Raw genomic sequence first — 72,089 nt, forward strand, 5'->3', positions numbered from 1 at the left:
CATAGTATAACTGATACAGTGTCAATTAAATGAAGACTCGTGAAATTATACAGTGAAATATGTTTGTAATTATTATGATGTTTATTAGCGATTTCTTGACATTTAAGTTGGTTTTCTTTCCGTTGTTGTTCCGGTCTCCTATCGTGAGCATCCCCTAAATTGTGCAGAGGGTCATTACAATTGTAGGGATTTACATACAACAATAACTTTCAAACTTTAAAGCTAGTTCCCTCCAAAATCATGTAAAGATCCTAACACCAGCTCTCACAGATGTAGTTCGTCTGTTGCGAGTCCGAATGAAAAGAACAGTAAGCAGAACAAGTTTTAGAACAACGAATGTCCAACTACTATTTGTTATAATATGATATGGCGGCGGACCTGTCAAAGCTGACACCAACATCAACTCTTACAATAATTTGTCGACGAAATTTAAAAGCTGACATCAAACATCAACATGTAGACTTTACAGCATTGTCAGAGACTAAGACAGGTTTCGACAATACGAACCGGAATATTTACAGTTGAACATTATATTTATACCTTTCGGACTATTCACTTTTACATTTGTTTCCAGTTAATGATTTATTTGTAACTTTATCAGAATACACAATTGAACATTGATGCTAACAATAGAGGATAAATCTGAATCCAAGAACATTATTATGCATTATTTTCTAAGATCCAAGAACTACTATCAACATCAGTGACATTAATAACTCTCAAGTTATTATTGTTGTGTATTTTAATTGTAAACATATATTTTCATGAAACTTGTACTTGTTTAACTTGAAATGTTCAGCTATGAAACAAAATGTTCATTTTCATTTCACAAATCGTATTGCATTTCATGTCTTAAAATTTTAAGAAAAACTTTTTTTTTAGACTGTCTAAATAAGTTATAAAATTATGTTTTTCATAAAGTGTTGTAGAATTGTATTGTAATAGAAAAAGGCACTTTATTTGAGTTCATATAGTTCACTAATACATATAAGATGTGTGAAAAATATTTTATAATAAATTATTGTTTAACTGATATATACTTTAAAGGCCAAACTTCCTTGTCCAGTTCAAACTAACTTTCTGATAAAAACAAATATTAATTGAACGTTTGTTTGAAAGTAAAAGATTAACAAACAAGTCACAAACTTCTGACAATGGTCAACTTAAGTCAACAATTTAATTATGATAAGCTATAGGGCACAAATTAGTACCATTTTAACATCAATATTTTAATTAAAATTTATAATGTTATTTTATATTATTTTATATATATATATTCTAAGTATTAATAATAGCGTATTTCTTGATTTTTCTAGTTTGGTTTTCTTTTCCGTTGTTGATTCCGGCCTCCTACCGTCAGCCTCCCCCTAGATTGCACCAAAAGGCATTACAATTGTCGGGTACAACATACCATAACATCATACAAAATATATCAATAGTAGTATAGTACTTGAACGAGTCCAGCGCACCCCCTAAAAAAAATTTGACCCCTAAAAAAATACCCACATTTCAAGTAAAAAAGCCCTAAATTTTCATAAAAAAAGCAAAAACACCAACATTTTTTTACTCCCCAAATTTTTTTTTTTAACTTTTTTATAAAAAACAGCAAAAAAAAAAAGCCGGGAGAACTGGCAGAGAAAGAATTCTGTGGGATTTAAGAGAGAAAAAAAATGTCCCCAGTGCGCCCCAACCTCGAGAAATGGTAAAAATGTAAATTGTGATTTTTAATTAATTCTATCAATATAGTCTAGTAATAAAACGGACCAATACGACTACAACTTAAATTGCTTTTTACATTTGTGAAGTGCTATTTAATAGGACATGACTTTTAAATAGACTAAATCGATCATTGGAAATATTTACATGGTTGTCAAGAGTGTGTTTACATGTTGCCTGGGTGATGTAAACATATAGCAGACGTTTATTGGCAGTGAAGAGAAGACTAGTATGTAATGTTCCAAGACAGATATACGTCTTGAGGGTAAAAACATTGGAGTATTTCACAAGAAAACCATCTGTAGGTGTTTATTCATTCTATTATTTTGTGTTGTGAATAGATTCCGTTGTTACATTTTATTGGAATTTCGTCAATTTGATCATATTATTGTAATAGAATTCTGCAATTTATTTGTTTCATATAGTTTTTGATTAATTTATGTATGGTCATTTGTTACAGTTATTTATCATGTTTATCGACTTTTATGTATAAAGTGAAAAGTAAATATCAGCGGTCACTTTAAATTATCTTGGGGCAAATAGAATATTTAATATCAGGTTGTCAGAATGACCTCTATTCATTTATAACATTGATGTTATGCAATTTTATCTTCAGTTCTGACCGAAATTGACTATTACTTAATTTTGAGGGAAAAATGACAAGTGGCATGAGTTTGGACAATGGTCAAACTACGTAGGCAATTTTGAGTGGTTTTAAGCTATTTGAACAGAATAAATTAGTAATATTGACATTTATAAATATCTTAAATTATATAAATTATGATTGTTGTATATTATGTTGTGTATATTTTTTTAGTAACAAATTGTTCTTTATTATAAAAGAAAAATGTTTATTAATATGATTGAAATATAATTTGGTTAATTTTGAAATAAGAAATAGAAGTAATTTAAGAAAAACTATTTTTATATAATTTTGAGTTTTGGCCTGGTTCTTGACCATTACCATATTTGGTCATTCTAATTTCATTTTTCATTTGCATATTCGGTTGTTTTGACAATTCGTTTGTAATCAATGGAAAACATTATTTATAGGTCCGAACCGAATACTATATAAAGTGAATCAAGCCGCTTTTACATTAATTGCGGGTTTCTTGATATTTCTAGGTGAGTTCTTAGTTTGGAAATAATTTATATTTAAAATTATTTTTCTTTTTATTTTATTTTGGAAAAGTTAAATAAAATTTATAAGTAACTGATATTTTTTAATTTACAAAGTTTAAATTTATAACAATAATTATTATATTATTCAACAATTTAGTGTAATTATATGTTGTATTTTATTATTGTTTTCAATTTATTTTAACTTTGAAATAATATTGTAAAATTATATTGTCATTACTTTAATGTTTTCTTTATAAAATTAATTGCGGGTTTCTTGATATTTCTAGTTTGGTTTTCTTTCCTGTTGCGTTCCAGCGTTCCCAGCCTTTCTACCGTGAGACTTACCCCTCAATTGTGCTGTAAAGCAATACAATTGGAACACGAAAAATAACAACACAATAGAATGGTGAGGACCTTCTAAAAACCATGTTTTCAACAGGGAAGACACCAAAAGGAAAAACGCCTATAAACTACCAACAGCTTGATACGGCATTTGAGAGGTTACATTTTGGACAACTTGAAGACAGAGAAGAGACTGTTGTCTTTAATACTAATAAAGAAAACTACTACAAGCATAGTGACGATACCACGGTTCCACTCGAGCAGCCACCGAGATACCATTCGTCGCCAGACTCGCAAATTTTTCAACAACCTTACATTCCTGCTTGGGAGAAATCTTCTCTCCCATCTCCAATTAAACCAATTCGGCCATCAGTGGTGCTGAAACCAAAATTTCCGGCTTCCTTGGCAACAAGAGCACCAAAACCAATATTGAAGACGCCAGCGCAATTCTCAGCTCTATATCCGACATTGCCACCTTCATCATTGCCACCAGTTTCACAGTTAATTTCGACCGGACCAGCTGCTCAACTAATTTCGGCTGCGATACCAGCTTCGTCATCATCTGCTTTCTCGTTAATCCCTGCTTTGACAACGTCAGTACCAACTACAGCGGCTACAACTTCTTCAGGAGCCATATCTACTACACCAGGTACAGTGCAACCTTCTACGAACATTTTTAACATGTCATCTATTTTAAAAATTGAAAAATTTAAGGGTGATAATTCACAAAATCCAGAGACTTGGTTAACAAATTTTAATCAATATTGTTCTTTCTATGATTTGTCAAAGAAAAAAAGTTCAGAGTCATTTCCATTTCATTTAGATGGTCATGCTAAAATTTGGTATGATACCATATCTGATGCAAAGAAACAAAATTTTGATCAATTGATCCTTGCTTTTAAGGATAGATTTAAAGATAAACAACATCTTTTAGATATAACTATCTTACAAACGCATCAGGGAAGAAATGAGTCTGTACTAGATTTCTTATCTAGATTGTTAAAATTAGCTACAAACAGGAATATATCTGATGATATATTGCTGGCAGTAGCAATGAATGGTTTAAAGGCCGATTTAAAAACAATTGTCATGACTAAGGAACCTAAAAATATTGAAGAATTTAGGCATGCCGCTAATTTAGCAGAAAAAGCAATTGATTCTAATGTAAATTCTTTAAATTCAATGAATCAAACTGTCTTAAATGAGATACACTCCTTAAGAGAACATATTCAAACTATGAATGTAAACAGTCCAACAACTACACAAAATCAATCTTATCAACCTCCTTCAAACCCTCCAAATACTGTTTATGTTCAACAGCCCGTTTATCAAAGTCCAAGGGTACCAAATCAGCCAATGCATCAATCAAATAGGTTTAGGTCACCTCAAAATCAATATCCTCGCCAAAGATTTAATAGGATGCCTCCACGCCAACCTTACAATCAAAATTTTCGACAACCAATTCGTTATCAAGATCAGTCACAAACATCGTTTCAACGATGTTCTTATTGCAATGGGTTTTGTCAAAATAGGTCTTACTGTCCAGCTAGGGGAGTAGTTTGTCATATGTGTAACAAGATAGGACATTTTGCCAAAGCTTGTTCATTTTCAAGGAGAATGCAAACACAATAGCAATCCAGGCCTGTTCGAATGTTTACTTTGGACAGGCATACAAAACAGAACAATAAATTTAAAAAGTATTGTTCAAAACAAAAAACTTGTTCAAAACAAGAAAATTCAAATTCAGAATCAAATAGATTTGTTACTGAAATGCATCAATGTCTCATTCCAATAAATTTTGGTTATTTAAAGATAAGAGCATTAATCGATACGGGTTCATCAATATGTGCGATAAATGAAAAAACCTTCTTAAAATCAAAATTTGCAAACAATCAATTATTTACTTCAGATATTAAACACATTGTTGGAGCCGGTGGAGCTACCTACCCAGTTAAAGGCAAAATTAAAGTAGATTTTGAATTAGGTGGTGTAATTCTTTCTCAAATTTTTTATATTATACCAGCTTTAAGACATTCAATGATTTTAGGAATAGATTTTTGCAAAGAAAAGAGTGTTTGTTTAAACTGGAACACAAATAAATTATCTTTGATTAAAGATTCAGTTACAGTCAATGTAATAAGAGTAACACCAGGTTATGCTAGGGTTAATAGAAACTGTTCAATTCCTCCAAATACAATTACAAATGTTTGTGTTAGATTATCTAAAGCATTGCCTAATCGAAATTATCTATTAGAACCATTTAAAAATCTAAAGTTAGATTGTTTGACAGCTAGATGTTTAATCAAAAACAGGAACAACAAAGGGTATTTACAAATTTTAAATCCCACAAATGAAGTCATAAATTTAAAATCAGGATTAATTTTGGCCACTATCAATGATGTTGATTCAAGTAAAATATTTACTTTAGATGAGGACAAGTCAATCAATAAATCTACAGTTTCATCTGTGAATTCTGTACAAACTGACCCAAATAAAACAAATCTTAAATTTGATTTATCAAAAGCCGATTTAACAGATCAGCAAAAACAACAATTAAATATATTTCTAAATAAAAACAGAGATGTATTTGCAACAAGTTTAGAAGAGTTAGGTAAAACTAATGTTTATAAACATAAAATTAATACTGGAAATGCCCCGCCTGTTAAATCTCGTCCTTATAGGACTTCACCAGCCGCTAAACAAGAAATTCAAAAACAAGTTGGAGAACTTCTTAAATATGATATTATAGAGCCATCAACTAGTGAATATAGCTCACCAATTGTTCTAATTAAGAAAAAAGATAACACTTGGAGACTCTGCATTGATTTTAGAAATTTAAACAAACAATCTATTTTGAGGCAATATCCGTTGCCCCGTTTAGATGATGTTTTTGATGCTATAGGACAATCAAACGCCAAAATATATTCACGCCTTGATTTGACAATGGCTTATTATCAAATGCCAATGGACGAAGACTCAAAGCATAAAACAGCCTTTGTCACTCATGATAATCTATATCAATTTAAAAGAATGCCATATGGTTTAAATAATGCTTGTCAAAGTTTTCAATCTTTAATGACACAAGTTTTTAGAGGATTAACATGGAAACATTGCTTAGTATACGTTGATGACGTAATCATTTGGTCAGAAAATTTTGAATCTCATTTACAACATTTAGATTTAATTTTTAAAAGATTAAAAGAAGCAAATTTAAAATTAAGACCTAACAAATGTGATTTTGCTAAATCAGAAATTCTTTATTTAGGACACATTATTTCTAAAGAAGGTATTAAAGTTGACTCCTCAAAAACAAATGCTGTTGAAACTTTTCCTATTCCCAACAATCAACATGATGTTAGAAGTTTTTTAGGTTTATGCAACTACTATATAAAATTTGTTAAGGGTTATGCCAAAATTGCATCTCCTCTTAATAGACTCCTTACTAAGGATACACCATTTAAATGGACTACAGATTGTCAAGATGCTTTTAAAAAATTAAAAGAAGCTTTAACTTCAACTCCAGTCTTAAATTTTCCAAATTTCAATAAACCGTTTATTGTTTCTTGCGACGCTTCAGGTTCAGCCATTGGCTATATTTTATCACAAATTGGCGAAGATCAAAAAGAACATGTTATTGGTTATGGGGGAAGAGCCTTAACACCTGCAGAAAAAAATTACACTGTTACAGAACAAGAAATGTTAGCACTTGTCTCAGCTGTGGCGTATTTTCATGTTTATCTTGTAACTAATAAGTTTACTATTTATACAGACCACAAAGCTTTAACATGGTTACAAACTATTAAACACACAAATTCCAGATTGATAAGATGGGCATTAAAACTTCAAGAATACAAATTTGATGTTATTCATAGATTAGGGTCGAGAAATCAAAATTGCGATGCACTTTCAAGACGTAATTATGAAACACAATTGGAAAACTCTGATTCTTTAACTGAAATTACATTCATTTACCCTGGAGAAACATTAGAACAAGTTACAAACTCTGAGAAAGAAGTTCCAATTTTATCGTTAGAAGACATTTCATCTTTACAAAAAAATGCCCATATTTTGGACCTATAATTAAATTTTTAGAAAATGGAACTTTACCAGATGACAAAAAGAGAGCACAAGCTATACCGTATGAAACTAGCCAATATGAACTTCTAAATGATACGTTGTATCATTTCTTTCAACCAAGAACTAAAACTAGAACTTCAAAACATCAATTAATAAAGCAAGTAGCAATTCCTGAACCATTGCGTAATGATATTCTATTGTCATTTCATGATCAAAAAGCCGGTGGTTCACATTTAGGTGTACAAAGAACTTACGAAGCAATTAAACAAAGATATTTTTGGCCAAAAATGTATCAAAATGTTTATGATTATGTTACTAGTTGTCAAATTTGTCAAACTGTGAAAAAAGACAGTTCTGCTAAAAAAGCACCTTTAAAATCATTGCCAGTGCAAGGACCTTTTGTACGACTTCACATGGACGTATTAGGGGGGTTACCAACTTCAAAAGATAAATATAAATACATCTTGTTAGTAACAGATTCTTTCTCACATTGGTGTGAAGCTTTTCCAATGAAATCTCAAGAAGCCGAAGAAATTGCAAACATCTTATATTCTGAAATTTTTACTAGATATGGAGCTTGTCGTTATTTGGTATCTGATAGACATGCAAGTAATTTAAGCAAACTCGTCAACATTCTATGTAAAATGTTCAATGTAACACAGCATTTTACAAGTTCGTATCACCCGCAGAGCAATGTAGCATGTGAAAGAACTAATTCTACATTAGCTCAATCATTAAGAGCGTATTGTTCTGAACAACAAACAACATGGCCCGAAGTTTTACCTAGTATTATGATGGCATTTAGGATGAGTCCTAGTACTCAATCTACCGGGTTTTCGCCGTATTATATGATATTTGGAAGAGAAATGCCTTTACCAATAGATACAGCATTAATTCCTGAAGAATTAATTACCCAATCTCCAGAAAAATATATTGATCAATTAATAAATAGAATCAAAATTATTCATGATCTTGCTAAAACTAATTTAGAAGATGCTCAACTTAAAAGTAAAACATACTATGATAAATCAACTAGAGCACCAAATTTCAAGGTCGGTGATCATGTTTTACTAAAACAAGAAAAAGTTCAGATAGGAAAGAAAAAGAAATTAGAACCTAAGTGGACAGGTCCTTTTTCTATACTTGAAAATAGGCATGATTTAATTTACAAGTTACTAAATTTAAAAACACTTAGGCCAGTAAAATCATTTATCCATGCAAACAGACTTAAACTATATAAAGATCCGGAAGATCATAGACCACCTCCAAATCTATTAATAAATAATGATGATTTAAATAATGATCAAAGTAATGGAAATCAACAAGATTCCGATAATTCAAATGATGATTTGAGTGAAAATGAGAGTCATGAAGACAATTCTCAAAGTGATTTAAATGAATCAGACTCAAATCAAAATCAAGACAAAAATGACGTATGGTATGAAGCTATTAAATTATTAAAATTAAAATGGATAACAGGAAAGAAATATTATTTAGTTCAATGGAAAGATAATTCAGACCCATCATGGGAACCACAAGAAAATGTTAGTCAAGCATTAAAGATAGCATTTCATTCAGATAAAGCGCGTAAAAAGTTAAAGAAAACAAATAAATAGACATTTGACTATAAAATTAGCGTGGCAAGCAATTGACAATCACATTTCAATTGATTAATCCTACATCAAAATTGACCCTTATTTAGATCACTGATAAACAAATTTATCCCAAATCTTTTGATCATCAGAAACAAATTAATTCCTTTTTCTTATATTGTAGGCATGTCAAGATTTGGATTTGCGATTTTGCCAATTTTGCTTTTTGCCTTACTTTTGTCAACGTCAAATGCAGATGAACAGAGAGTAAATTACGGAGTTGTTTTTCAAGAACAATCCGATATTGATTTTGCGACAGATTATTGGACACATGTTTATGAAATTCAAACATATTTAAATGTACAACACATGTTAATAAACAGATGTGTACATCCTACGAATTATCAATGTCAATCATATAATAAGATAATTGCGGAAGTAAATTTTATGAGAATTAATATGAATTCCCAAATAAAGGAAACACAAATATTAATTGATAAATTAATACCAAAGCTAAACTCAACCTTAAATGGTAAATCAAAACGTGCAATATTGGGTTTTGTAGGGACCGTCATGGGTGGATTGTTCGGTCTTGTAACGACTGGCAGTGTGAATAAACTTGTAGCCCATATAAATACTCTAACGACCGAAAATAACAAAATTGCAAAGGCATTAACACAATACGGGGGTAGTTTAACATCTTTTGTTTCACAAACTGAAGAAAGACTAGATAATGCAATGAATGGTATACAGCGAAATTACAATTCTCTACTATTTTTAAACAATCAAATTAAAAGAGATAAACAAAACTTTGAACAACATTTTACTTCATATTTTCAAATAATAACAGATCAAAGTCAAGATGTGAGTACACTCCAGAATTATGTTACTGATTTGAAAAGTTCTATTATAAATTTATTAGAAGGAAAAATATCACCTCTAATTCTCATACCACAAGTAATTCAACAAACTGTAAATGATATTCAAAATATTTTAAATGTTAATTATACAGGATATAAAATTTTAACCTCAAGTCCACATTATTATTATAATAATGCTCAATTTGTTGTTTTTAGGAATAATTCAAAGTTGTATTTAGCTGTCCAATTTCCACTTACAACTCATGGAAAAACATTTCAAACGTATAAAATCAAAACATTTCCTGTTCAAGTCACAAATGACACACTTCATGCAACTCAACTTTTAGATCTACCAGAATATATTTTAATGACACATGATAGGAAACATTTTACTACTCTTACCTTTGAACAATTGAATGCATGTAAAGGTTTTAATCCAAAACATTGTAATTTTAATCCTTTATTTCAATCATACAATACCACAGAATGTGCTTTTCATATCTTCAACAATGATAAACAGAAAATTAAACAATTTTGTAACTTTAAATTTATTCCAAATTTTATTACTTCACATATTGAACAAATTTCAGATGATTCGGTTCTTGTGTATAGATTTGATAAACTACATTTGAACTGCAATAACAAGAATTTAACGGTTATAGGTTGTTCATTCTGTATTTTCAAAATCCCGTGTCACTGTATCTTAATAACAAATAATTCACACTTTACAGCAAAAATCGAACTTTGTAAAAATGAAACGTATAACTTCACTAAATTACATCCTGTAAATTTAGCAATTTTGCAACATTTTTTCGATGATGCAAAACTTTCGAAAATCCTTGCAAACACGACTTTTAATAATCCAGTGTCTATTTCATTACCAAAGTTTGAAATATATGAAAATAAAATGAAACATATTTTTGCTAAAGATGAAAAATATCATCTCAATCTAAAGAAATTAGTCACAAGAGTTAAAAAACAAAAAACTATATATTCTACTTTAGCTGATTCAATGGTTGATGGTCAAATTGATCTAAATTTTGATGAATGGCCGACTAAAAATGATATTTTATCGTTAGTTTCTATCATTCTTTCTTCTTTAAACACAATTGTTCTAATTTGGATGTTCTATAAATTTAAGGTTATTGCAGCTGCTGTTGCAATGTATCAACCAGTTCAAACATCCGCTTCTACACTTCCAAATTTTAAATTTGAATCTCCAACAACTGAGACACCCAATACATGGATAACCGTATTAAATTCAAACATAACTTGGGATCATGCCATTTTTGCATTTTTCTTTATTTCCTTCACATTGATGATAGTTTTGGTAATTAAATCTTTTAAACGTTCGAATATGCATACTAAATTATGTTTAGAAATAACAACTGGGTTCAACTGTGTTTGCATTCCACTTCTATCAATGCCTTTATGTCCAAATTATTGGGATATTCAATATCCAAATACTATTGATAATTTATCCGTTGAAAATTACATAAATCCAAAATTACATGTTTCTTATCCAGATTTTACAATAAGAAATAAAAACACCCTTCAATCTATTCAGGTACCCGGAATTGTTAAATTAAACGTTTTTCAAGCATGCGCATTAAGGTCAATACTTAAACACCCATTCTCTGTTTACATTATATTGTTACATCATGATATCAAGTTCCCAGTTAACAATTTAGATAAGGTCAATTCAATTGTCAATACTTTAAACCAAACAAATATTCCGACGACAACTGTTTATCCATCGTTACCATCTGCTTTAATCTAAATTTCTTTTATATTCTTCAGATTATCCGGAATTGAAAGACATTAATGAATTTTCGCCTTCCGAAGTTTGGTATAAATTGTGTAACAATCATTTCGATATTGACTATACCGAAGCTATAAATTATTTATTAGATTTTGATTTCGATCCTTTTAATTCTTTCAATTTGTTAGAATCTTGTTTAGAGAGTATTAGTAATAATAAAGATTTTTATTTGGAAGAAAATTTGCCTAAACGTTTTTACTTGTATATTGATTACTACCAACAACTTAAAAACTCTTATATTTCTAGAAATAACAAGTATTATAACTGAAAATAATGGAAATTTTATGTAAATTTAAAGAAAATATAATATTGTTAACTGAAAATGATAATATTTTATTTGATTTGGCAGAATATTTTCAAGCTTTATTCCGTTTTAATGAAACAGAACACAATAATATACTCAAATAATGATTGCTACACAAAAGTACACATGGACGGATGAACAATATGCAACTATTTAAGAACATCAGGCTTTTCATACGAATATGACTACTTTTTGAAACAAGGTTGTGATGGAAGGACCAACCAAGACGTTTCCGAGGAAACCAAAGAGTAATTTAAAACAAGTAATCATGACAAAGAAAACAAAGTACAAAAACGAAGTCATGAACAACTTCATGCATATTTAGTTGAAAACTTTATAGATGCAAAGAAGACGATAGACAGAGGTGTGTTTCTGTTTAAACTTGAGGGCATTACCACTGAAGAACAAGCACTTGAAAAATTAAAAGACGGGTTTAAGCATCTTAAACGTCAAAATGCTCAGACTCTCTTCTTTTTTATTCAATATGGAATGTTGCTCAATGCTGTTTACAAGAATTTTTTCGAACTACGTATTCAAGGGATTACCACTATTACATGGGGTAAGTGGCTTCTTGAAAACATTGGGATTCATCCTTCCTATGCTCGAAGGTTGCAGGAATGTGCAAAATCATTGGGAGGATACTTTAAACTTTTAGAGTTGGACTTTATTTCACCGAGATCTACAAGCTTAAGAAAGAACTTGTAGCTTTGTTTAACAGCAGCCCAGAAATGAACACATTTTGGAAACAAGATCATGATATATGTTCCACACGAGAAATGGAATCATTTGAACCTTCTTTGCCAAAATGGCCAAAATCGAAATTGGATTCATTATTCACACATGCAAAAAAGAAAAAAAACATTTGACCCCCAGGAACTCCATGATTATCTTCGTTCCAAATGTGTAGATCAGTGTGGGACATGTGGAAGACATCGGGGGTAATACCAAATTGATTGATTGATTGATTGGTTGCTTAACGTCCAGTGGCAAATATTTCATGCATATTCAGGACGAGAACAAGTTCACAATAAATACAATAGGTAAGTTGTTGTAATAGAGGCCATCTAGGATGATGGTCGGGGAAATTTGGACTGCCACTGGAAAATGAGGGTATATTGGATAGGGACAGAAATTTTGCCTTACAACAGGCCACCTACGGACCCCTCAAAGAGTTGTTGCAAGGGTTCTTAACGTGCAAAGAGCGTGGCACTCTCTTTACACAGGGCATCGGATTTAACGTCCCCTTCTGACGGACGTGACTGCGAACTTGATACATCCCGCACAGCCAAACGGACGCCCCACTTCGGCAAGCGTTTTACTGCCGGTCGGGAGAAGACCAAGTGACCATATTTCTATACCCCAGTCACCCTTGGGGAGGTAATACCAAAAGAACAAGTCCTGGAAATATTGAAACGTGCAACAAGACAAATAAAGAGGTGTGAGGCACAAATGCTTTTGTTTTATATTAAGTTCGGTACCTTTTGGGGACAAGTCGAAGCTTGGCACGAGGAATTATACGACAAAAATGAAATTCAAGAATCATGGCCTGTTTGGTTAAAAACAAATGCAGATTATTCAGATAGACATGCAAGAAGGCTACGGAATTTCTCTAGGGTTCTTAAAGATTATCCCTGGTTCGGTTTGGTTGGATTGCCAGTTTCCTATTTCACCACTGGTAAATTAAAGGATATTACAGAAATGCTTTCCATTCCAACATATGCTGAAAGTAGGGGAATTTTAGTATTTCTGGCACAAATCCTTATTGTTCACTATGTTTCTGACACAAATCCCTATTGTTCTTCTATTGTTTGTATCTAGTCAAACAGATCCAACCTCAAATTCTTGACATTCTTTTCCATTGTAGTATGTATTTTTATGTAACTCTGTTATATAAACCTGAACAAATGAACTTTCTCTCAACTAAGCTTTATTATTCAATGTTTTAAGAATTGTTCCTAAATTCATTCTTAAATAACTTGTTTGTTTCCAGTCGAACAGATCAAACCTAAAAATGGTCGACAGTCTTTTTGTTTTCTTCCGTTGTATAGTAGTATAATTTTATGCAATCTGTGTATTTAAATGTAACACTGTTATATAAACCTAACAAAATGAACTTTCTCTAAACTAGGCTTTATTATTCAATATTTAAAAAAATCACGTTCCTTAATCGTTTAACTATAATCTTTATCAGTCTATATTGTGTTAAAAGAACGCACAGCATTATGACACATTATTTAATATAAAAATAACTATCATTTAACATCCATTTCTACACTCCGGGTGGAATTTAAATTCCCATACTCTTTCATGCACAAAATAGCGAGGACTTGTATTTGGAAAAATTAACTGATATAAAATCTTGATGAAACTCCAAATATTCTTATGAAATAAACCACGTTCTCTACTTATGACGTTTCCTAATATTCCATTGCCACACCAGATTTGTTTTGATATGCAGCGATGTAGTGAACCTTGCCATTCATACTTTGATCACGGATCCCTCTGTTTTTCTGGAAAAAAAAAGATATTGCAAAAAAAAACTATCTTTAAAATTTGATCTTCAAAAAGATTTTATTTCTTTAATAAATAGAATCATTTAATTTAAATCATTTAGGGGAAAAATCATTTCTTTACTTCTTTTTTTTCTCTCTTAAATTATATATTTAGACTCTCAAATTAGAATATTGTTCCATTACCGTTGAAAGGTGGACAATGCAAATTTTTCTTTGATCGCTGTTCCGAGGTATTAGATAGGTTTTCTCGATCTAAATATTTATCCATCTCGGACTCCATCCAACTAGGAACGGGATCTTTTACATTTATTATCTTTAATGATTCTACAATAAACAAAAAAAAATAATAATGAAAATAAACGCTTTTCCTATATTGAAAAGGAGACTGAAGAGGAAGAATTACAATCTCTCATTTTATAATCCACCCTTATAGATCCTCATTCGTGGTGTTGACAACGCTAGATCCCCAAATGCGAACTTGAAGTCGTTTCTTCATCCCCACAAATTAATTAATTGCAGTATAATCATAAGCCGTTTCTAGACCCCCCAATTTAAGTCCGTTTCTAAATCCCCATATCAACAAACGATCGATGCAGAAGATGACAGCGTTCCAGATTTTATTTGTGTTATGTGCTTCTTTAGCATGTTTAGCGGCTACTGAAATTGAGTATGACATGGACCATAGATGCACTAAATATCACGGAAACCCTAACATTGTACTATGTCCAAGACCAACGGAGAAAGAGGTGTTATTGAAAGGACAAGCAAGGAGAACATGATTTATCATTCCACGTTCGGTTATTATAGGTAGTGCTGAAATTGAGAGGCTCTCCGATGGTATTCGTTAAATTTAACATTGAACCGCTAGCACTGCGTATGTAAACCATTGTAACCGTTAGATAAATGAAGAGCCTCTACGTGGCTTTGCTGATTTTAAGTATGATTTTCTTTTTCATAAATGCTACTTCGTGCTGCTGACATGTTTACGTGTCATCATATGGTGGGTGCCAGGTAACTAGCAAGGCTACGTCACACACAGGTAACCAAAAATAATTTTGTCGGTTGAAGTATTCATGACTGTAAATGGAGATCGTATTTTATCACGATTCCCTTACGACCTAAACAAAAACTTGGTGAAAATGCTCCCATCCTCCCGGAAGAAGTTGTTCAGAATCATAATGTAAATTTACCTGAAATTCAGAAACAATCGTTAATACATACAGGTATATGAAAACAATTTTGTCGTTTAAAGTTCTTCTTAAATTATTATTCTTGACTACTCTTTCAGGTAGATAAAAACAGAATTTTAATTTCGTATAGAGATAGACGGCATGCATAGAACCTACATTAAATTAACGTCGTCTTTAATAATATTGAGAGAAATACAATTCGCCTTGTCCGATCAATCTCGTGATAAAGGTCATATTTACTTCGAGAGGCTCTCCGAAGGGTGATCGTTACAACTACTTAAATAGGATAAAACTGCTAGAACTGCATGTGTCTTCAATTGTAAGCGTTAGCAATGTATTGACAAGATAAATGAAGAGCCCCTTCATGACTGAAAATCAGTTTGATTCACGCTGTTATAAGACCCTACCTCGTTAAACTAACTTGTCAACAAATGGTGGGTGCCAGGTAACTAACTAGGCTACGTCACATACAGGTAACAAAAAATGACTTTGTCGTCTATAGTACTACTGACTGTAAATGGTGATTATATTTTAGCATATTTCCCTTTCGTCCAATGACGTTCGACAATCAAAGACACCCTTGTTAAATCCTCTTGACTGAATTTGAAATAAGTCTCACGAGTTTCATCAAAGGAATAATTCCAAGTATACAACTGTATCATCCCATACCTGATAAGCCACGTCGAACAGGTACATGGAAAAAAACGTTGACATTGTTAGTACATAATAATTGTAAACAACACGCTCTTGATTTCATGTACAAGAAATATACAGAATAAAACTTCACCAGAACTTTTAAAGATTCAAGAAGTACATAAAAAGTGAATAATTTATTAAATATTTTTCATAAATGGCCTTTCCAATGACTACCTGAGAATGTAAATCTTGAGGTCAAAACTATTAAGGTGTGTTCTAAATAACAAAATAAGCTACGTCATTACATACAGGTAAATGAAAATAATTTTGTCGTTTAAAGTTCTTCTTAAATTATAATACTTGACTACATTTTTAGATAGAAAAAAATAGAGAATTCTTATTTCGTATATAGATAGACGACATGCATCGAACCTACGTTAAAATGAAGTCGTCTTTAAATAATATTCACAAACAATCGAATTGGCCGATTAATCTCGTAATACAGGTCATATTTAATTTGGTAAACGGACAGAAAGTCACAGGACAAAAAGTCACAGAACATAAAGTCACAAATTTGATAGGACAAAAAGTCACAAATAATTTGTTGACAATTGTTTGAATATATAAGAGAAATATTTTGAAATATTTACTTTATAATACATATATTCATATTAAAGTTTAGGAAATGTGTTATTATACTTGAAAAATCAAGATTTATTTAATTTTAATCAGGCAAAAAATACATTTCTTAGCACCATGAAGCCATTAAAGTGCCAAACCACTTTGACATTTTGTTTTTTTAACAATTATTTGATCAGCTTTGATATTTTTTTGATAAATTTTGTTAACAAAGTTGGTTTATACAATAGTTCAAGAAAAATACAAAAATATTTTTGTAGAAATAAGAGGTTTTATTCAAAGAAAATAATCAGAAAAAATGAATTGTGACTTTTTGTCCTGTGACTTTTTGTCTGTGACTTTCTGTCCTACATTCATTTAATTTGAGAGGCTCTCTGAAGGGTGATCGATACAACTGCTTAAATAGGATAAAACTTCTAGCTTCCATAGTAATTGTAGCAATGTATTGACAAGATAAAGGAAGAGCCTCTACATGTCTAAGCTGAAAATCAGTATGATTAACGCTGTACGCTGTTATACGACCCTACTTCGTTAACCTAACATGTCAACCTGTCAACAAACGATGGGTCCTAGGTAACTTACCTACGTCACATACAGGTAACCGAAAATAACTTTGTCGTTTGTAGTATTCATGACTGCAATTGGAGATCGTAATTAATCATGTTTCCCTTTCGTCCTCCAATGTTCGGCAATCATAGACACCCATGTTCAATTCTTTTGACTGAATATGAAACAAGTCTCGGGAGTTTCACCAAAGGAAAACAATTGATAGTACTTCAGGTTATTATCACTGAAACGACACACTTATTTTATGTTTTACCTGATATGCCACGTCACACAGGTGGGTTCACATTGGCATATGGAATTAAGAAAAATAATGTAGACAGTGTCAGTACAGAAAAATGTAAACAACAGATAACTTATTACAGATATTATTGCTTTTCAGAATACAACTTCATCAAATACGCTCAAAGCATTATACATAATAGAGTTTTCGTAGATAATCACAATAAACGAGAAACTAGTTATAGACCCTGAATAATCAGAAAATGCGTAATGAAATTTATTAGTCAGAACTTGAAGATTTGGATGAGATAACATAGCGGTACGTGTAAACACTGCTAAGGAGTGATGCTATATGTATAAGAAGATAAAACACACGTCACGTGTTTAAAGTCTTAATGTGTGCTTTTGCATAATTAAAGCATATTGAGGAGTTGTTTGTGCAGGTGTTGAGGTTTTATGACATGCTAGCTCATATTTAAGCATTCCATATTTTATGACCCAATGTAACCATCTCATTTTTTATATACCCAAGGCTGTGGATGTTCATTATGACTCCAAGTAAGTTCCCATGTTTTATGAACCCACAGTTGTGGGTGTTCAGTAACTATCCCCTATTTTATGACCCCAAGTAAGTTCCCAGGTTTTATGACCCCACAGTTGTGGATGTTCAGTAATCATCCCATATTTTATGACCCCAAGTAAGTTTCCAGGTTTTATGACCCCACAGTTGTGGGTGTTCAGTAATCATATACTACTCCAATCATTTAAGAATTTCTAAAACTTGTAAAATATGTAATAAAACTAGTAATTATTCTCAATTAATTTTTACAGAATGGCAGACAATGAAGAAAGTTATGCCCAGCTAGAACCCCTTTATTTGTGAAAATTATTACTTGAGGAATTATGGTGGCAAATATATGTAATGTTAAAGATCAATTTCTTCCGGGAAATACTAGATCGAAAGAGAAAGGAACCTCTATTTAAAGAATTCCACGCAATACAGAAGCTGATTAACCTGTCGGATCCAATTATTATCGACAATTTTTGTGGTTTACCCACAAAATTCGTAGAGATAATTGGACGCCGGAAACAATTTGCAGAAATTCATAATTTATCCTATCGGGAGCATCTTAGGAAGTGGACGGTGGACAATCTAATTAAAATGCTTTTACTTTCACTTTTGACAAATTTCACACGTGACTATTTAAACCAATCAAAATTTATCTTAACAAATCTTTGCAGTTCATTCGATACATACATTTAAATAATAGCTCATACATATGTCCAGAGAACATCGAAAGAAACCGCGCTAAAATCTTGATAATTTTCCACTCGCTTCAGAAACTGTCGATTGGTAAGAAATGAATTGAAACAATGAATAATTTTAATATGTATCTCATAATCACAAATTTGGATGTGAACGACCATTTACGTCATAATTTGGAACATTTAGTTCATAGTTAGTCTATAAAATGGCACAATCAACACAATCGACACCTGTTAAATGGCACAATCAACACCTGTTAAAGTTTACAGTTTTGCAGAAGATATCTGTGAACTATGTGGCTTTTCTTTTGTACAAACAATAGTTGATCCTGATGGTTTTAAAATTGTTAACAAAAAGTACACTCAAAAACTGAAATTGACTGATCAAAAAACAGAAAATGTGGTAAAAGTTTTGCCAGACTTTATTCCGTCGTCTTCTTCTAAAAATGGAATTTACCTGAAATGTAACAGAACTATTGAAAAGGTTATAAAACTTGAAGAAGAAGTATTACATATAAGAGGTGACTTAGTAACAAAACGTTAGAATGTTGGGAATACACAAATAAACATTCCATCGCCACGACAACCTGCCAATATGTATTATAAGCAATTGGTAAAACAAATATTGTCTTGCACTTGGGTTTCAAACCCACTACCTCATGTACTATAGACTATAATACTACCACATCACAGGCACTCATCTCAGATAAAAATTTTATATACCTTTATATCAAATATAAATACTAGGTACATTTTGTAAGGGATAACTATCCTGATTTATCTTTCAGGATATTGAAAGACTGGTAAAAATTGGTTTAAGTGTTCATCCCAGTACTTTGCGTAGTAAATTAGCAAGTTGGCAAGAAAATCTAGACAGTGCAATTACAGAATTGAAAGAAAAATGGCAGAATGGCGAATCTGGTCCTAAATACCAACTAGTAGGTGATAATTGGGACAAAAATATTGTACCTTCTTATAGAACAACACAGCAGAAAACTGTATCAATACATCTTTTTAATGTGATAGCAGTTGAAGATCGGATAACTCCCATAATTGAAATTCCACCAGAAATTAAATCTCCAGATCATATGACAACAGAGGATTTTATCCCTTCTATACAAGATCAACTATTACTTCGTAAAGAACTGACATTCATTATTGGAAATGCAGTTGTAGCCAATCTACCGCAGTTGAATATGTTTTCAAAGATTTATCCAAAGCATTTTCCACACAAATATTCAGATGTAGTGGGAAGAAGAACTAACCAGGTATTCATTTTTTGTTATACATGTACGTTGAACTTCAGTTTTGTTGCTTCTATTATTAAAGTTTCAGCAATGTTCCGGCATTATTCTCAATTTTATCTCAACTTGACACAATTTTTATGGTTCATTAGTTACTGGAATGTTTTGTTGTAAGTTCTCAGTTATTAAGTTAAATATTAAGTGATAGGACCACTATATTTGGTACCAGTATACATGGTATATGGAAAGTTGTAAGGACTACATGTCTTTCTGGAAGGTTTCTCTAGACTTGCCTTCATTTTCATTGATACTGTTAAGCAAATGTGATACTTATTGTCAAACTTTGACATTGCTGACTTTCAACATAAATGTGCGTATTGTTATTCTTTTACTTTTCTACATTGGCTAGAGGTATAGGGGGAGGGTTGAGATCTCATAAACATGTTTAACCCCGCCGCAATTTTGCGCCTGTCCCAAGTCAGGAGCCTCTGGCCTTTGTTAGTCTTGTATGATTTTAAATTTTAGTTTCTTGTGTATAATTCGGAGTTTAGTATGACGTCCATTATCACTGTACTATTATGCATATTTTAGGGGCCAGCTGAAGGACACCTACGGGTGCGGGAATTCTCGCTACATTGAAGACCCATTGGTTGCCTTCGGCTGTTGTTTGCTCTATGGTCGGGTGGTTGTCGCTTTGACATATTCACCATTTCCTTTCTCAATTTTATCTTGCTAAGTAAATCAATTAATAAAATGTTCTAAATGAAATTGTTTCCAGGAGTTTGTAGACATGTTTCTTATCATGAGTAATTATAAAAGTAAGAAGATGTGGTTTGATTGCCAATGAGAAAAGGAAGGAGTAAGACAACTGTCCGCAGAAGCATTATAGGTATGCATTGCCCTTCAACAATGAATGAGAAAATAATGGCTGTTTAGTCTACGATTTCACATCAAATTGTTTTATGCATAATTTCAGTATCCCTTAGGACTATTTGATTGTAACGAGACAAAGACACAAGATGTAATTAGGTTGTTACAAGATCTATCTAAGAAGTATGTTCCATACAGTGATGGAGAAGTTTCTGGAGAAGTGTTTCTTGGAGGTTAGTGTAATAATTTGAGTTACTTAATTGATATATCATATTTCTATGCTGAATGCAGTCTGAAAACTCAAATATAATAGATTCCAGCATCAGCTGCTTACACATCTTGGTTCACCCTGTGGTTAATTTTTTTATACATTAATTATACTTTTTTAAACCTTCGAGTAATGTTTCAGTTTGTAAATGTGGAAATAGTCTTTTTTTCAGTGTTTAACTGATGAATAAACATATTTCTCAAAGAACATAACACTTTATCACTGACAGCATCAATTGGAAATTTAGATCTCTGATTTCATTGTAGTATAATGAAATCAAAGATCTATACTTCAACCAGGTTGACACTGGGGCAGATCCTTTTTGTAAAATAGCATTTAAAAGTTAGCTCTTAGCTCTTACATATTTCAGGAGACAGACTAACAGATGAAAGAGTTCAGAGTGCACAAGAAGCAATGGCCAATGCTGATAATCCTTTTGACAGACTAGAAGGGTTTATATCCAAGGTTGAAGATTGGCATCGCTTAATGAACTTCTTGGAGGTATGTTCATAGCTTTAGACTTTTGAAAAAACCTGTGCACAATACCATTGAGTAGTTTGTGATAAATATATGTGTTATACAACTTTTTTTTAAAGGAATGGTCACTATTTAATGATATTTATTAAGTATAAACAGTTACCATTAAAAAATGCATTTTAAGAGTAAGAATAGCTAAATAGTACAGACTAAAGGTTACTACATGTAGTACTAAATCTTCCACAATGACATTGACACTCATAAGAAAAGACCTGACAGAATGCAACATGTCATATTTCAGGGGATTGGAACCCCCCTTTTTTTTTGGCCGATCAATGTATTTGAATGGGAGTATACAGTTGGAATCCCCCCCTTTTTTAAATGGCTGGATCTGCCCCTGCATAATTCGCAGTTGTCACTACACACAATATATAAGCAGATATAAATAACATTATCACATGTACATTTGTATTTTCTGCGTGTACATACAAACAGCTTTTCTAAGGTCAAAAACAGCATATTGCACAAAGCTTACAGCATGTTACTAAAAATAATTAACAGAAATTCACAATTTAAGCCTTTTTGAAAGGTTAAATCAACCTTGAGCACAGTCCTCACTCAGTATGCTTCTCTTTGGTTATCCACCTCATCCAACAGCTATAATTGTATGTTACCTGTTACTTTCATTATTTAGGTCATTGAGCAATATTTGAACTAGTGCTTAAGATTTTCCTTAATGAAAAATGCCTTTGTTCAGTTTTGCCAAATTGATTGTTAGTTTGTAGGAATTGGCATCATTGAAATAACTCAACTATTTTTCAAATAAGCAAATGTTGCAGCTTTCAGTTAAAACATGCTAAATGTTGTATTTTGCAGGCTATTTGTAAGTTGACATTCAGTACTTCATCAGCACAAGACCGGGGAACAGCTTATTACTACAGGAATTTGTTGAATGCAAGAAATGTTAAACATGAAGTAAAAAACTCATACAGGGCTTATAAACATCTATATTATACAATCTTTGATGCTATCTGTTGTATATTCTTTCTGAAGCAATTTAATTTGACTTCTTATGAGGATCCAATACCTTTTCCTCCGAAGTTAGCAGAATTAAAAAATGTGGAAAAAATTGAATGGGTCAACAGTGTTATTGAGAGTGTTGTGGACAAATGTTTTTTTTGAAAAAACAACGGACATTGTACAAGAGGTTAGGGATGTCCTGAATGACCGTGACCATCTTAAAAATTATTATGTGCAGAATATGTACGAAGGGCGTTTTCATTGCCACTTTTGTTTGAACACGTATGCCTTTGTAGGAACATTAAAGAAACATGAGGCAAAAAAACACAACTACAATTCCCCACCAGTTAAAAAAGACAAAAAGAAAAAAAAAGAACAACAAGACAACCTTCTTGATCATCTTTTGCTGATATTTAAACTCACAGCACTACATAAAAATTTAGATACAGCAGTAGATATGGGTGATGGTTTCAGATCTGTTCGTTCAGCAAAGTATGAGCTTCCAATTTTTAATAAGACTGGCAAAGTCAAGTACACCATAGGCTGTACACATCTGATAACAATGACATCTGGTACAATGCCCGCTGACATCACAGAAAGACTGGTAGCAAACAGGTGCATTAACTTACAAGGAGGAAAGAACAACAACATGGCTCTTGACGAGTATGTTGAACTACTGAATAGAGATAGTAAAGATGCTGCAACTGGGTGTCAAACAAAAGACAGCATTCTTTCCAAATCAAAAGAATTTCCTCATTTGATCAATTTGATTAAACATTATGATGTTATTAGTGAAATGCGCACACGAAAGGGTTTTCATCATCTTCCATCCTACCAAAAAGATGTAGAGAAGGTAGCTAAAGATTTAATTGACATAAAGGCCTTTAACAATTCACCTGGAAGGACAATAAAATGTGAAGAACTATGTATGGACAGAAATCCATACAAAAACTCTGCAAAGGATTTGTCAACCCTTATTTTCCGCCATAGGCCTAGAGTTCCTTTCAGACGGCTGAGAGATCGTCATTTTTGAACTGTAAATCTGTCATACCTGGAACATTCATCTTGTTTGTTTTTATTTGGAAGGGGGGAGATGTCTTTAAAAACACCTGTGAATTTTTTTGAAATAACTTAAATATGGCAACATTTGATTTTCTAATTTGCTTTTATTGATTTTAAAACCCCGGCCTATTAAGTTTGTATTTTGTTTTACTTTGTTAGTCTGTTTTAGTAAATGTTGTAAATTTTAACCCAATTGTCCACCAGGAATGTGAATTACTTAATCAAACATGTCAAATATTAAGCAGGTTCAAACTTAGATGTGCAACATAAGAAGGGGTGCTTCATATGGACCAATATTACCGTTCTGGAACACTAGAAATGACAATATTTTTTTCCTGTGGTGTTTTGATGTTCAGTTTAAGTTCCACATTGTATTTTTTTGACTGTGCTTATCTTTCGTCTCTTTTTGTTTGGATTGGGACTAATCGCATAATGTTCTGACACATTCAGTTATGATAAATTCAAATGCAATCAAGTAAGGAAAAACAAACAAAAAAGAATTGAGAATGCAATTAATTCACCATGTTTATTACATCATAATATAAATGTCATTAAGTTACATTAAGTTAATTTTTACATCCTCATGATTTGAAATTATATTTTTACTGCTTTAGGAACATGTATTCATTACATAAAACCGTGAGCTTAACTCAATTTATTTTACTTAAATATGGCTGTTCAATTAAAATATACATGGGACAGATGATCTACAGTACAATGTACATGTAAGGATGGCACTATACCTTTCTGTGGGTATAAAGTACATTCAAATTTAAATTTTGCATCTCTATTGATGGTTTCCCCATTTTGAAATTATTTTAACTTGCCATATACATGCATGCAATTTGATAAGACCTTGTAACAGTTGAACTAAAAAAAGTATAAAAATCATGTGTATGAAAAACAAGAGTTATTTGATACGACAGTTCACAAAGGTTGTAATATTTTTTAGCTTGATACATGTATATATTTCTCTTATCATATTTTTATATGTATGTATATATATTCTATTGTCCATGATTGCATCAAAATGTACATTGAAATAACCAAATAAACATGAATACTTCTAATTCTTATCTGTATATGTAGTCACTATATATATATATTGATGCATAAACTAGTCTATGAAGCCAAAAATAAAAAAAAAGTCTAAGTTTATTTCAACATGTTCACATTTACGAGGAAAATCCACATGAAAAAGTCTTTTTACCTCCAGAGTTGTGTAGGTCCTGTACCTTAATATATATGTAGTCGGAGTAGTCTTAGATAATGACACAGAAAAGCAGACCATGGAATTGGTTCATGTTTAGGTGGTTTTTGTGAATTCTCACAAACAGATCACAAAACAATAAATCCACTGTTGCAAGGCAAAATTTCTGTCCCTATCCAATATACCCTCCTTTTCCAGTGGCAGTCCAAATTTCTCCGACCGTCATCCCAGATGGCCTCTATTGTATCAACCTACCTATTGTATTTATTGTGAACTTGTTCTCGTCCTGAATATGCATGAAATATTTGCCACTGGACGTTAAGCAACCAACAATCAATCAATCAATAAATCCACTCACAGCTGACCTATTGGGTTTTCTTAAATACACGCATATGTATTATGAACAAGAGTGCACATGCTGAATTAATCATTGATATTATGTTGATAGTCCTAAATATAAAGCTTTATTACAACTTTCTCATAAACTCATTAACCAAGATAACTAAACATTGACCAATAAACCATGAAAATGAGGTCAAGGTCAGATGAACCATGCCAGGCAGACATTTTAACAATTCTTCCATACAAATGTACACCAAATATAGTTGCCCTATTGCTTATAGTTCAAGACAAGAGTGCACACACTGAAATGTCTCGCCTTCTTTACTAATCCTTGATATGATGTTGATAGTCCCAAGTATAAAGCTTTATTAACCAAGATAACTGAACAAAGACCAATGAAGCATGAAAATGAGGTCAAGGTCAGATGAACCATGCCAGGCAGACATTTTAACAATTCTTCCATACAAATGTACACCAAATATAGTTGCCCTATTGCTTATAGTTCAAGACAAGAGTGCACATGCTGAAATGTCTCGCCTTCTTTACTAATCCTTGATATGATGTCGATAGTCCCAAGTATAAAGCTTTATTAACCAAGATAACTGAACAAAGACCAATGAACCATGAAAATGAGGTCAAGGTCAGATAAACCATGCCAGGCACACATGTTCAGCTAACAATGCTTACATATAACAAATACAGTAGACCTATTACTTATAGTTTAAGAAAAATAGACCAAAACACAAAAACTTAACACTGAGCAATGAACCGTGAAATTGAGGTTGAGGTCAAATTACACCTGCACGACTGACATATAGTTCATAAAATATTTCCATACACCAAATAGAGTTGAGCTATGGCATTTGTATTAGATAAAAAGACCAAAACTCAAAAACTTAACTTAGACCAATCAACCATGAAAATGAGGTCAAGGTCAGATGACAGCTGCCCGCTAGACATGTACACCTTACAATCATTCCATAGAAAAATATAGTAGATATATTGCATAAAGTATGAGAAAAACAGACCAAAACACAAAAACCTAACTATAACCACTGAACCATGAAAATGAGGTCAAGATCAGATGACACCTGCCTGTTAGACATGTACACTTTACAGTCCTTCCATACACCGAATATACTAGCCCTATTGCTTATAGTATCTGAGATATGGACTTGACCACCAAAACTTAACCTTGCTCACTGATCCCTGAAATGAGGTCGAGGTCAAGTGAAAACTGTCTGACGGGCATGAGGACCTTGCAAGGTACTCGCATACCAAATGTAATTATCCTATTACTTATAATAAGAGAGAATTCAACATTACAAAAAATCTTAACCTTTTTTTCAAGTGGTCACTGAACCATAAAAATAAGGTCAAGGACATTTGACATGTGACTGACGGAAACTTCATAACATAAGGCGTCTATATACAAAGTATGAAGCATCCAGGTCTTCCGCCTTCTAAAATATAAAGCTTTTAAAAAGTTAGCTAACACCGCCGCCTGATTACTATCCCTATGTCGAGCTGTCTGCAACGAAAGTTGCAGGCTGGACAAAAAACAGAACAAAACACAAAAACTTATCACTGAGCAATGAACCGTGAAAATGAGGTCAAGGTCAAATAAAACCTAGGCCACTGACATAAAGATCATAAAATATTTTCATACACCAAATATAGTTGACCTATGGCTTATAGTATTAGATATATAGATCAAAACTCAAAAACTTAACTATAACCACTGAACCATGAAAATTAGGTCAAGGTCGGATGACACCTGTCAGTTTGACATGTACACATTACAGTCCTTCCATACACTGAATATACTAGACCTATTGCTTATAGAATATGAAATATGGACTTGACCACCAACACTTAAGCTTATTCACTGATCCATGAAATGAGGTCCAGGTCAAGTGAAAACTGTCTGAAGGGAATAAGGACCTTACAAGGTACGCACATACCAAATATAGTTATCCTGTAATCAGAGAGAATTTAACTTTACAAAAAATCTGAACAAGAAAATGAGGTCAAGGACATTGGACATGTGACTGACAAAGTTCGTAACATGAGGCATCTATATACAAAGTATGAAGAATTCAGGTATTACACCTTCTAAAATATAAAGATTTTAAGAAGTTAGCTAACCCCGCCGTGGGATCCCTATCCCTATGTCGAGCTTTTTGCAACAAAAGTTGCAGGCTCGACAAAAACTGGCGCTACCTTATTAATTTGTTACCAAGGAGCAATGAAATGAATTTCGATTTTCATCGTACCCAACCAAAATTTAGGTTCAGGTCAGGTGTATTCTACCCAATTCTTATTTAGAAATATACATGTATACATTTGGATATGTTTTCAATTTACAATCCAGTGGGGCTTGGAACACCTTTGTTTTTGTTGGACCATCATTGCATTTTAATGGGAACATATGGCTGGAACACCTTTCTCCTAGAAAGGGTGTTCCAGCCAAAAAGTAAAAAAAAATGTATAAATGCAGAAATAATAGAATATTGAGATGTGGTTTAATTGCCAATGAGAAAACTCTCCACCAGAGACCAAAAAGGTACAAGTGTTGACTGATCGGATGACTGGATGGACGGACACAAGTATACAATATAACAGTTATGTTATGAAGTGTTGACTGTTCGGATGACTGAATGGACAAACACAATAATACTAAACAATAAAATAATATGTCTATATAACAGGTAAAATGTATATAGAAAGTTACACACTAAAATTAATAAAAGTTTTATATACATGTAGTTTTATGATATAAAACTATCATGATTGATAAAGTATATGACTTATGTTTGCATTAAAAAATAAATCCAGTAATTTGTGTACAGTTTTAAGCATTAATCATAAATTGTTTATGAGATATTGCACAACATGTGACCCCCCTCCTTTTTTTTTACAAAAAAACTTAATTACCATGATTACTCCATGTACTCTAGATTAAAATTTTGAATCATCACCAAAAAGTATACAGATCTTTGGATTAATGCAATTACGAAGGGTGTGAAGTTTAAATCAATAATCAACATGATCAATAATCTTTTTTGAGATACAATACGACTTGAAAAATACCATAATTTTGACAGGCGTAGAAATATAAATGAAAAGAAACAAATTTGATCATTCTTAAAAAATGTGAAGTATACACATAATTAAACATTGTAACTGGTTTTGAACTTTTAATCATGGTCTGTCAGATCTTCAATGTCTGTATCTGATTCATACATGTGCAGGTACAATGATTTGTCATAACTAATTGTTTCACTGTCACTTGAAAGTTGTAAGTCACTTGCAAATGCTCCTGATGGTCCAAAAATACAATTCTACATTTAATTTCATGCAGTTACCACACTTGCACACCTTTTCACAAAGGTCACAACATGAATGTCTATCTGATTCCTTCTTAGCAACTTCTGAAACTTCTTTCTCCGATATAAAATTCCTGAGCAAGTTCTGTCGTCTGCATCCGTCATTTAGTTTCACGAGATCTTTCACTTCTACATCTAGAAATTTCATATGATTGTGGTTATACAAGATAAAAGTCACAGAATCACTCCCATCTCTCCCAACTCTTCCAACTTCTTGAACTAGGTCAACAATGCTTCTTGGTGGACCGTAGAATAATACTGTTTTAATGTTAACAATATCCACTCCCATTCCCAATGCACTGGTTGCAATAACAATTTTGAGGTCATGGTTAGATTTCTGCAGATCTGATAGTATAAGGCTTTTGATCTGGTCAGTAGTTTCAGAATGGTACATCTGAACATATGGTTTGAAATCTTGTATTTCAGTTGTTATAAATTTGTACAAGTTTGAAACATCTTTAATGGAATTAGCATATAATAGCATTGGTTTAATGTCCATTTTCTTCACCTTGATGGTATCAATCAACCAGCACATGGATGACTCAATCTGGCTTTCAACTTTGTTCACAACTATTTTGATGTTTGTTTTATTAGGTGATCTTGTAACTACGTACAAGTTTTCTGTTTGTAAGCAAAGTGCCTCCATCACAAGTTTTCGTATTTTTTGGTGCAGGTAGAGCCAATAGCGAGGCATCGGGAAATAAGGACCTCAACTCTCCTATGTATTTAAACCATTTTCTAAAGGCTTTTTCTTCATTTGGTTCTTCCAGTCCACCCCTTAAAGAAAATAAATGACACAAACTTCAATAAGGAATAAGAAATAATTGTAACAGAAAGCTGTTATGAAGTTTCCCAAAAACAAAGCTCCCATAATTTGTCATTCCCAAATGTCACCTGATATTGAGAAAAGTAAAGAACAAAGTGGTTGGTCGAGTAAAGTGTTATACATTAGTTATGCCTTGGGATTGACCCTGTTTGTAATTCAAATCTTTTAGCAATGACAAACAGGAATATACATGATTTAGGGGTGGGGAAATCGACCATTTCAAAGTTCGCAAAACATGAGGGGATGGGGTATATTATATGATTTGTTTTACTCACCAACCAATGAATATATGGTTTAGGGTATTGGATTTCGACTGATTACAAGTTCTCAAATAAGAGGGGGTGATCTCCAAGGACTCCCATCTATATTTCAATTGATTTATTTTATAGTCTTATACATGTTATACATGAATATATATGGTTTTGAGGAGGGGTTGTGGTGACCCCCAGGGACTCCCCTTACATTTCATTGGATTTGTTTTACTGGCCAATATATGAACATATATGGTTTAGGGTAGGGGATCTCAACTGGTTACAAGTTCTCAAACAGGAGGGGTGACCCCAATAGGGAATATTTCAAATGATTTTATTTTATTGTCTCATACATGTACATTGTTCATGTATATGTATGGTTTATGGGTGGGGATCCCAACCGTTTGAACATGTACACCTTACAGTCCTCCCATAAACCAAATATATAGATCTATAGCTTATATTATCTGAGATCTATAAGGAATTGACATAAAAAAGGTGAAAAATGCCTGACAGGCACGAAGACCTTGGGAGGTACGCACATACCAAATATAGATATCCTATATGTAAAACATGTATTAAATGGGAATAAAATGATTTGCAGAGCACAGCCTGATACAACTGCAGAGGTCAAACCTTGATACAGTCTTAATTAAGATTGTAATCAAGTTTTTGACTTAAAATAGGTTATTGACATGAACGACACAAAATGAATGTGGCTAAAGATCTTGAAATGGGATGGAATATTTGTTATTTTGCAATTGAAGATTTCTTGCTATTGCGCAATACAAATTCCTGAAATTGCACAATACTCAGTGTGCAATCGAATATCACTATCCCTTTCTCACTTTTTCTGCCAAAAAAATAGCAGACTCAACAAAATTCAGATATTTTCCTAAACTAAAGTTAATTTATAAGTAAAAAAACTTAACTAGCAGGAAATGAACAATTGACACTGCTAAGGGTGCTATTTTCCACATTACAATGTTTTTTTTTTCAATGGGCATAACTCTTTAAAAAAACTGATAGAAAGTTCCAGGAACTGAATTTCAAACTCGTCCAAGACATTGCTCATATAAATATCAGTGTAATAGCAATCAGATTAGAATGCTGTAATGAGCACAGCCTGATAAAAATACAGAAGTTGAACCTTAACAGTTCAACAAATTTGGACACAATATCCAAACTTGATTTGTCTTACCCGAGTCAACCCCAAGGTTGACTGGGGTATAGAAATATGGTCACTTGGTCTTCTCCCGACCGGCAGTAAAACGCTTGCCGAAGTGGGGCGTCCGTTTGGCTGTGCAGGATGTATCAAGTTCGCAGTCACGTCCGTCAGAAGGGGACGTTAAATCCGATGCCTCGTGTAAAGAGAGTGCCACGCTCTTTGCACGTTAAGAACCCTTGCAACAACTCTTTGAGGGGTCCGTAGGTGGCCTGTTGCAAGGCAAAATTTCTGTCCCTATCCAATATACCCTCATTTTCCAGTGGCAGTCCAAATTTCCCCGACCATCATCCTAGATGGCCTCTATTGTATCAACCTACCTATTGTGTTTATTGTGAACTTGTTCTCGTCCTGAATATGCATGAAATATTTGCCACTGGACGTTAAGCAACCAACAATCAATCAATCAATCAATCTTACCCGAGTTTGAATTGTGATAAATTTTGGACACAATATATTAAGTTTCTGACACAAATCTCATGTGTTATAAATCAAAAATAAATATGAGCCCCTTAAAAAATTTGAAACCCCCTGAACTTTTTTTTAATCCCATCAAACTCAATCCCAGTTTTCCTATGACTATGTATTTATAGAGGAATTGGTAGTACAATTAAAGAGCCAAACCTTCAAAATACTTTGTACATGTAATCATGGCTAAAATTAAATTACCTTAATCAGCAATTTTAAAATACATGTAGTAACTTCTAAAACTAAATGTACACAAGTTATTATCTTAACTAGAAAAATGCTTATTTGGGCCCCTTTTTGGCTTCTAATTTGAACATTGCTGTTGAGTCCACAATGAATCCCAACCTTAATTATTGTACGACGCCGACTTTGTGATACCAATATACGACCGCATTTTTTTTGGCGGTGGTATAAAAATTGAACAAATGAGAAAGCTGATGGTGCAGTTTTCTATAGTATGTAATATGATAATGTCTTCATAGGGGCATAACCTTTTCTTTTTTTTAATAAACATTGTAACTGCATGATCAGCTCTTATTTTCAAACTCTGACATCCAAACACAGCTGAAATAAATCGTTAAAATCAACATGTATGTTACAAATTTTATGAAAATCTTGCAAGAATTGTTCATGTGAGAGGTATTTTAACAGAGGATAAGCGGACAGTCTTTATTTTATGCTCACGGCAAGGTATTGTGTACATGTGGGAGACAATAAAGTAATGATGGAAACTTCTGCCCATAAAATTTGGTGTGAGCTACAAAAAAAAAACTGTTACTCTTGTATAGAACTGTTTAAGTTTGTTATAATACATGTAATACCAAAACTTAAGCTGGTGACTTCAATGCCAAATTAACTTCAATCTCTATCTGGTTATGTTGGTCTTAACTGTAATTTCACTCCTAAACAGAAACTTCTATTCCTTTTATATGGTCACATAAGAATTTTGATAACATTGAAGCAACATACCAAGTAGCAACTGTGTGGAATTCATCTATGACAATGAGAGATACGGCAAATTCTTGGATAATACTCCTCCAGTCTTTATCTCCTATCAATGCTTCTGGAGAAGCAAATACAATGTCAACATCTCCCTTTCAACTTTGCTATCATTTCATCTACTTCTTTACTTGCTCCTGAAAAATATGTATGTTTATCATCTACCATTCAACATGTTCAATAAGCAGTCAAAGGGCCTTAGGCATGACTGAACATACTGAAAGAAAGTTTTCCACAGCACTTTTTCAAAAACATTGTAAGACTAGGTATATAAATTTAGACCAATTGATGTTACCCACTTACATGTACATGTATACCAACCTTAAAAGCGGACAATCAAACATATTTTATGTGTAATTTTTTTTTTACATATATATATTTTGTCTTCCTCTTAAGTCTTACATCACTTTCTTGTCTACAATACATGAAGACATATATGTTAACTTCTTTATGTCATTTGGTACTTTGTTGACAGTTGTTTCATTGGCAATCATGTTTTTTTAAATAAAGGTGATCAATTGCAACTTTAAAGTTAAACATGTATCAAACCCAAACCGATAAAGGTAAATTAATAAAAGTATATAGAAATACATGTATGACAAAATACAATTATATAAATATGTAAGGAAAAAATAAGTATGCATTGTTCGCAACCTATAATCAACAGCCTTCGTAAAAGATATTTACTACAATTTAATTATTTTAACTATGATAACAGTGTAATATAATGTTATTTAACAGAAACATACAATTTTTTATTCGTTTACAAGTAATAAAATCATATTTGAAAATCGAAAGCTCGGAACCTTTCATTCTTTTAGCAAAACTTGAGTATTACGTCACAGAAACATGCAATTGTAAAAATGTTCGCACTTTCAGCAATTGTCTTTTTGAGTTCGGTTTTTTATCAACATCTATTATCTTTGACATACACAAAGAATGTCAGCCTATTCCAAGAAGTTCAATATTCAGATGTGGTGTTTTGAGACAAGGGAGCTACGTAATCCACAGCTCAAAACTTGTCACGAGATTGATGTTCGATGTAATTGTTGGGGGTGTCGAAATCAGTGCATTTACAGAGATGACACCGGGACTAAGTAACATACATTCCAAAGTTGGTGAATGCCCTGTCTTCAAGACAAACATACAAAATCAGCTAAGCGTTGAAGTAGGAGATCAACAGTGTCAGGTATTAAATCAGACATATTTATAAACATATGCTCATGATAGTAACTTATCCATCTAAGGTGTTCGAACTCTCATCATGTTTCAGAAATTTCAAAAACTCCCAGGTTCCTGAAAAATAAAATAATTTATGTCTCTAGTCCATGTAGTCTCTTCAGATTTATAAGAAAATAATTTAATTACACCAAAGGATTTTACCTTTGTCTGTCCTTTCGACCCTTTTCAACCAGTCTGCTTGACCATGTACATATTCTTCAAATAAAGAAACTATTGCATTGCATACATATATTACAAAAAAAAAATGTATTATTACGAATTAGGAAGAACAGACAAAATTGAGATTAAATATTACAATTCTGTAAAATCAACATTCATGTACTGGTCTATGTATCAGATATCAGAATGTTTTTTTTTATTATTATATTTTTTTTCAGTTATATAAATTGTATTAATAAATTCTGAATTCACAGTTTTAAGCTTTCACGGTCATGCATATACTTTTTAAATTTTATATTCATTGAGCTAAATTCGCACATGTACATGATTCTATAAATTAACTTTTTTATATTTTTTTTTTCATTTTCAGATAGATTTTCTCATGTCAACGACAAAAACTAGCAGAAATGGGGATAGCACTCTCCAAGCACAAAGAAAAACAACTGAAACTCAGCTATCAACTACAAACACCATTACTGACACTCCCCAAACACAAAGAACTGAAAAACAGGCGTCAACTACACATATCATTACTGACACCAACACCATTACTGACACCGACAGAAATGAGGATATTACCACAACTGAAACGTTAACTAAGCCACCAACAACAGATACAACCACTACTCAAGCCCAAGATAAAAAATCAGTGCAAGATGATTTAAACCACCTTAAAACTTATTTCTTATGGACACTTTTGATTGTAATATGTAAGTATACAATTATTTATTATTAACACAAGGTGGATATATTTATGTGGAAGACTTTAATAAGGTGTTAAGCATTCACCATCAACTGGTGTAAGATCGATTTAAATCACAGTAATTTATCAGTCTAGAATTATATATAAAACATGAATCTACTACATTTTATTTTCAGTTGAGGATCTGAAACTTATTATTATTAAAATTCCAAAACCAAGTAACAAAGACAAAACCGAAATAGGACAATACTCTATACACCATTAAAACATTCACATTTTCTTTTTATATTCAAATTGCGTTCAAATTTTCTTTTCATTTTGTTTTTTAAACAATGTTAAAATCATTTTAATTATAAATTTAAAATTATTATTTTCTCTATTTTTTTTTATTTTATTTTCCAGCCTGCATGATCTTAACTATTACAAAAACCATATTATTCTGCTGCAAAGGATCTGTAAGAACGAGGAATTGTTTATCCGTATGTCTATTCAAACACTGTGGTTGGTGTTTTTGCTATAGAAAACGCGAACAGGACTCTTTTGAAATGAGCGGGACATATGTTGGACAACATCATAACTTACCGAATGATGTTGAAATGTTTCTTGGTGATGTACATGTAAATGATCCTAAGGCCACACCAAATTAATTAATAGTTCTTTGAGATTTTACCCCAAAAAAATGGGGCGAGCGAGCGAAATTTCAATTTTTATTTTTAAATTCTTCGCCTCAAATTTTGAAGAAATATGGAGCGAGCGATATTTTTTTTCTCTCAATTTTTATATCTTTTACCTAAAAGAAGCAACTGAATTTTCAACTCACTTTATTGAAAGTGGACATAATTTGATATAATTAAATTATCTCCCTTTTTATATGTATTTCAACTTTCTGCATTCTTTTTCATTTTGTTTCGTTGTTTGTATAATTAACACTGCACAAATATACACTTTTGAAAATATTTTTTTATGCATGAACTTTATATGGCTATCTGCTTTTAATATGCACTGCTTTCATCTGTAGTATATGCACCTTCTGGTCCTTAGACACCCTCTGTAGTATGCTAGCTAGCTTCTTATAACATAACTGCATGGTGTGTGTTTTGTGTTTATGCATATGGATCACTAACCAGTCAATCCAAGCACAGTGGAAACTGGGGGTTCTAGCTAGTGCTACTTTACAATTAAATATCAGAAAATAAATTACACCAAAACATACCAACATGGAAATACCTACATAACCTACATTTATAAGCCTATGTTATAACTAAGATTTCAACCAGATGCATCATGGAGTCTATAATCCTGCAATAGAAATGCTTTGTGGCCCAGTGAGCTGTTTCCCAGACAAGGGGACAGGTTTATCAGGCATGTGATAAGTACTATGGTTTACCTTTTTTAAATTGTTATTTGGATGGAGAGTTGTCTCATTACAAAAGGGGTCTATCATCTGTAACTTATTAACCAATGAAAATCATCGGTTGATGAAGACTAATGAGCAAATACGAATAGAAAGTGGGGTGATAAAAATTGTCCAACGAAAACACCATTTTGTTAATGTGGGAAGATAAGTACTCCCACTAAAAGGGGGTCTATTCATTATCAACACCACTAAATAGTCACGAGGGAAGATATTGTCCAACGAAAATATCGCGAGTGGGGATTTTGTTTGTGTGGGATGACAAGTAATAGCTATAAATAAGGGTCAAATACTTACCAAATGTATCAGTTTTATAATTAATTTAAAACTACATTGATAAAACATGAGTGAATTAAGAACCATAACCGATGAGGAGTCCATCCTTAGGATAAGTGGAACCTTTGGTTCCAGCAAGACTGTCTCTATCAACAACTTTGGTGGAATCACCTACATCCATCTGAAGTGTCCGAAGAAGAGTGGTACAGGACGGAAAAGCTTCACAATGTCAATGACTGAGTATAGAGAGCTAGTGAGAATGGCTGGACCCAACCAGTTAGCAACCATTTTGAAATCCAGGTATGTGAAGTTTAATTTGCATCTATATAGAAAAATCCACTCACAGTTTTTAGTTCATCCATACACAACTGAATCTTGTAATAAAAACTTACCAGAAATTCTAATTTGAATGAATAAAAATCCCCCAAACCATCATATACAAATATTTGAAAAGGGGTCTTGAGTTAGACAAATTAAAACAAACTAGTAATAGAACTTACTTGCAGTAGGGAGATGCACATAATTTTCACTATAAATAAAAATCACCACTTATATTTGTAACTCATGGATTGTTGTCATTTCAGAATAGCAGGAACCAGAAACGGGAAGAGGAGGCCTTGAGGGCAATGAGGGACACCGAAGAACATGGAGAAACCAGCAGTCTGAAACGTGGGTCAACTGTGAAGTTGGAGAGCACACCACTGACAAAGAAAATGAGGGATGCGGAGACAGAAATCCCGATAACCGTAGAAAGCGACGAGGATGCTTGAGAGTGATTGTCTTAAAGCAACAATGTATATCTAATATATGTCAAATACTGTGTATGACACCCATATCTCTTCTAACCCGGGACGTTCTCATGAAATTACCGTAATCACTGTTGATGGAACTATATCAAAATTTTGATGCTGATTTGTCAAACAACACCGTTGATGTGGTATTCATGTTGTATGAAATACTAACACAGCGAACTTTCGAGGTGTCAAACGCCTCTTTGTATCAGATTTGTTGCAGTTCAATGGTTAGGAAATGTGGTTTTCTAACTAGTGAGGAAATTTCATTTCTTGTTAGGAAGATGAGCTCGATCGTTCTTAATGATATATCAAACATTTTTCTACATGAGCATTGGTGTCGCATCATTTCAAACATTCTAGCAGCAAGGAATATTTGATTGTCATGGTAAACCTATTAATCTTCAGTAAAATTAGTAGATTATGTTTTGTAATAGTATTTTGATTTAACAGTTTTGAGTCATTTAATTTATAAGAGCAAGATCACTTCTTGTATTTTGTGTTTTATTTTCTTATGGGGAACGAACTTTTTCTACAAACCAAACAACAGAATCAAAATATTCACATTATGATTTTCGGATTTTTTTTTATATTTTTTTACTTTATAACTTTTTGAATTGTTGTCATTTGTTGTGTTTTTGTTTTTGTTTACTTATAACCGTTTATTTTATATCTGATGACACAACACACGGGTTGGGGAAAAAAACACATATTACAATGTATATATATATATAAGTGTATTTTAATAAAAATATATTATGAAACAATAAATTTTTTTTTGAATGTATATTGTTATTCTGCTGATATACGATAATGTCCAAAGGCTAACGTATCCACACCATTAGCCATCACATAGCGTTTGTCGTCGAAAGCACTTAAAGCAACCTTGTTTACAGTGACCATCTGCAGGTGATGCTTCCTGGATTGAATCAAATTTTGTTTGCGTCTAATGTTTTTCTGATCAAGGATACATCTAACATAATTTGAATGTTTAAGTTCTCTTCTCACTACGGATTTCACTATTCCTTTGGCTCTCTTCTGTTCGACATCACCATATGTCAAAGAATACATCTTGCTCCTTAAACCAACAAATTGTTCAATGGGTACACCTCCTGTCTCATCCTTGAATAACCCCGGCTTCTTTGCATTGGTGTTGTCGAAAAGAAAATGATCCCTACTATAGTTGGAAAAATCAAACAAATGTTTATCTTTTTCCATGTCTGCGTAGACATCTTTTGTTTTAACATGATAAAGAAAGGAGTCTGTGTCAGTCATCATCAATTTGACATCTTTACCATACTTGGGTATAACATAATGATAGTGATGATTGTACATAACACACTTAGACAATTCCAATACAGACATACCAATTGCAATAGGTTTGTTAAATTTCAACACAGTTTTTTTGCATTGAACACCCACAAGGTCTTTGTTGAAAATTTCGCATCTCACAAAAGATGATTTGGCTACTTGCTTCAACACTTTTCGCTTAGAATGTATGAGTTGGACACCCACCCGCTTGCGAACGTTCTCCATTGTCTTACCAAAAACCGCATTATTCATCAATTTATAGAACGATTTTTCGAAATCCCCCTTGGCAGACTTTCGTCTTTGTGTATTTAAATCAATGTATTCCTTTAAAAACGGTGACTGGGAAAACTCCAACACCTGATGTACCTTTTTCAACTCCATACCAAATTTGCAAATACAGTTGAAGATTTCTGTAATGACAAACGTATCTTCTTTTGTTCTCCAATGTACATAACAACTTATTTGTTTTTATTCTCGATCGACCTTTCACACATCCTTTTCGTTTTGATGGATTCAACTTGGTCCACAGATTTCGACTATAGGGAGACAACATGTCATCAGACACCGACTTAGTTTCCGGTGCCAGTGGATAATCCGAATGTAAATCATGAAGTTTCTTCGGATAGTCCAGGTCTACCTCTAATACGTAACCCTTATCACTACATTTCCCCACATCCAATACGTTAAAATTAATACGTTCCTCCTCACTCAGGAATTTAAACTCTCCAGTTGGGAGCGGTATGCTAAGAGCGAGACCATATAGATTATTACAGTCCTGATAAAGCAAGTATGAACTGTCCCTTTCAGAGTCATACGTATTGTCAAGGTACTCGTTGTTAGCGGTGGCCAATCGATTGGAAATCTGTGAGATCCCACCGCGCAAACCAGACTCAATGAAGAGATAGGCCTCTGCATTGTCCTCGGTGATTAGTTCCAATTTGCATTTTGCCACTTTCAATGCAGCGCTCCATGCCAGACCTGGACATGTATAAAAGTGAGCAGGATCTAGACCATAGATTTCCATAAACTGATCTCGAAATCTTTCGAAAACAAATTTTAATAGTAGCACGTCTGACTTTAGGTATAAATCGTGATAGGAACCCATGTCCTCAATTTCGAAGGTGTCCCAGACCATCTTAGCATGTTCATAATCTTCATCGGCAAGGTGGCTTTTTGTCAAATCGTTATAAAAGGCATCTTTTGGTGGTAGACAATTCATGGAAAATTTTTCTTTTTTATCCATATATGTATAAGGGTACACACCTTTTCTTAACAAATGCGATCTCTGTCTGTCGGATGGAAATTCTTTGATTAATGCTTTGAATTGACTGGGGTCTTCTTTTGCTAAATCATTCACGAGATTAGATAGACTGCTCTGCAAACACTGGTAGCTGTCTACGAATCTGAGAGAACCGAGAGAAAACGACACATACGCTTTTGTATTGAATCTGCTAAAATGGCATCTATATCCATGTTGAACACACGTGGCTTCTAGTGTGAGGTACAGGAGACTTTCATTTTAGATGTTTACCTGGTTGTGACTGGAGAAATTTCATCACAACCAATCCCTACATTTACTAATATGTCTAATGTTTGTCGACAAAAAAAAAGAGAGTAATCAACCAATTACAGACCTCGTGAATTCTAAGTAAGCTCCTCCCATTACGAAAATAACTTTCTCTTTTTGGGGTAGTCAGCAATGAAACAAAACCAGATGCATTTATATTTATTTTAATTACAACTCATGAAATACAATATACGATAAAAAATAATTTGACTTAACATACCATGAAATATAACCAGATACATATATATTTTAATTATTTACAACGAAAAGGGAAACAAAATAACAATGAAAGGTAAAACAAAAAATACAATTACAATTGAAAACTCAACCATTTCAAATTCTTGTTTTTTTTATTGTTCTTCATCCCCTGTTTTGTATGCATTTTATCAAAAGATTTGAATGTCATTTTAACAAAAGGATTTGATATAGCACCTCCATATTGATTTTCACCGACAATGTTTTCATTCATAGTGTTCTTGTTAGTTTTGTTAACAATAGTTGATGTGTCATCTGATGTAGTGTCATCACCATTTCCCTCAACACGTCTCCTTTTCACAAATGGTATATTTGAATCGTCGACAGTCTTTTCTGCTGTGGCTCTCTGAATTAGATCATCATATTTCCTCTTTGGTACTAATACTAGCTCCCGACTCATATTTAAAAAACGCTTGGAGAATGATTGGTATAACCTCACTTATTTTCAGCAACCTTTTTCTCCTGAGACGTTTGGAAATTGACTCTTCAATGACTGATCTAATATTAGTTTTTTTCAACGATAAAGCGTCTCTATATTTTTTTTGAAATGTGGAATCCACCTTTGACTAAGTTATATATTATTTCCACAAGAATTTGTAGTTGTTGATCTGTTAATGTACGTAAAATGATTTTTCGCTGGTTTTTATCACACACCGTCAGAAATTTTAAAACCAATCCGTTGGCCCTCGTCAGTTTTTTCTTCATGCTTTGGATGAAACACAATGGTGTCTTCACCTGGGAAAATTCTGGTACGAAGTGAATATAACTTTTCCGATTTTGGATTTAAATCTCTGTCAGATATCGCGAGACTGACGTCGCTTTGATAAAAGAGTCGAGAAAGTACTTTCCTTTGTGTGGAAACACTTGTCGTCCAAAACGGAGAATCTGCTCTGAATCCCGTCTGTTTTCAAAGAGTATATAGTAATGTATGTTTAAACTAAGAGTTCGCATGACTTTGTCATTCTCATAAATGTTGTGACCCACTAGACACACAGTCATATTAAGATGGTGCGATGAGACGCACACTAATTCTTGTGCCCATTGATTGTTGGCTAAATCGTGTAATAAGTCATCCAGAACACAAATCATGTGTCGTGTGTCATCCCCTCGAACTTCCACCAGGTCCTCTTTACTAGGAACACCTTTGTGGAAAATAATACCGTCTATCGAACGTTGCATTTCGCTGAAAATTGGCTGCCAAACACTCCCATAGCAGTACATAATGTATGATGGGACTTCTTTGAACATAAGGGGAGCATTTTCCAATAATCTTTTTATAAACGTTGTTTTTCCAGAGTTTGTTGGTCCACATACCATGATAGATGTAGGTGTTTCAAACTGTAATACGGGTGTTTCATCTTTCAAATCCATTTTTTCACACTCCACCCGCACAATACGGAAACGTATTAGTTATGACATCAGACACAAATAAATCATTGTTATTATAATCATCCGAGAATGGTCGAACAATCTCATTCAACGGAACTCCTCTACATCTGTTTACTAAATAATACATACAATAGTAGCCACATGTCTTTGCAGTCGCTTATTATCATTGTACAGAAGAGTGAGATTGTTTGAAGTACAAAAGTGTTTGAAGTACAAAAGTCAAGAACTCGATCTGAATAAAACGATGGTTTCAGTCCGTAGCTGTCAAAAATTTCACCTCTGTGGTTTGATGCGTGAAAAGCCACCCAGTGCATTCCGGGTCCACTTTTTATATCTGTATTTATAATGAATGATATAGGAAATGAAGTAAAACGCTGTTTGGGTATCAACCGAAAATATTCCAATCATTTGTTGTAACAAGGTCTGATCACAGTTCACCATGCATCGAATTGTGTTAGTATCCATCAGAATTTAAAATGACATCCCTCGACTGACTTATTTCGAAATATCCCTGTCTTTCAGCGAGAACTATACAATTAACGGTGTGTGGTAATGCGGTATTAAAAACTGCATCTATTCTCAAGCTCCCTTGTTTCTTCAAAGATAAATATTCATTTCCATCAAAATGGGGTTGTGTATCAAATGCATACAAAGCGTAACCACTCGGTATGTCATCTCTGTTTATATCGATACCTTCATCATTTAACCATTTGCGAGTGGCCATCAATAGATTAGACAACACTTCTACCACTGTGCAACCAGTTTTGTTGTTATAACTCAGCTGTAATGGCCCTCCATTCACAGGTTTGCCATCAACACTCAGACCTATTTGACTCAGGTTGTAGTTTTGAAAATTCCAAGGATTCTTGGTGAGATTTCCCACTCCTGTTGCTTCGCTGTTGATGAATGCGATTATGAGCTTGTTTGGACAACTGCTCTGAAATACATGATTCCATGAAAATTTCAAAGTTCCCTTTGCTAGGGTCGTGGAGGCAATTTCTGTTTTCGTGTATGGGTACTTGGCATTCGTTGAATTGAGCAAAGCGTTATGTGCAGTAATAACTGCAGGGTTGACCTGTATTTTACATACTTTCAGTGTCATTTCTCGTATGTCAATTTTATACTTCTTTGCTTCGTTGCTGAGTAGGGAAAAGCTGGCATTAGAGCGATGAAATCGTATGCTAACTCCGACCTGGTTAAGAATGTATCTTCTTACTTGGAATAGATCGTGCATTATTGGACCCTGTAAATCGAGAAGCTTCGATTCTTGAATGTATGACATCCTCACTATTCCATTGGTGTTATCTCCGTTTGAGAAATCTACATCGTCAAAATGTCCAGAAGTGTCCTTCAACCAAAGCTGGGTCGAAAGTTGTGACTGTTTGGCATCTGATCCATATCGTAAAAGAGTTTGAATGTATGCCTTGTATGGATAATATCCTGAGGTGGTCGATAAAGCTTTACCTTGTATGCTAACATCGATCTGTGAAAACAAAGATTGTAAGAATAGATTCACAGGAGCTACATCTTCTGAGACTCCAAGTACTGAATTGTCATCATGTAACACACACAATGTCACATGTATCTGACTGTTGAAAAGATCCAAATATTCCAAACCATTTTGACCGGATATGTCAAATAATATTGGGGATGAATCTGAAATTGTTGAGGTCGGTCTAACGTTTTCAGTTCTAATATTTTCTACTCCTACTTGTGTGGGTGGTAGATCAAAAAGTGACAGTTCGGATGGTTGTCCCTCCACAAAGAATTCCTTATTGAGCATAGTCATTTCAAATATTTAGTTGAAAATATCACTGCTACGTTTCCTATGCTTTTTTTTCTTTAACAATCTGCTTCTTTTTCTTTAACAATCTTCGCTTCTTTTTCTTTTTATGAGAGCCTTTTATCCTCAGACGTTGGCGCTTATTTCCTCTTCTGACAGTTTTGGATTTGTGTTTCCTTTTAATACCATTCTTGACATGCGCCAAATGTTCGATTTTTGTCGATGCTTGTTCTACAACGGCCTGGGCAGGCGAAATTATTTTAACTGGAACATCATTTACATCCATTTGCGATGATTCATTCTTCTTATTATTTTCTATTGGGGTGATGATTGTCTTTGACTAAAGATCCTCCTCTCTGGTTACGTTTTTTCCCATTAAATGTATGTTTATTTATGCTGTCTTGATAATACTTAATCCATGTTGTTACATTTGGGATATACAAGTTAGAGATATCCATGTCATAAATATTCTGTCTAATGAAAAAATTGATACTGTCGAAAATGTAGTGTTAGTGACACCGTCTTCTTCAAAAATGATGGAGTTTTCAATTCGTCGTCCAATATAAAGAATTCAATGTAAAATATTTGCGTTTTATGTATCGATAGATAATGTGGTGATTCATATTTGTGGGTCCAGTTTCCTTTTTTATTACATTGCAATCTACGAAGTATAGGTTGTTTTTGTCCCCCATTAACAATGGAATAATCTACCAGATTGCACAAAACATACAAACTACTCATATACGTAGTTCTATTATCCTCCTTGATGCGTATCTCAGTCAATGCCACTTTCCAAATATTGTCGAGTTGCAAAGGTTCAGACAGATGAATTTTGAAATTCGTTGAAGTATTGTCTGGGAAATAAGTTTTCAGAAAAAGCGCACACAAGATTAAAAAGAAGACGTTAAAAAAAATGTTAAATTAATTTACAAAAGTGGCATGCAATTCACAATCACATTAATCCACTTGACTACCTATATCAAAATTGTCCTTTCATTTAGACCACTGGAAAAATTTATCCCCAATCTTCTGATCTCCAGAAATCAAATTAATTCTTTTTTTTTTTATTGTAGGCATGTCAATATTTGGATTTGTGACTTTGCGATTTTTGCTTTTTGCTTTACTTTTGTCAACGTCAAACGCAGATGAACAGAGAATAAATTATGGAATAATATTTCAAAATCAACCTAATATTGACTTTGCTACAGATTATTGGACACATATTTATGAAATCCCAATGTATTTGAACATAGAACATAAATTGGTCACTAAATGTTCAAAACAGGCAGGTCGTCAATGTCAATCGTATAACAAAATTGCTTCACAAGTAAATTATATAAGAGAATATATGAATGCACAAATCCAAGACACGAAATCATTAATAGACAAATTGGTACCAAGACTAAATATCACTTTAATTGGCAAATCAAAGCGAGCATTAATCCCATTTGTAGGAAGCATTGTAGGGGGATTGTTCGGTTTAGTAACTGAAAAATCTATGAAAAAAATAGTTTCCCATATAAATACCTTAACATCTGAAAACAATAAAATTTCAAACGCTTTAAAACAATATGGAGGTAGTTTAGCGTCTTTTGTTTCACAAACAGAGAAAAGGCTTGACAATGCAATGCAAGGTATTGAAAAAAAATATCAGGCTTTATCCTTTTTAAATACCCTTATTCAAAGAGATTTTAAAAACATAGAAGACCATTATAGACTATTTTCAAATTCTAACAGATCAAACTCAAGATGCTAACATTTTGCAAAATTATATAATAGATTTGAAATCAGCCATAATTAATTTAGTCGAAGGAAAATTATCTCTTCTTCTTCTAAAACCAAAGGTAATTCAACAAACTGTGTTGGATATTCAAAATATTTTAAACGCTAACTACACTGGATACAAAGTTTTAACTTCTAATCCACATTACTATTATAATTATGCTAAATATGTTGTTCTACAAAACAATACAAAATTGTATTTAGCTGTCCAATTTCCTTTAACAACTCATGGCAAAGTATTTGAAGTATATAAAATAAAATATGTTCCTATTCAAGTTACTACCAATACTTCTCACGCAACTCAACTTTTTGACGTACCTAGATATATGCTGATCACGCATGATCGTAAATTTTTCACAACTCTAACTTTGGAACAAATGAATATGTGTCAAGGTATGACTCCAAGGCATTGTAATTTTAATCCTTTATTTCAATCATCCAATACTACAGAGTGTGCTTTTCATATTTTCAATAATGACAAACAGAAAATCAAAAACTTTTGTGATTTTAAATTTTTGCCTAATTCCATTTCACCACATATTGAGCAAATATCAGACGATTCAGTTCTAATTTATCAATATGATAATTTAAATTTAATGTGTAATGATAAAAATATAACACTATCAGGTTGTTCCTTTTGTATTTTTAGGATCCCTTGTCACTGTATTTTACTTTCTAAAAATTCACATTTTGCAACAAAATTATCACTTTGTGAAAATGGAACATATGATTTTACCAAACTCCATCCAGTTAACTTAGCAATTTTACAACACTTCTTTGATGATTCAAAAATTGAAAATATCCTTGCTACTACAACTTTCACTGATCCAGTTTCTATTTCTTTACCAAACTTCACAATATACAAAAATAAAATAATCATATTTTTGCTAAAGATGAAAAATATCACCTCAATTTAAAAAAATTGGTTACAAGAGTCAAGACACAAAATACTATATATTCCACTTTAGCTGATTCTATGGTAGATGGACAAATTGATCTAAACTTTGAAAAATGGCCTACGACAAACGATATATTATCATAAATTGCAATTATTATTTCTTCACTTCATACAATTGTTCTTATCTGGTTATTTTATAAATTCAAAATTGTAGCTGCTGCAATCGCTATATATCAACCTGTTCAAATATCGGCTACTACACTACCAAATTTTAAATTTGACCCTTCCACAACTCAAGCACCTACTACATGGATCATTGTATTAAATTCCAATATAACTTGGGATCATGCTGTTTTTACATTAGCTTTTACTTCTTTTTTAATGACTATTATTTTATTAGTTAAATCCTTCAAAAGAACAAATATGAATACTAGATTATGTTTAGAAATAACAACAGGTTTCAATTGTGTTCGTATTCCAATTTATTCCATGCCTCTATGTCCAACATACTGGGATATTCATCTTCCAAACATTATTGATAATTTATCTGTTGTAAATTACATTAGGCCAACATTACATATTTCTTATCCAAATTTTACAGTTCGAAATAAAAATACTTCTCAATCCATTTATGTACCTGAAATTATCGATCTGAACATTTTCCAAGCATGCACACTAAGGTCAATACTTAAACATCCTTTCTCTGTTTATGTAATACTACTTCATCACAACATTAAATGTCCTATTAAAAATGACAATAGGTTCGCAACAAATAGTGATCACCCTGGTCAACCAAACAATCGTAACACTAATGTATACCCTTCTACTTTATACTAATATTGTTTTTTTCTATTTTCCCAGATATTGATATGCTAAAAGACGTAACCACCTTTTCGCCGGCCCAGCTCTGGTACAAATTATGTAATAACCATACTGATATGTAGAAGCCACAAATTATTTAGCTGATATCAATTTTGGTCCATTCAATTATTCGTCTCTTCAAACTGACTGTTTAGAAATTTTATTTAAAAATGAAGAGTTGGATATACCATATAATGATTTACCCCCTTTATGAGTTTATATATTTCCTATTATGAAATGTTACACAAGTAATACATCAGACAACTTAGATACTTTCGTTAAATTTAAATTCTGTCAATCGATAAGTATATTATATTTACTATTTATTCAAAGTTTTTAATATATTAATTTTTCTTTACAATATTGCAACAGAGTTAAACATTCATATAGAATTCCCCTTCATTTTTAGACTCTCCTCAAATTTCCTACCTTCAAGTGCGCGAGTAAACGCGAAATACTTGTATACAAATAAAATGCAATCATCGCTGCCATTGTGATATGTGTATAGATTATACAAAAAGAAAAAAAAAATGTCCCTTGTTTAGGCATGAAAGGGAAAATCGTTAACGTCATGGAAAGTTAACTAGATCTTAATTGAATGATATATTATAATGATCATTGCTTTTAAAATAGTCATTTAATTAAGTATCTTTATGTACATCTGTAAATATTTGAAGGCCTTTAAATCATTGATTTATGTTATATATCCATTTAATTGTATTTTATGTTTTAATTTTTTTCATTGTGTATTTTATTGTATTATATGTATATGTATATGGAAAAAAAAAGAAACAAAAAATAGAAACAAAACAAAACAAAGAAAAATACTGTGTTATTATTGTTGGTTATTTCATGGTGTTAGTAAATTTAGATTGGTGGAACAATCTCCTTTTCAAAGGGAGAGCGATTATTGTAATAGAAAAATGTACTTTATTTGATTTCATATAGTTACTAATTAATACATGTAAAATCTTCTGTGAAAAATATTTTATAGTCAATTATTGTTTAACTACTATATACTTTAAAGCCAAACTTTCATGTTTAATTGGCGAACATAAGAAACAACAAATCGTAACACAATAGAATGGTAGAGGACCATGTTCAACAATAGCAAAATACCACTGAAACAAGGAAAAACACCAGCTAATTATCATCAAGAAATTCAATGCGATATTGAATCGGCCTTCGACAATTTAGATCTTTTCACAAAAAAACCAGACAACGTTATAAGCTTCAGACCCGATCACCCACCATCGTATCCAGTTGATGATAACGACACCACAATACCATACGTTGAGGACCAGCCTTTCTTTCAATCATCGCCTATTCAATCCAACAAAAACACTTTCTTTCGTCGTGGACAGGACAACCTACTTTGCCATCCAGTATCACTCCATTAAGACCATCAATTGTACACCGGCCATCTATTCCATCAGCGTTTGCTAAAAGACCGGCACCTACCACAAATTCACTTCAAACGCCACAACATTTTTCATCATTGTATCCTACCCTACCAATTTCAACTACAACTTCAACAACATCACAAATTTCTTCAACAGTGACTGCTACAACATCCACAACAGTTCCAGTAACTACAGTAGCAGGAGCAGGAGCAGTAGCAGGACCAGGAGCAGTAACAGGAACAGGAACAGTAGCTGGATCAGGATCAGCAGCAACAGCCCATTTCCAAGATATTGATATGCTAAAAGACGTAACCACCTTTTCGCCGGCCCAGCTCTGGTACAAATATGTAATAACCATACTGATATAGATTATTTAGAAGCCACAAATTATTTAGCTGATATCAATTTTGATCCATTCAATTATTCATCTCTTCAAACTGACTGTTTAGAAATTTTATTTAAAAATGAAGAGTTGGATATACCATATAATGATTTACCCCCCTTTATGAGTTTATATATTTCCTATTAGATACTTTCGTTAAATTTAAATTCTGTCAATCGACAAGTATATTATATTTACTATTTATTCAAAGTTTCTAATATATTTATTTTTTCTTTACAATATTGCAAGATATTAAAAAATTATTAAATGAATTTGGACTTTACCAATTGGTTTATGTTTACTGTATTGAACTGCCAACTTGTGTGTGAATAAAGAGCTAGTACCCCGCATTGTGAATCGTTCCCAAAGACGGAATCCCACTCGAAGCCATTTGGCAATATTTATCAGGAAAGATACAAAATCTTTCTTGATAATTTTGGTGGAGGCCCGAAAGTCCCGAAATTTTCAACAAAAACAAATAAGCATGTCGATGACCAATTCAAAAGAATTCTGGCACAAACTTCCGACAGCAACGTTCCAGAAGCCATCCTGGTGAGCATGCTAGTTGGAGGACTGAGGCCAGATCTCGCAGCAATAGTAATGCCTCAAGTACCAAAGACACATCAACAGTTTTTGGCTGCAGCCTCGATTGCGGAGAAAACGGTCCAGATGACGACGGCAAAGCCTATTGAAAATCTGACTTTGCAGGTAGCCAACATAGCCAGTATTGCGGACAGATTGTCGGCCATGTTAACGGACAAACTTAGCAGTTGCGTCGACGAAATGTCAGCCATACAGGCCCAGAACAATAACCAGTCAAATGGGCCGTACCAAAGGCAAAACTACCAACCACGACCGAAAACCAATTTCCAGCAACGAAACTACCAGCGTCCACAGAGTTCATCTTGTCAAGGATGTGGTAGGTACTGTTTAAATAGACAATCATGCCCTGCACAAAATTCAATGTGTCGGTTTTGTTAAGTTAAGGGTCATTTTGAACAAGTGTGTATAAAAGCTAAGAGGTACAATCAATATCCACAAAATCAATACTCGCAACATCAAAACCCACAATTTAATTATACTCAAAATCAGTATCCTCAAAATCAAAATCCTCATAGATAGGAATTCGCGCCTGTCCAAGGCTTTCCCAAGAATAGGCACAATGGAAAGTCGGTTAAAATCAACTTAACGACAATGTTATATAAAAACACAACTCGCGTTTTAGTAAATAGTATACCAACAAATGCTTTGGTTGACACCGGTGCAGACATATCATGCATATCACAATTATTTTTAAATAAGATTTTCATGAGTAAACCAAATTTAAAAAAAACAAAAACACACGTATATTCAGTTTTAGGTATAGGACAACAAAAATTGAGAGTGCTAGGAAAAGTATTTTAGACTATTAAGATAAAAGACAAATGTTTTGAGTTTGATTTTCATGTTATTGACACTTTACCACATTCACTCATCGGTGTAGATTTTTTAGAGACAAACAATGTTACTTTTAATTTATCTAGAAAATCTATGGAAATATCAGATAAATGTGCTAAAATTTGCTCACTTGAGACTAGTTTAGGTTTTGCTCGATGTATTAAATCTTGTGCATTGCCTGCCAATTCCGAGATAGTTCTACCAGTGCATGTATCAAGAAGAATCCAAGGTGAGCAAGTACTATATAAACCTGTTTCGCCAAACGCTAGGCACTTCGGTGTTGCGGCATATTAAAATATTAGAAACGTCCCTTCTATTATTCACAGGTTAGTTGAACTATTTTATTTAAGTTTTAAGCAGTAAACTGAGTACTCGATAAAGATAAAGTATTTTTATATTATTATTTATTTAAAAGCAAAGTTAATTCAAATTATTAAATTACTTGGTTTAAATGTTTATGCACAGTTGTGTCAATATCAGATAAACAATTAATGCAATATTTAATTAAATAAACTAGAACATAATTATCTTTCTATTATCAAGTTTAAATGGACAACCTATTTACATAATTTAAGATGAAACCTCATAAGGTCAACCGCTTATTTATATACATATTATGGAAACTTCTTCAATTATTCTTTATCTATATTTGTTATGTTTGTATATATATTACTATGTATTGTTAATTGTAATACATGACTTCGGTGTTGCGGCATATTAAAATATTAGAAACTTCCTTTCTATTATTCACAGCCAAAACGTCCCACCCAAAGCCAAACTACGGCGGAGTTACAGGTCCGTCTTAACAACTACGAAACAGTTAGAACAGTCCTGATATATGTAGGAAGAATCGCTGATGAAGTAGTGGTGGTTCTCACTTGTTCTTTTTGGCTGAACCACCCAATCCATTGTCAAAGAAAATGTCATGTTCCAGAAAATTAAGGAAATATCAACTACAAGATCAAATTAGCTCATTACTTTTGTCGTAGACTTGGATCCTTTTGAATTGTTTCTTAATAAAATAGAACAAGACTTGGACAAGGCTTTTTTTGCTACACAAAAGGTTCACACAATTTCTATGTTCTACACCCCTAGAACTCATGTGCTTAATATCCGAACGTACTCCATCAGGACTGAACAGTTATACCACTATACGATCACGTGCCCGTGTGGTGAGTTATTGAACATTCGAACAATTCAACTTTTAAGACAGTTTGTGAACATTTGAACTTTAGAATCTTTCTTGACTTTGTAATTAAGTCTCCCAAACAAAGTTTGGAGACTTATTGTTTTTGCTCAGTTCTTATTATTTTTATTATTCTTCTTCTTCTTCCGCCGCTTTAAAAAATGAACTTGTCCGCAGCGTTTCTCCAAAACCGCTTGTCAGATTGACTTAGGATTTCATAAAATGGTAGACTAATATGTCTAGGTGAGCCATCAACCTTTCGTTTGTGCATTGGGGTCTATTAAGGGGTGTTTTGGGGGGGTAGAAAGCAGGGAGGGTTTTACTATAGAACCCTATGGGATTTTATTTTCAAAATTGTTTAAATGAATATAACTTGAAAACTATAAGTGATAGATACATGCAGTCTTCAGAAATGATTATAGGACAATAAAATAAATCACATGAAATATAGGGGGATGCCCTGGGGGGTCATCCCCACCCCCTTCAATTTGAGAATGTGCTATTATCTTGTAAACGGTCCAGATCCCCACCCCTAAACCATATATATTCTTGTAGGGGACAATAAAACAAATCAAATGAAATAAAAGGGAAGTCCCTAGGGGGTCACCCCACCCCCTCTTGTTGGAAAACTTGTAAACGGTCCAGATCCCCACCCCTAAACCATATATATTCTTGTAGGGGACAATAAAACAAATCAAATGAAATAAAAGGGAAGTCCCTAGGGGGTCACCCCACCCCCTCTTGTTTGAAAACTTGTAAACGGTCCAGATCCCCACCCCTAAACCATATATATTCTTGTAGGGGACAATGAAACAAATCACATGTAATTAGATGGAAGTTCCTGGGGGCCACCCAACCCCGTTCAATTTAAGAATGTCCTATTATCTTGTAAACAGTCCAGATCCCCACCCCTAAACAATATATATTCTTGTAGGGGACAATAAAACAAATCAAATGAAATAAATGGGAAGTCCCTAGGGGGTCACCCCACCCCCTCTTGTTTGAAAACTTGTAAACGGTCCAGCTCCCCACCCCTAAACCATATATATTCTTGTAGGGGACAATAAAACAAATCAAATGAAATAAAAGGGAAGTCCCTAGGGGGTCACCCCAACCCCTCTTGTTTGAAAATGGTCCAGATCCCCACCCCTAAACCATATATATTCTTGTATGGGACAATAAAACGAATCACATCAAATTAGATGGAAGTTCCTGGGGGTCACCCCCACCCCGTTCAATTTGAGTATGTACTATTATCTTGTAAACGGTCCAGATCCCCACCCCTAAACCATATATTTTCTTGTAGGGGACAATAAAACAAATCAAATGAAATGTAGGTAAAGTCCCTTGGGGTCACCACCACCCCCTCCTGTTTGAAAACTTGTAAATGGTGGAGATCCCTACTCGTAAGCCATATATATTCTTGTATGGGACAAAAAATCAAATCAAATGAACATGGGACCATATGAATGGGGAGTTATCGGAGCTTTGTTTGGGAGACTTCGTAACAGCATCCTGTTACAATTACTTCTTGTTATATAATAAAATGACTGTATTACATTACCATCTCGTAATGGCTGAACAAGATATAGGACTAGCGTTGAACAACCTAGCTTACCAACTGCAAGGGTTATCAAACAAATTAGGGGCAGAGGGGGTTTATTAAATTATACTGATTTTTTTGGAGATGCTACAAAGTTAAGAAATGGATTAAGCAAATAGAAAAATATATTGCTTTGGCAGGGTTGGGTAGAAATGAATCGAAAATGGTGGCATATAAAGCTAGTGACCCGCCGGTTAGGGATTTCATCCATAGGTGGTCAGAACAAAATGACGGGGACGAAACTGTGGGATGGAACGAGTTAAAAGCTCGATTAGTTGAAAGATTTTCAGAAGTGTCAGATCCACAACATGCTTTCGACCTTAAAAGCAAAATTGAACAAAACCTGGTTGAAATGTTCCCATCTTTGCGGAAAGACTGTAAAACCTTGCGGAAGAAGTTTTTATGGATCATAATGTAAATTTACATACAATTCAGATACAATTGGTAAACTTTTTCATAAATGGCCTTTCTAATGACTACCTGAAAATGTAAATCTTGAGGTCAAAACCCTTCTTATTAAATTATTAAGGTGTTCCAAATAACAAAATAAGCTACGTTAATACATACAGGTAAATGAAAATAATTTTGTCGTTTAAATTATTATACTTGACTACATTTTTAGATAGAAACAAATAGAGTATTATAATTTCCTATTTAGTTAGACGACATGCATCGAACCTACGTTAAAATGAAGTCGTCTTTAAATAATCTTGACAAACAATCAATTCGCCTTGGCCGATTAATCTCGTAATACAGGTCATATTTAATTTGAGAGGCTCTCTGAAGGGTGATCGTTACAACTGTTTAAATAGGATAAAACTGCTAGCTTCCATTGTAATTGTAGCAATGTATTGACAAGATAAATGAAGAGCCTCTACATGACTTAGCTGAAAATCAGTATGATGAACGATGTACGGTGTTATACAACCCTACTTCGTTAACCTAGCATGTCAACCTGTCAACTAAAGGTGGGTACTAGGTAACTTACCTACGTCACATACAGGTAACCGAAAATAACTTTGTCGTTTGTAGTGTTTAAGACTGCAATTGGAGATCGTATTTAACCATGTTTCCCTTTCGTCCTTCAATGTTCGGCAATCATAGACACCCATGTTCAATTCTTTTGACTGAATATGAAACAAGTCTCGGGAGTTTCACCAAAGGAAAACAATTGATAGTACTACAGGTTATCATCAATGAAACGACAAAATTATTTTATGTTATACCTGATATGCCACGTCACACAGGTGGGTTCACATTGGCACATGGAATTAAGAAAAATAATGTAGACAGTTTATTTAAGTCATATCCTATTGAATTGAATAAAAAAAGTTTGCTTGGATACAGTGAACACTTACTGAGATGCAGTAAACACTTACTTGACTAACTTCAAAATGGAATCTGAATTGAGAAGATGTTATTTAGTTAAAGTGTCGGATGGATTAGAAAAACTCGAAACATTATTGGCGAAACGTAATAATACGATAAATTTACAAGATATGGAAATGAACAGCATAAAAAAGGAAATTGAATTGTTAACCGAGAGAATAAATTCAGCTAAGGAAGATTTTGATGACAAAAACAAGAGACGGATTTGGTTACGATTAATAAGACAAAAAGTTAGTGCAAAGACTAAGCTAAAAAAATTGATAACAAAAAGAACCTGTGAGAATGAAGAAAAGACTGCATTGGAAATAAAGAGAAGTGAATTAATTTCTGAAAAGAATAGGATAATAGGACTTGTTCGTCAAGACAGTAATTCCTAGTAATTAACTTCTTTAAATCTTCCATCTTCAAAATTAATTTGTGCATCTTGTATAACAATCAGATAAACATTTATTGATTCATCTGCTCCAACCTTTTTCGTTATTTGGATGGTAATATCTTCAGAGGCATTTTCAATTTTTCTTCCTGAACCGTGTAATGAGTTATCATCTGTTGAACGTAAATCTAACCATAATGCAAAATTATCTGTTAAATATTTTTCTAGTGTTGTATAAGAGAAACATACATCTTTTAAAACTGCTTCTGTTGTTTTATTTCTTTTTGAATTTAAAGCAAAGAATTTATTTATTTTATCCCATTGTTGATATGCTTTCATTCCTTGACTGTATAGTTGATTCGGAACACCTTCTATTGTCATTTCTACTTTTGTTATGTTAGGATTATAATAAGTTTCTGTACTTGTTCTTTCAGGATCTTCGAACAACATTAGAATTCCTTTCATACTTCTAGCTGGAACATTTAAATTAATATTCCACAATGTATCAGATTTGTTTTTGGTTATTTTTCTATGTCTTAGTATTCTATCGTACAAAATAACCATCTTACCATCAACTTGTTGTCTTATCTGTCTTGCTAATTCTGTATCAGAAACCATATCAAATTCTAAACAAATGTTTTTGATTTTATAACTTGCAGACGTATCTGTTGATTTAATAACTTTGTTGTAGTCATTGAATGTAAGTTCATATTCAAGTCTATCACCAAGACCTGCTTGATAAAAAGGCATATGAGTTTCTAGTAGTTCAAAATCAAGTGGGATACAAAATTTTGCACCATATGCAGTTGCAATTGCTTCATCGCCTGTGTCTGCTGCTTTATCATCCGCGTCAACTCTGTGTTTTAACATGTTTGTTTCACCAATACCTAAGTATGCCATATTTACACGTTCAGATGTAGATTTCCATAAATCAACATAACAATGATAAATATCACTATCATCAATTGACATAATTTCATTTCCACTTATACGAATTGTTTTTTTTTTTAACTATTGCTCTTCCTATGTTTTGATATATAGTTGCATTGTCGTCTGTAGATGTGAGTTCTATTTCGAATGCCAATCTGGTTGTTCCAGGAACAATGACATCATTATTGCTTAGATTGGGGAATCTCACTAATAGCTGTTGATTTTGATCAATAGTTGAAGGATTATTTGTTATTACTACACTTTGACGAATACCTTTCACACCACGGGGTTCTCTTATTTTTCTGTAAGGATTTAATTTGTTTCCGTATGCCGACATTTTTAAGGATTAAATTTGTTATAAAAATAATTCAACTACCGCTGATACTAGAGTATTGATACATGCAGAATTATCACTAACAAAACCTGTAGTAAAGTTATTATAACCGTGTGTGACACCACCACCCAAACTTATTCCGTAACCATATGGCTTATTATTATTAAGAGTCATCATAACGGCTATATCATCTGTGTTTGTTCTTAAACTTACTAAACTAATACCCAATATTTGTCCCAAGTTACCAATTTCAGCTACAGCTTCTACAACGACACCAATTGCTTCAACTGTGACTGCTTCCACATCCACAATAGGATCATTAACCACAGTTCCAGTAACGACAGCTGCAGGAACAGGAGCAGGAGCTGTGTCAACAACAAGTAGGACAATACAACCTCCTACGAACATTTATAACATGTCATCAGTTTTGAAAATTGAAAAATTTAAAGGTGACAATACTCAAAATCCGGAAACTTGGTTAACTAATTTTAATCAATAAAATTGTAGTTTTTATTATTTGTCAAAGAAAAAGAGTGCAGAGTCATTTCCTTTTCATTTAGAAGGTCATGCTAAAATTTGGTATGACACAGTAGTAGTATAGTACTTGAACGACTCCAGCGCACCCCCCAAAAAAAAAAATTTGACCCCTAAAAAATACCCACATTTCAAGTAAAAAAGCCCTAAATTTTCATTAAAAAAAAGCAAAAACACCAAAATTTTCTCACTCCCCAAAAATTTTTTTTTTACTTTGGAAAAAAAAAAACGTTATTAAAAACACCCCAAAAACAACAAAAAAATTCCAAAAACAAAAATTAAAAAAACCGGGAGAACTGACAGAGAAAGAATTTTGTGGGATTTAAGAGAAACAATTTTTTTTCCCCAGTGTACCCCAACGATAAAAATTGTGATTTTTAATTAATTCTATTAATATATTCATGTTAAATTCCTGTATTGATCTTGTAAGTCTAGTTATTGAAGTGCTATTCAATAGGACATGACTTCTTAAATTTATGTTTAGTCTATTTAAATCGATTATTGCAAATATTTACCTGGTTGTCAAGAGTATGTTTACATGTGATTGACAACGTCGTCATCACATGTAAACATATAGCAGACTGGTGCGGTCTTTCGTTTCAAATTAACAGTGGTGAGACATTAATTTTACCTTCAAATCAGTGTGAACGTGAAGCAGATATGGAATCAGAACAACAATGGACTTTTACCCAAAAACAATTGAATAATGATTATAGAATTTACTATCAAAATATGGGATTGTTGGTTAACGAACTTGATTCAAATGGACCAACCGGAAAGATGCCGAAGCTTCCTAAAAAACCTAAACAACGGCTTAGTGACGTTTATGGACCGAAAAAAGTGAATAAGGAAAAAATGACCCCCCAAGAACTGCACAAATATCTAACAGACAACATTGCTGATGTTAACCACACAATTTCTAGAGAAACATTCAGCCAGGCTTATTTGCTTTTTGGCAATGAGAGTGAGACGAACATTGTGGAAAAATTAAATAAAGGGATACGAAATCTAAAACGGCAGGATGCTCAAACACTTTTAATTCATATTAGTTTTGGACATTTTTTAAATCTTACCAAAGCCTGGCTGGAAAATGAAAGGAAAGAAGGAAGAATTAAACAATCTTGGTATGCATGGTTAAAAGAGAAGACAGGGTATTCCGATGACCACGCGAGGAAGCTACGTGCTCTCGCAAAGGTTCTTCACGAATACCATCATTTTTTTAATGTGGGATTACCTCTAAATTTCATTTTGAGAAAACTAAAAGAAATAGACATCATGCTACAAATTCCAGAACTCAATGCATTCTGAAAATGTACCAAAGGGTCACCCAAAAAGCCGGGACGCCACAATTATTTGACAAAATTGGTTACCTCGGGCGCAGGAACGCCACAAAAATGATAAAACAGTAACTTAGAGACTAATATAAACAAAATCAAATTCTGTTTAAGATTATTCATGTTTTTAATACTTCATATATGTTTGAAACATTTTGTTTTATTACACCCAAAGCCAAACTACGGCAAAGTTACAGGTCCGTCTAAACAACTTACGAGACAAATAAAAGTCCTGATTATTTTTGTGGAGGCCCGAAGGTCCCGAAATCTCAACAATTCCGACTAAGCATGTCAATACCTGTCAATTATAGAAACAGAGACACTGAACGATCATCTCCTTGAAAGCAGGAAACCCGTAACTGATTTAAAGAAAATCCATGTAACACCGGTGAAATCGGCACCTGACAAAGGCACGTCTCTGAATGATCGAACCCGTCGATTGACGGAAGAACGGTTAATGCAGCCGCTGGCACAGCCGCCATGCAATTCCACGCGTGACCAAGATTATTTTTTTTTTGCGTTAATAAAGGGTATACATTACCCTCTTCGGTTATAAACAGTACACAAAATGCCTGTACGTGGATTTGTCAGTTTGGAATGTTGAAGGTTTTAACAACTTTTTTTTTCTTGTTTCCAGGCTACAGGCAGATTATTTCAATAATATATTGGATCTCCATTTATATTTCTCTTTTAAAATATATTAAAAAAAGCCAACTGTTTCACTATAATTTATAAATGACGTTTCAGTTTATAGTCGTCCCCTGTAGACATACAATTTTAATAGGAAATATTTGAAGTTCAGAATTAATTGTTTTACATGTACAATATTAATTCTCATACATGTGCGATAACTAATGATTCCCAACTCATAATCTTCAACAGGTTTAGATTTATTGAATCTTTTATTGTTAATATGTTTTAATACTTCCAGAAATCTATGGAATAATGAGATTACTTTAATAGAGCCGAAAGCGTTTCATGGATTAACACCTCTACATACATAATAAAACTGATACAGTGTCAATTGAATGAAGACTCGTGAAATTATACAGTGAAATAAGTTTTTCATTATTATGATGTATATTAGCGATTTCTTGACATTTAAGTTGGTTTTCTTTCCGTTGTTGTTCCGGCATCCTATCGTGAGCCTCCCCTAAATTGTGCAATCGTTCATTACAACTATCGGGATTTACATACAATATCTTTTAATCTAGAACCATGTACAAGTAAATGTAAACAGACAAAAGAAACAAATAACATTAAGTAAGTATATATGTTGTACTGCTACATGTATGTGTACACCAGACTTTAAAATATATATTTTTCATGTAAACACAAAGCTTATGTTGTATTATATTAAATTACAACTTTTTTCTTACAGAGTGGTGGTAGGGAATACTGATTTGAACTTGGCAGAGTCTAAGTGTCTAACAGACACCCGTCATACCATTAAGAAAAGGATCGACAACATAAAAGTGTTAAATAATTAGCACAATCATGTAATTAACACCAATAACAAAAGAATAGAAAAGGAACTCCTGTTTGGCAATGTTTAGCAGAAAAGGCTAAAAATGTTATCAAACGCATAACCTGAAGCCTGTAAATTTATATATTTATGAATCTCATTACATTAAACAGTCAAGGGTATAACTTAAATAAGTTATCAGAGAAAATATACAGATACTTTCATGAGTTGTTTATTCTTTGTTTCTAAAATTTTCTTAATCTGTAGTAACATATGTTTATTTGTGAAATAAATCATAAATATTTTCATTTTTAGTGGGTCCAATTACAGTAACACATTCTTATTTTGATTTCAGTTAAATACTTTTGTTAATAATAATAATAATTCACTGAATAGCTGAATAGTTATAATTTGAATGCATGTTTTAGGTATTCAGAAATAGCAGTCATCAGTCACCTGGAAAATATCATGAAAAGGAAGATTGATGATCTTGCAGTCAAAATCATGTATCAAGCAGATGTAATTGAAAGGAATAAAATAAAGTAAAATAGTGAGATTGTGTTCAAGAATTAAAACCCAGAAAAGGGGATTTAATGTCAGAAGAACTCAACAGGTGACATTTTGGAAATGGAGAAACCATATATAAGGGATTTGAACAATGAATTGTTGTTGGTTTTTTTTTAAATATCTAAAGGCATTTGTTGTTGTATTCATTTTATATAATACATATGCGTAATAAAATGCATATATTCCATTAGTTGATGTCTATATCAATATAATTGTTAACTTCCTTACTAAATGTAGTAATTTAAATGAGCTTTTAGTTGCGGGTTCCCACATAACCAATTTCAATGTATATATAAAAGGGATGTCAACTCGGTGCGGAGTTATTTGAATTACTTCATATATTTTTCACTACGTTAATTTAGTCGTTTTAAAAAAGGAGGGGTGTAACTGTGATATAATGGGTGTAAGAAGAAAACGTGTAAATATATTCATGTATATTCCCTTTATATCAGTTAGTTTAACAGTTATCGCTGTTTATTTTACTTTATTTCTTAAATCATTGCCGAATGTTAGTATTTTCCCACTATCTCATTATATACATACTTGTAGAACAGAGTCCAGATAAACGAAGAGGAGGCGGCGTTGAGGCTATTGGAGGAGAAAGCTAGAGGATTAGGAAAGCCGTACCCGCAAGAACATTCCTAATAGCAGAAGGCAGCAGCAGTCACACAGATTGAGGGAACCGATGTTGAAAAAACTGGATCAAACAAATTATTAACCTATGTAAACCTAGTAATGCTTATACTCGCGACATAATAGTCTAACTACCCACTTTAATACTACGGGAAATAAGATTTTTATTTATCTTTAGACATCGAAAGCGGGGATGTGGATCTGTTATCTTTGATACAAAAAATAATTTTTTAAACGGATATTTTTTAAGGAAAACACGGATTTACATTTGGATGTCATAAGACAATGTGCATATTTATCAATAGCAGAAATTAAGATTTTAATTAAAGATTATCCTAATAAAGTTAAGCTTGATCTTATTGAAAAAAAATGGATAAAATTTTAAATTAACAAGTTTAAAAAAGTCCACTTGAATCACTGAACAACAAGCTATAAATGGCATTACAATTTCTAGTTTAAAACAAATCAGACAGATGCATATAAAAATATATATATATAGTTTATAAATAGTTTATAAATAAGTATATTCGTGGACTATTGTTGTTTTAAATGCGTTCAAGATGGCATCACTGATATGTCGTGTTATGCTTTGTATGGTGCAGTGGTGTAACTCATTCGTGATAAGATAGAAACGCATGCACAGAACAGTTTAATCTAAAGTTTGAATAAAAAAGTTTAAGCTGCAATTTAGTTGTTACGAGTGGATGTGTTTTAATAATCACATTTGCAACCTGCTGTGTATATGTTAGCGTTGATCACATGGCACAATCCTAGGTACTGACACTAGCGAAGAAACTGAAACAAATGTCAGAAGAAAAAGCAATCAAGGAAACACGAATGACACTTCAAGACCTTGACATCCTTAATGTGTTCATTATCTCGAACTATGAATGTATGAGTTTAGAGGAAGTACATTCACACCGCCCGAACTAAACAAACAATTTCATTGTCCAACGTTCCGACAACGAAATGAAATACCTAGCTTCGTACAGGTAAGCTAGTGATTGCATTATCCCCTGAGGCACTTCACTTGTCAAATTGGCGTACTCCTGAAGATCATCTAATTTTCATTTATCTATTTCATTAGCAATTTGTCTATGTATATGTATTAGCTATTTGTCTAATTGTACACCTGTAAAATATATCTGAAAATAATTACATGGTGTGAGGATGTTTCAACCAACATGAAAATGAAAAGCACCTCTGAATTACAACAAAAAAAGCACAACTCAATAAGTTAGATACTGCCTTTTATCAATTGAACATTAAGTTTAGAACGTTTCAAGTCTTAAGTATTCCATTCCGTTGGATCCAGATAAACTGAAGGTAATATGATTGTAACCCGTTACTTGTGATGTTGGTCGTATCTCTCCATACGATATGCTGTCAACCCCTAACTGATAAGGTTGATGTTAAAAAAAAAGTTATTACTCTCTTGGTTGCGCCTCCGAGTAGTATAAAATGGATGGTTCAAACACTTGACCCCTTGTTTTTCTTTTGTTTCGCTATTGTTTACAAAATATGTGAGGCTACGGGTATGGACTAATTGTATAAAATAGTGTGTATTAAAGGAGGTAGAACTCCGGTCTCTAAAAGGTGAACACAAGCGATGCAAGAGTTGTCCATGTGGTATTTTGAGTAGTAAGCTTCTGAAAACAACCGAAGCAACGATCATATGAAGAAAATTCCATACTTAAATTACCACACCGAGGTTTCCAAAATTTGAATAACAAGGTTTTACCGAAGGACATTTCATACATATGTACTGAACTTATCAGTTTCACAAAAAATGTTCGCACTTTCAGCTATTATTTTTTTTAGTTCTTTTATTTTATATTATTTTTACGCTCCTTGTAAGTATAAGTCACATAGCTGAATTTATTTACTATGTACTGAAACACAATTTTTTTTAAATAATTGTTGTACATGTTATGTATATAAAAACTGAGATTTTTACCAAACACATTGACAGGTTTGTAGAATGATTATCATGATAAGGATTTTTTTTTTATTATTCAGAAATAATAGGTATTTAATCTTACTGTCAGATAACAGAAAAAGAACTCAAGATGGAAAAAAAAAATGATGATGAACAATCAACACAGGATATATCCAACAAAAGATAAAAACCGACTTAAAATGGACAAGAAGACAAATGGTAAGTGCATTTGACATTAAATCTAATTCCTGTAAATTTGTTCAGTTTTCTGTGTGATCACACATAAATCATTAATAATGAACATGATGAAGATAACAAAATTATGTTCATGAAAAAAACCCCAACAGACATCAAATGGACAAACCAAAATTATTTCCATGAAAAAAAAACCAACAGACATCACATCTACAAATAATATATTTACCAAATTATTTTTCTTTTTTTGTAATTGATGTACAATTTCCTTGGAAAAAAATGTTCAGTATTATGTGAGATAAAACATAAATTCCTAATGATTTGACAACTGAGCATGTCCATGAAAAAAAACAACAGAATATTTTCATAAAAAAACCCACCATACATCACATTGACAAGCAATGCATTATATTACAACGTGACTTAGTATGTACATGTTTTGGCTTTAAGGTAAACCTATACTTTTGGCAGGTGGTCATCGTGTAGTGGTCAGTTAATTGACATTTATTGCTTTGTATTAAATGAACTTCAATGCTTAGCTATGGAAGCAAAAGTAATGACCACGGATTATAACATATTTATATATCGCTTTTGGCTTTCTAAAAGTAAGTACCTGTCAAAGGTAGAAACAAACAACATTCTTTCTAAATTTAAGTCACGTTGGTAGATGTATAAAAGGACTGTCTTTCTCAGACAGTCCAGATTGTAACTTGATCAGTAATAAAGAAACGTTTACCAGTTCAGCCATTGTTTGCCGTTGCTGTGTGCCTTGTCTGATTTGTTGGGTTGCTGACTAACTTGACTTTTCGAGAGTCTAACACCTGGGAATTGGTTGCCGTGTACCAGGATAACCCTTTTATTCGTAATCAGGTAAGCGATTTTTCTAATCTATTGTTACTTTCTCATAATGGCTGAGCAAGACATCGGACAAGCGTTTAATAACCTAGCTTTCCAGCTACAAGGGTTATCAAACAAATTAGAGGCACAGGGGGTGAATCAAATCATACCAAAATTTTCGGGGGATGCTACAAAGTTTAGAACATGAATCAAACAAATTGAAAAACATATTGTTTTGGCAGGGTTGGGCAGAAACCGGGCGAAAATGGTAGCATATCAAGCTAGTGACCCGCCGGTTAGTGATTTCATCCATAGGTGGTTAGAGCAAATGACAGGGATGAAACTGTGGGGTGGAATGAGTTAAAAGCTCAATTAGGTGTAAGATTTTCAGAGGTGTCGGATCCACAACATGCTTTCGACCTTTTAAGTAAAATTAAGCAAAAACATGGTGAAAATGTCCCTATCTTCGCGGAAAGACTGCATAATCTCGCAGAAGAAGTTTTAAGGATCAAAATGTAAATTTACCTATAATACAGAAACAATTGGTAAACTTTTTCATAAATGGCATTTCTTTAGACTACCTGAAAATGAAAATTATGAGGTCAAACTCAGACCCCTTTCAAGGTGATGTCGCGGTAACGATGACCGAACAAAATTTGCGAAAAAGATTTAAATTGAGAAGGGGAACCCCAGAAAGATCAAATAATAGACATTTTGATGGACAGGGTGCGGGTGAAGAATCTATGGAAGTAGACCATTATAGGAATGCTAAACGGTGTTTTAACTGTAATAAAATAAGACATAGATCTAGGGATTGTGAGGCAAGAAAACAAGTAAACGCTTTTGACCAAACTCCAAATTTTAACAAAGAAATAGATTACTGGAAATGTAGAAGAAGAAAATAGATTTCAGGGAAACTAAGAAACTCTCTTTGTTATGAAGCCGACAAAGAGAGAGAAACTAAAACAGAAACATGAATTTTTTTTACTATAAATTTGGCAGGAAATCGAAACAGTTGTATATTAAATAGAAAACAAAATTAGAAAATTAAGGGCACTTTTTGATTCTGGAGCACAATGTAGTTTATAACATTATAAAATTTATAAACTTTAAACAACTTACTAAATGGATTTTTCTATCAAAAATAATAAAATGACACACTTGTTTTACGTTGTTTCTGGTATGAACAGAAACGTTATTTTAGGACGTGACTGGTTAGGCTTTAGTTTGATTTCGGAATGTTGAAAGAAGGAGATGTTTGTGCTAATTTAGAGGAAGATACTAATATATCAAGTATTTCAAGACTTTCTAAAGTACATGCACAACATTTTTAAACATGCACCCGTTGAAACGTGGGATATTCCAAAATCAAATGAAAATAAAAAGTTAAGGAAAAGCAGATTCGTTGTTCCACCGTAATCTAGCGAAAGCGAAATGGAGGTTGACCCTCAATAGAATGAGACAGTTGAGAAAAGAACCTCATTTCGAAATCGGTTAATAATAAAAAATAAACATGAGCGAGACACGACTTCGGATGAAGATGCGATTCCTTTAATGGAATTAAAGAAGCGAATAAATATTCGTAATAAAAGTTTAAATAATAAAGAATTTTTAGTAGTGAGACTGATGAGGAAGATGAAATTTCTTTATCAAAGTTAAAACGGACATTGAAATCTGATGCGCGCGACGAGTCGGATGTTACCGACAAATATTCAGATAGCGAAAATATGTCAGTAAATTCTGTATATGTAAAATCTGTATGTAAGCAGAGCGAAAATAATGATCAGCAGATAATCGATATTTTCTCCGATATATCCCAATGTTTAAAACGTATCTTAGTTAAAAAGTAAATTCCATCTTAACTATTTTGGTATATATTTTCAGTAAGAAGGTGGCTGGAATAGAAGATTTAGAAAGCCAGCTGAGGCCGAAATAATAAAAGGAAAAGTCAATTTAATCATTCATGAATTTTCCCACATAGCATATTCCGGATGTAAAGAAACATTGGAAGAAGAAGGATTAAAGCCTTCTATAATCAAACGAATCATCAAAACTTGGAATTTTAAAGCTAGGGTTTTCCATGAGTCGAATATGTTCGGAGAAACCATGAGGGACTCTTTTGAAACTTTCCTACAAAACCCTGATATCAATTTGACCCCCTCTTATATTCGCGACCTTGTCAAGGGTGGGGAAAATGCCGCTAAAAGGCGTGGTGAAACTTATTGATCACTTTTAAAAAATCACTGTTCAATTCAGAGACTATATAACCGTTTTGTAAGGGATTTTCCCGTGTATACGACCTTTGAACAGTTTATGGAAGCATATTTCCCAAACTTTTGCACTAATTTTTAAACGACTATTAATTAATATTTCTTTAAATTACAAGACGGACATGAAGACATTATTTCTTGTCACCTTCCTCTTTTGTTTGGGTGAACAAGCATTTATTTCAGAAAATGTAGTTTTCGACAAAATAAATTCAATTACGACCACAAGATCGAATTGGTTGGTCACATTTGTCACAGACTTAAAACCTTTTGATAATTTTATAAAGAAACTTTCAAATGACATTGTTCAAACAGCCGCGCTTGCTCAAGAGATAACGAGACGATATGATAAACCGGAAAAGGAAGGATTTAAAAATACCTTTTCTAATTTAAGGCATGAATTTCGATTATTAACAGATACCCATACTTCGATATTAAGAATTTTTAATGATTATAAGGCTTTACATAGGAATAAACGTAGTGTTTTACCAATTATCGGTAAAGTCATGCATTTTTTGTTTGGAACTTTAACGGATTCAGATGTAAGTGCAATAAAAGGTAACATAAGAGTTCTTGCAGATAATCAAAATAAACTTTCTCATGTTTTATTAGAAAATCTTTCAATTTTAAATGTAACAAGAATTGAAGTTTCCGAAAATAGACTTGCAATTAATTCATTGATAGGGGACTTGAGTGAAATAGATTCTAAACTCGAAAACGTAACAGAAGAATTTGAAAAACAAATAATCGATCTAGAAAATTATATACAAAAGTATGTTCAACTAGATTTTATAACCAGTGAATTAAAATTATTAATGCAAAAAGCAATGTTTTATTTCGAACATTTAGGTTCAAAATTAAATATGTTATCATTAGGTCATCTTTCACCTAGTACTATTACTCCAACAAATGTAAAACTACTTTTAAACGAAATTAAAAACAAATTACCTAGATACTTAGAGTTATCAGAGGATCTTATTCAAATGTGTGGTTCTTTTATAGATTGTTGACTTGCACCACTGAAGACTGAAGACCTAGTATCCACTACAGATGCGAGCGAGACCTCTCCTCATACGGAGGGGGGTTCTCCTGACTCCTCAACAGAAGGGCCTCAAAACGTTCCAACAGCAAAAGTGTACGACCACAGCCAAATGTCCAGCACTCTCCCTGACCATCAACAGGTGGGTTTTCACCAATAGAGCAAAAAGAATCCCTACTTAACATAACCATTGCATTGTGGTGGTGTATTCTAAAAACATAAAAACACTGCTGTTAAAATTAACGTAAACAATTTTGAAAGTACTTATTTTCACTATTTTAGACATTTATACTTATAAATTTCTCATGCTTTAAATTCAACTAAAGCTAAATGTGTATTGATTGTAACATGTATTAGGGTGTGGATTAGGTTATGTTATTTTACTTGTGTACATGTAGTTTATTATTTAATTTTTTATTTTAGAATACTACAGAAAATGAGGCAAACTCCACAACACCCTGGATAGTGGCAACCGTCACCACTTTAACAGGTAGCTTAAAAGTTTATATAATTTTTCTTGGAGTAATTTTTTTTCTTTTAATTGTCTTAATTTTGGTGTTCTTAATAAAAAAAGTCTTACTATCAATCAGACTACATTCCAGTTAAGAACGATGATTCTTTATATGTTGAAATGGATACCATAACTAGTTAAATTATTTCTTTTCTTGTAGTACTTCTGGTGATAGCTCTCATTTGTTTGGGGGAAGAAATGTTTGAGGAATAGTAGGGGAGGGTTAATTGAGCATGGTCTTCCTCTACAGGAGATTCCTACTGCCCCTAAATATAAGTTCTATTAGGATAAAAGAATTAATTATTAATTTAAATTGTAATTTCAATATCACTGCTTTTAACTCTTTTTTTTTTTACTTACAGTGATATTCTTTCTAATAGGTGGATTTATTGTTTGGAGGAAAAGACATTCTAATAATATTTCAAACTCAGAAGATGAACTCTATAATAAAGCCTGGTACAATTTAAGTAGTAACAATTTATAAAATTTGTATTTTTTTTTTTAATTTTCTTGTAGAGCAATTTCAAGTTCTAATCTTCACCATGATTAGCGTATTAGTGGTTTTAAACCGAATACATAGACTTTTACTAAACGCCATACCAGCTTTAAGAAACTTCATCCCCCCTGTAAGACAGCTTATTAACCCTCCTCAACATCAACCACTACACCAAGCAGTCCAACTTATACCACCTGTAGTACACCAGGAAGTCATCCTACCCTTACCAGCACCTCCACTCATTTTAAGAAGAAGCACCAGACAGTCCATACCACCCAACAGACTTAATTTGTGATTTATTTGTGTATTATTTTGTTTGTGTTTTTTTTTATTGTTTTCAAACCAAACTTTTATATAATTTGTGTAATTAAGATGTACCTAACACTGTAGGGGGGATAACTCTGTAAAATCAGCTAAATGTTTTATTTATGATATGTATTGAAGGACATTGTAATAAGCTTCTCAATGGTTGAAATTAGTGTTTGTTAAACTGTTATATACCCAGTTTAATTTTTATGAAGAAATGGTTGGTTCAAATATTTTGAAATTTATGTTTAAAGTATTTCTTACCTGTCCTTCGAGATATCTAAAGCTATCTGCAGCATGTCTCGACTTTGTACACTATTAGCTGCATTGCACTGCTGCATCAATTCTCCCAGAAATGTCTCACTCATTCGTATGAGGCATCCTATTCTAGTTTCTCTGTTTTCATGCAACAAAGCATGATATAATGCAGAAACATCAAATTGTGTACTACTAAATGTGTTGATGGGTTGCTGACAGTACCAATTCTTCATTTCTTCAAAATTCTCAGGTTGAATCGAACACTTATAACACGGGAAAAAATGACTCCCCACTACTGGCACATGCTGAGATACAAAATTAGTTAATTGTGAAATAAAGTTACTGATTGAAGCACGATGATCCATCATAAAGTTTTCTAAATAGAATGAAAGTATAACATTTTTCCTAAATATTAAAGGACTTATTCTTCTCTCTTGGTTATGATAAGATTCATTAAATAAAGCTGGGTTGATAAATTTAATTCATTTAGACTTAACTGAGATGTCATTTTAGGATTAATTTATATATGTCTAAGCATCCATTGTGGTGACAAAGGAGATATTAGCATTTCTATGCTATATTATCTTAAGAAGTTTATTGAGGGGGAGGGAGGCTTTTTTTTTATTATTGAAGGTTTTAACAAAGGAGAGTGATAACTTTCTATACATAAGAAAGACTCAACATCCTGTGTTTGGCATGATTATAAATTATGGATAAATTGATACATTTTTCACTTAATTTCTCTCTTTAAAATTATTTTTATGATGAAAATAGAGAATAAGTCAGATTTTTGAAATGATGTTACTTCAAAGGGTGTTGTTTATATTATACATATCAAGAAGTTTTGTATATGTTTACACAAGTCTGTTATGTTATGTTAAGAAGAAGTTTAACTCAAATTAGTAGTAATATATGTTTATCTGTCTGATGTTCTCCATTAACAGTTAATCAGTTTTGAAACTTGATTGCAATTAAGACAATTTCCTATACTCTACATCTAAAGATTGTTATACATGTTTATCTATCAACAGTTATTTAGCTTGAGGCTTGATTGTAATTAAAAATATTTAGTAATTACACAGTATAATAACTTCTAAAGGAAGAAAATCAAAATATTTATGAAGCTTTACATCAGAGGGATTATCTGATATGATCTATCAGATTAAAAGATAACGTTTATTTGGTCTTAAAAATATCAAAAATGCTATAGAGGTTGATGGGGAACATTATACAGACCTTAGTAGTATATGAAATGTTTATACTGTAATATAAAACATGTATATAGTCTTTGCTTTTTCTTGTTATTAAGCAATATAGTTGTGATAATTTATTAAATGTTAATTGTTTTAAAGTTGGTGCTAAATAATTGTGATAATCATTAAAGTTCATATTTCAAATCATGATAGTTGTACTCCTGATAACATGTTGTTATATATATATATTTAATATATTCATGATAGTTTAAGAGAGGAAAATATACTCTATAAAGACAAGTTTTATAAAGAGAGTAGTGCTTATACTATAGTTTTGGTGCTGTGTATTCTTATGGTGCTATGCATTCTGTCAGATTTCCCTATAAAGATAAGTTTTATAAAGAGAGTAGTGCTTATACTATAGTTTTGGTGCTATGCATTCTGTCAGATTCCCCTATAAAGATAAGTTTTATAAAGAGAGTAGTGCTTATACTATAGTTTTGGTGCTGTGTATTCTTATATTGAAAAGATAAGCATTTACGGTTGTTAATCAAACCATGATACCTGTATATATTTTATCTATATTTTGTTACTTTAGTGCAACATTCCATCTTTTAATGTTTGCTTCATGCATGATTTCATTTTAAACATGGAAACCATGTGGGTTATATTTTTATTTTATAACATAATTTATCTTCTATCACATTCCATCAAGTTACTTTTTATATTGTAGTCATTTTTTAAAAACTAAGATCATCTAGTTAATCATATTACTATATGTAATCCCTTACATGTCTCTTTTTAGAAATCCATTCTTGTTCAAAAAACCATTTGTTTTAGAAGCTTTATAAAATTTTATATATATTAGAAACAAACTCAGGGTTGTATGCTCAAATATCGGTTTTAATGCAAGTTTTTATATACTATACATATATTGTTATTTTTTATACTAAAAATACTCAATCAGTGTTTGCAATAATGGTGATCTACACCAAATGTGATGTATACATAATGTATACAAGTTTTTGATAATAAAAATAATTTATTTTCTTCAATCTTTGTTTTATCTCTTCTCAAGCTTCTGTAGTTTGTGTGCTGTGGAAAGAAAAGGGATGCCAACCCCTTGTCAACAACCATCTCTCTCACATATTGGTTAACTCCAAGCAAATAAAAATTTAGACAAGCAAAGAACAACACAAAATTCTGCAATGTGGACAACATGGGTGACACACGTACCCTGGTTACCAACCAATGTTGCTTTACCTTACAACGTGGAAAACAAAATGGACGACAAACATATCCCTGGTTACCAACCAATGTTGCTTTACCTTGAAACGTGGAAAAACAAAATGGACGACAAACATACCCTGGTTACCAACCAATGTTGCTCTACCTTGGTCAAAAGTATGATACGTGGACCAAACATTCCACCATCACTAGCACAATGTTTACTTTGCTCTACCTGCTCTACTGTTTTCTTATCCCTATTATACTACTACTGATGGAGGCCCGAAGGTCCCAAAATCTCAACGATTCCGACTAAGCATGTCAATTCCTGTCAATTATAGAAACAGACACTATGAACGATTATCTCCTTGGAAGCAGGAAACCCGTAACTGATTTAAAGAAAATCCCTGTAACACCGGTGAAATCGACGCTACCACCGGAGTCCGGTAACCTATTACCAACCAACCCTAGTCCGTTACCAGAAAGCTATGGTGAAAAATGACGTCAGTGAGGACTACACCTGACAAAGGCACGTCTCTGAATGATCGAACCCGTCGATTGACGGAAGAACGGTTAATGCAGCCGCTGGCACAGCCGCCACGCAATTCCACGCGTGACCAAGATTAATTTTTTTTTTGCGTTAATAAAGCGTATACATTACCCTCTTCAGTTATAAACAGTACACAAAATGCCTGTACTTGGATTTGTCAGTTTGGACTGTTGAAGGTTTTAACAACTTTTGTTTTATCTTGTTTCCAGAAATCCGGGAAATTATGAGATTACATCAATAGAACAAAATGCGTTTGAAGGATTAACATCTCTCTAAAGACATTGTTAAACTGATACAGTATCGATATAATAGAAACATTTAATTGAAAAACCTACATTCCCAAAATGATTAAAATTTAAATATATGTTCTGAAATGTCAAAATGTTTAAAGGATATTCTAGAACAGTAGACTGTATTTTTTATCTATGGAATAATGAATTTACTTCAATAGAACAGAAGCGTTTTAAGGATTAACATCTCTACAGACAATGTTAAAGTAACACAGTGTCAATATTATAGATTAGTACAAATAAGTATACAGTGATAGATATATCAGTATCTCAGAAACAAGAGTTAAAAACATTATTCAATTATAAAAACAAAATTAATAAGTTCATCGACATCCACTTGAGAGTATCCAAAAAGGAAGGAAAGGGATCTTTTTTGTTATAATATTTGGTTGAGGCTCGTTAATAAATGTTGGACGACCTTTAAAATCCAACATCAAACATCAACATCTAGACATTACAACATG

At 32.8% G+C, this 72,089-nt stretch overlaps 2 protein-coding genes and 2 long non-coding RNA genes across 4 annotated transcripts; 3 read left to right on the plus strand and 1 right to left on the minus strand.

The window, feature by feature from the left end:
• The first annotated feature begins 3,664 nt into the window (after positions 1-3,664).
• On the plus strand, positions 3,665-13,804 carry LOC143052224 (uncharacterized). The gene is made up of 3 exons (XR_012971043.1): positions 3,665-3,829; positions 9,034-12,773; positions 13,213-13,804. It is a non-coding gene; the product is annotated as an uncharacterized LOC143052224 (long non-coding RNA).
• Positions 13,805-19,414: 5,610 nt separating this feature from the next.
• LOC143052225 (uncharacterized) lies at positions 19,415-25,043 on the plus strand. Its single transcript, XM_076225214.1, has 4 exons — positions 19,415-20,133; positions 21,086-21,212; positions 21,618-21,748; positions 22,601-25,043. Exons 1-4 carry the CDS (start codon positions 19,954-19,956, stop codon positions 22,904-22,906), a joined length of 744 nt encoding a protein of 247 aa, XP_076081329.1. The 5' UTR covers positions 19,415-19,953; the 3' UTR covers positions 22,907-25,043.
• Positions 25,044-27,331: 2,288 nt separating this feature from the next.
• LOC143050759 (ATP-dependent helicase wrn-1-like) lies at positions 27,332-29,246 on the minus strand. Its single transcript, XM_076223878.1, has 2 exons — positions 28,727-29,246; positions 27,332-27,336 (listed from the first exon to the last, which is right to left on the minus strand). The coding sequence occupies exons 1-2, from the start codon at positions 29,244-29,246 to the stop codon at positions 27,332-27,334; spliced, it is 525 nt and encodes a 174-aa protein (XP_076079993.1).
• A 4,121-nt stretch (positions 29,247-33,367) lies between these two features.
• On the plus strand, positions 33,368-35,430 carry LOC143052227 (uncharacterized). Its single transcript, XR_012971044.1, has 3 exons — positions 33,368-33,705; positions 34,288-34,627; positions 35,023-35,430. It is a non-coding gene; the product is annotated as an uncharacterized LOC143052227 (long non-coding RNA).
• The last annotated feature ends 36,659 nt before the right edge of the window (positions 35,431-72,089 follow it).

The sequence above is a fragment of the Mytilus galloprovincialis genome, chromosome 11 (assembly GCF_965363235.1).
Source record: "Mytilus galloprovincialis chromosome 11, xbMytGall1.hap1.1, whole genome shotgun sequence".
Classification (NCBI taxonomy): Eukaryota; Metazoa; Mollusca; class Bivalvia; order Mytilida; family Mytilidae; genus Mytilus; species Mytilus galloprovincialis.

Coding starts and splice junctions, on each gene's coding strand:
- LOC143050759 (XM_076223878.1), bottom strand. CDS start 29,246: ATGGACATTAAACCAATGCTATTATATGCTAATTCCATTAAAGATGTT.
- LOC143052225 (XM_076225214.1), top strand. CDS start 19,954: ATGACAACAGAGGATTTTATCCCTTCTATACAAGATCAACTATTACTT. Junction 21,213..21,617: donor TGGAGAAGTGTTTCTTGGAG/GTTAGTGTAATA, acceptor TACATATTTCAG/GAGACAGACTAACAGATGAA. Junction 21,749..22,600: donor GCTTAATGAACTTCTTGGAG/GTATGTTCATAG, acceptor TGTATTTTGCAG/GCTATTTGTAAGTTGACATT.